This window comes from Sminthopsis crassicaudata, chromosome 6, assembly GCF_048593235.1.
Source record: "Sminthopsis crassicaudata isolate SCR6 chromosome 6, ASM4859323v1, whole genome shotgun sequence".
Taxonomy (NCBI): Eukaryota; Metazoa; Chordata; class Mammalia; order Dasyuromorphia; family Dasyuridae; genus Sminthopsis; species Sminthopsis crassicaudata.
The window spans coordinates 59,868,602-59,940,690 of NC_133622.1; the positions used below are offsets into that span (position 1 = coordinate 59,868,602).

The following is a 72,089-nucleotide window of genomic DNA, read 5'->3' on the forward strand; positions in this document are numbered from 1 at the left end:
TCTATAAATGATAGCAATTAATAAATTGTGACCAGAAAGATATCACTTATGTTTATTGATTTTTTCTTAAAAACCCAAAACAAAACCACTGAGTGTTCATTCTAATAATTTCCTAAATAATATCAGAGATACAGAGTTCATTTTTAACATATATACAAGTGGAACTGGTAAAATAAATAAATAAATAAAATCCTAGTATCCAGTTGAAAGCTCCTAATTTTTACTGGTCTAAAGCAAAACAGCAATATAAAATAGGCCATACATTGAATATTCTACATTTGTCACAATAATCCCAGAGTAAAACCTTGTTAAAATTAAAAATGTGGCCAGTCTAGGTAATATGGATGATTGGAAATGATGTCTCCCTAAATGCCATACGAAATGAACAGTTGTGTCTAATGTCCACATTTGCACTCTCTGTTCAGATGCATTTCATTTCCTCTCTGGGATGCAAAACAACACACATTTTAAGATAATTAGAAGCATTTCTAAATCCACTGATATCCAAGGACCTGATTCTGTCTTTTTTTTTAATTAAAAAAAATCTGCTCATTATCTAATGATATTCCAATGCAACAGAAATAGCAATTTATACATTTGAAGAAGCTTTATTTCTTTTCTTCCTCATATGTGTGCACAGATAACTCTAACAGTCAATTATATATGCATGTAAAGTATTGATTGGTGTGATAGCTAATTCTATTTTTCATTCAGATATAAAGTTTGTTACATTTTTAAGCCCTCTCCCCCATCAACTCTTCCCCATTACTTGGAAGAAAGCTATCAAAATGATGAAGGGTCATAGGTCTACACTATATTAGTCAGTTGAGGGAACTTCAGAAGCACAGGCTGAAGATTAGAAAGCTCTGGATAACTGCCTTCAAGTATCTGAAAAGTAAAATTAACTCATGTGGAAAAGAGATTCAAATTGTTCTATTTGTTTGGAGGGCATAATTCAGAGCCAGATGTAGAAATTTCAAAGAGGAAATTTTAGATTTGAAGCTGGGGAAAAATTTCCTAGCAATTAGTATTATCCCAAAGTGGAACAAACTGCCTTGAGAGGTAGCACACTGATTGCCCTCTCCCTGGAGGTCTTCAAATGAAGCATGGAAAAGCATTTGTGAGGTGTGTTGTAGAGTTTACTTCAGTTCAATATAGTTTAGACTAGATTGTCACTGAGGCCCTTCTCAATTATGAAATTCTCTGATTCCATGGTTCTGCTAAACTAAATTCAATGAACATGCTATACATTGTTAAAGCTAACCACTATTTAGTTGCTTTGACTTTTCGTCTCTGATAAATACTTCGTCAAATCTTGTAACATTTGGACATCCTCAAAAAAAGCTTCCTTCACTTGAGAAGTGACTTATCCTTCTACACTGAAAAAAAAAAATAAATATCATATCAAAATGGGAACCTGTATAGTGCTTTTAATGATGATAAACTTCTCTCATTGTTAGAAGCCCTTTCTTATATACTCCCATACACGCCCATACTTGTTGGTATTCTCCTAGTAATTCTATTGGGAACAGAAATTTTGGTTGATCCAAAAAGCAATGGATTGATTCATGATGAGTGATATTTCTGGCTGTGAACCATGGACACACATTTTCAGAAAATCAGAATTTCAGGTAAAGTGCATGGTGTCTGACCACAGGGAGTAACACACTGTCCATGTGGCATAAGAGACCTCAGTAAGGACATGTGTTACCAGAAAAGGTAATCCAATCCTGTAGCCAGAGTGAAAGATAACAGATGAATCCCCTAAGTGTTACATTCATTCTTTAAATTTTTGGAGAAAGGCTAAAATCTGGTTATTTCCTCCATGGACAATTTTTGAAAAGACCCAAGACAAGAATGACTCATGATAAGAAAGGAGGGGTGGGTTCATATTTACACTGCTGTAAAATAATTAGATTGATAGATCAGTGTCCAAGTGAAGTAACAATTATCTTTGAAGAGTTTCTTTATTATGAAAATATTTCCATATGTCTATTGGAATAATGCACTACTAGAATCCAAAGTAAAAAAAAAAAAAAAAAAAAAAGAATTGCATACTACTTTTTCCATCTAAAATTATTTAATAAAAATAAAGTGAATACCCAAAGAATGATAAATATAGCAAAAATATTTAGAAATAAAATTCATCTTCACAGAGATTATGTAGTAAAATAATAACAATCCTCTCTTCAAAATAATCATTAATCAGTTCTATTAATGTCTCTTCCCCTCTCTCTCTCTCTCTCTCTCTCCTCTCCTTCTCCTCTCCTCTCCTCTCTCTCCCTCTCCTCTCATCTCCTCTCCTTCTCTCCTCTCCTACTCCTCTTCCTCTCCTCTTCCCTCTCCCCTCTCTCCTCTCCCCTCCCTCTCCTCTCCTCTCCTCTCCTCTTCTCTCTTCTCTTCTTCTTCCTCTCCTCTTCTCTCTCTCTCTCTTCTCTTCTCTCTCTCTCTCTCTCTCTCTCTCTCTCTCTCTCTCTCTCTCTCTCTCTCTCTCTCTCTATATATATATATATATATATATATATATATATATATATATATATTATCTGTATCCATGCATAAAGAGAATAGACAGTTTCTAACAGGTCAGACAAAATATTTTGTTTTTTTTTTCCTTTCTTTCTGCTCTTGATTGACTGAGAGACCTGATCAATATTCCACTGGGGGCTTCATGAACTACAACAACCTTGAATGGGAGGTCTAGTTTTACATAACTTCAAGCTTGCTTCAACTTCTTGACATCTCAGCATATCTCTGAGAAGTAGGACAGCCATATTGTTGACAAAATCTAGACAACCATTCATTTTCCCATGCTGGATATTTTGCTATTATTCAACTTGCTTGTTTACTTTGTTCTTGCTTTTCTATCATGTGGATTGGTTCCTTCCCCCCCACAAAAAAAAAAAAAAAATCACTGTGACTAACAGAGCTATCACAGGGTTAGTGGAGTCTTTCACTGTGGAATAAAAAATAAGAATGTAATTTTTTTTTTTGGAATGGTTACTTTTAAATATAAAGAAAACTTAAAATTTGTTATATGTGCATAGGTACTTCTCCAGCAGAGTAGAGTAGTTCAAAAGAATAATTAATAAATCTCAGAGGCCAAAAAATAGCACTCTTCTCTCCTTCACACTTACATACCAGATGAGCTTCTGTAAGAATTGCTCCTGTCTTATTCTTTTATAAGTGACATCTTGCCCAACAATATCAATTGGGGGGCCAGTTGTCCAAATCCTCAAATACCTAAATCTTTTATTTCATAGCTGTACTGCCTCATGACCTATTACTTTACCCTTCCTATGCATCACACAAACCTGATAATATTCTTGATTTTTTTCTCAGCCTAAATGTACCAAATCCACATCCCAAAATTCTTAAATTCCCTTGTCTGACAACAATCCATTGATATTCTACCTCTCTGCCTTCAAGTACCAAACATTATTTTTCTTCTACTTCATGACTTCCAAACTCTAAACTACTTAGTTCTCTCCTAGACCATCACATCCAATAACAAAATATCTGTTTGCCTACAAACAGTATGCTAAGCATACCTGCTGTCATCATTATACATCTATGTCAATATTCAGCAACACATGTGTAGAAGTGGGAATGATCAAAGGCTTGGCAGGACACAAATAGCAAGACAAATGGGACAGGGATTCAATAATATAGGACAGTATATAGTGGAGTTTGTTTGTATCAATGAATCAAGATGAGAAAAGGAGGAAAGAGAAACTGGTTCAGGAGTGATGGTCAAGAAGAGAATGGAGGGCTTAAAGAATTAGAGATTATGAAATCAGATAACAAGTGGGGATAGTAAGAACATTTTTATATGCATATGCTTCTCTCACAGGGATTCTCAATTTAAATTATAATTTGTTATTTCAAAGCAAAATACTTTGTTAGGAGGGAAAGGAGAGAGAAAATATAAGAAAGGAAAACAAAGTTAGCAATAGCAAATGTGAAAAGAATGTTGAAAGAAGTTTCTCTGATGAAACACTCATTTCTCAAATGTATAGGGAACTGAGTTAAATTTATATATAAAAAAAGCTATTTCCCATTTGATAAATGATCAAAAGTTATGAACTATGCTCAAAGAGACAGAAGTTCATGTATATCTTTTGACCTAAAATTAATACTATTAGGCATAAATTCCAACATATATGTTTAAAAAGGAAAATGACCCATATGTACAAAATATTTATACTCAGGGCAAAGAAAGGGGAATAGCTAAATAAATTCTGATATGTGATTATGATGGAATACTTTGTGCTATAAGACATAATGAGCAGGATGCTCTCAGAAAATCAGGAAAGCCTTCCATGAGCTTATACAGAGTGAAATAAACTTTATACAAAGTAGTAGCAATGTTGTAGAATGATCAAGTGCGAATGACTTTGCTATTCTCAGCAATAGAATGATCCAAAAAAAAACTTATGATGAAAAATGCTATCCATACTCAGAGAAAGAAATGATTGTATTTTATTACAGATTGAAGAATCCTTTTATTTTCTTTTACTTTGTTTTTCTAGAGGTTCCCCCACCCAGGGGGAGATTTGTTTTCCTGGTTATTTAAAAACAAATTGTTTTCTTGTGAGTTTTCTTTCCTTTTCTTTCTACATCTTACTTCATATAAACTCCATTTCTCATCTTTATAGACTTTGATTTTGTTATTTATGATATCATTCCATCTAGACATATTTTGAACTTTTTTATTATATACTATTATATTATATACTGTTCATAGCCAATTGATTGTTTTATTTTCTTCTTGAACTGTTGTAATTTTTCATAATTGTAAAAAGTAATATAATCCTATATAAAAGCAAAGAATTGTTTTTTTGAGAGAATTTATCCATGGAATTATTATCTTGAATTTATTTTTGTATTTCGTATTTAGCTATCTGTGTATGTACACACTGATTCTCTTCAGTAGAATGGATGCTTTATGAAGGAAAGGATTAATTCATTTATGTCTTTATATACCTAGCTCCTAACACAGTGTGTATACATATTAGACACTTAATGCTTTCTGAATTTGAATAGCATTGAATTAAATTAAATATTTTTTGTAAATTTTGAACAACTACAAGAATATTACTACGTATTTCTTAGGAAAAGAAAAGAAGCATATCTACAGAACAGGCATAGAACATGAAATAAAGAGATGATTTTGATTTAAATGACAAAAGTGGATTAGCAAAGGACACAGTAATATTAAGTATGTTTAAAGTAACCCATATTTCTGGAAATACAGGTGCAATATTTTCTATTTGATGAGGCTATTCAATTCCAGACATAAATGGAATTAAGATATATGCATTATAAGTATACTAAAAATTGCCACATTAAACTGTACAAATATAGGTTAATATTTTATTACAAACATTCCTGAATTTGTCCTGTTGTCTGAATTTCTCACAAGACTGCAGGGATGACTGGATGCTGAAATGGACATGAACAATTAAACATTCAGTCAGAACTACAATGAAAGATTTCACTCTGGCAGCCTTTGCTAAACCTTTTTTGGTAGTCACTCTGATAAAGGAAAGAGAGATACAAGTGTGAGAAATCAGAAATAGAGATGCAAATCTTAGGCTTGTTTGGTATAATGTTATATAAGAATTTGCTGATCCTAACTGGTATCAATTAGCTTTTCCATGATGGTCAAAAAATGTTGCTGTTTCTTCCTTTTACCAGTAAGCCGAATCCCTTGGCTGGTTTGTTTCTTTCTTTTATTACTCAAATAATTTGAACTCAAATAATTTCCTTAATGTTAGGGTATTTTAAAAGTTCTTTCTGGTTCATAAGCTGTTAAATGTGTCATATGGCAGGATGCAGCTCATTAATATCCCCAGTTTATTCTGTTAGAAGGAAAAAATACCATAGATTAGGTATAAGATGCTGTCAGATTGTGTTTAATCACTTTCATCAAATAATACAGTAGGATAAATGTTGCTTTCTATTTTTAAATGAAACAGGCATACTTTTGAATATTTCTGTGACATTTAAAAAAACAATCTTTTGTACTCATTTTTGTTTGTTCAAAGGCTGCTCAGTAGTTTAAGAAAATGTATTTATCAACGTTTAAAAATATACCAACAAAATATGTTTATGTATTTCTTTGTGGGCTTAATCATCTGCATACAAATAGATTTTTTTCAAAAATAGGAATGTACAATCTCTTGAATAGAAAAGCCATATCTGTCCTCTGTGTATTGAAGGGGAAAAATAGTGGGGGGTGGACTTCCCTATTAAACAGAGAATTTATTTTTAAGTCAAAAATCATAGATCTAAAACTGGAAGAGACATTAGTTATCAGCTAACCCAATGAGCTTATTGCTGAAAGGATCTATGGAGGCTAGATAAATTCAATGACTTGACCAATACCACGTAAACAGGCAATGGAAGAATTGTAATTTAAATCTAGGCCTCTACTAAGAAAGTTACCAATTTTTCTAGGGCAGCACCTGTGGTTAAAAGATATATGTTCCATCTTTGGCATTAAGAACCTTTATTTATTTCATTTAAATATTGGCATTTTAATGCATGGAGGAAAAAAAAAAAAAAGAATGATGCCATTAGATGTTTCCAGGGGCTCAGGTCCATCTCCACATTATCCATACTCCATGAGGTCCAAAAGATCCAAAGACTAAAGAAAATGTCATTTGCTACTTCCTCAAAAAGCAAGCAAATGCTTCCAAATCAATCAAAACGAATCATTTTCTCTGTTCTCTTAGTCCTCCCTTCTGATTGACAATAGGGAAGATTCTGTTGTTTTTCTTAGAAACCTGGCATGAACCTCATATGGCATGATTTGCCAAATTATTGATAAACTACATCCTTTATTTTGTAACCTTCAGTTGTGGTCTTATGTTTGTGCTGTCAATTCCATTTTTCTAAAGCTAATTGCACTAATTTCTTGTGATTCAATTTATTCCTTTGAAGAATAGGACTTCTTCCATCCCCTGTAAATATCCCCTCAAAAGTAAATAGGAAACTTAAACAAGTTCAATGTGATTCTTGTGTTAAAACTATACAGAGCCCAGTGCTTTTACAGGTCAACATTTTTGATTACCCAGCCTCCAAACTAAACACTCAATTTATTCAATCAAACTTCCTTTTTAACCACTTTCAATGTCAAAATATTTTAAAAGGCTATTTTGTCCTTCTAGAGCTGGAGGAGGAAGGGAAGCATTTCTGAGGTAACAAAAATTTCTGTTTCCTTTTTTTTTCTTTTTCTCAATGGTTGTCGTTGCTTTTAAACTCCCTTGACCTTTTGAGAGCAATAAAAAGGCCCCCAAATAAAGCCGCCTTTCATGGAAAGTTTGCTGTTCTAGCATTCTCCTCTTCCATTAAACCTGCCTGTTTAGAAAAGACTTGTAACCAGTCTCCACTTTCACAGCAGGTTTACGATTGGTCCAAATAGATGTTACTAAGGGTAACCACAATTTCTATGGGAAATACAGCCCTTTTCAACATACTTTAGTACACAGTGGAAAACATTGGGGGAAACAAATCACTAAGACAGCAAGAGAATTAAAAAAAAAAGATACAAATAAACCTTGTCATATATGTTGTTCTTATTTGATCAATTGTACTTCAGATACAATTGAAAAAGCCACAGAACTCCATTTTAGCACACTTAATGTCATATGCAATCTAATTCTAACAACTATTTTCTATTTTAGTGTAGTCTGGTTTTAGTCAAAGATCTTGACTCTTGACAGCAGGTAGTTAACTGTGTAGATGAAAAACAAAAACAAAAACAACAACCAAAACCCCCCCCCAAAACCAGCATGTCAATAAGTATTTTTCTAACATCTCTGAAAAACCACATGCAAAGAATTTTCAAGACCATAACACCAAAATTATTTGCTATAATGATAAGAGGAACTATAATGGTAAATGCTCGCCATGTCTTTACTCATACTGATTCCACTATCCAACATTTCTTGTTTCTAAATATAAGACAAGTTATATACCACATTCTTTCATATGCTAGCTTCAATGAAATATATAATTTGGAAAAATCCATTAATTTCTAAGGATTTCAGTCTCCTCCTCCTTAAATGTGATGGCTTCTTAAGCATCTTCTATTTCTAAAACTACCAATTGATGATCCAAAATTAATTTACCTTTCAAATAATCTTCTGTGAACCTGGTATTGTTGTTCTCATTCATTTTTGTAATATTTATGGGTGTCTTCTGGATTATACTTTTTTGTGAATTACAAATTGTACACTGCCTTATCTGTTATGTTATATTCAATTCAATATTTATGAAATAATTACCAAACACACACACACACACACACACACACACACACACACACACATATATATATATATATATATATATATTTTTTTTTTTTTTAATCAAAAAGTTCCTACCTTCAAGAACTTTATAAACTATTATGGGAAAGAGTACATTAGCAGACCAATAAATACAAAATAGACATAAAATTAATAAAAAGAGATTTTATGGGGTTACTATAGAACTAATACTGCACTGCAAAGCAAAGGTTAGATATAGAATGTGAGATTTTAAACTGAAACTTGAATTGATATAAAGATGTCAAAGAATAGAGGTAAGGTAGGAGAATATTTTAGGTGGATAATCTGGGCAAAATCAGGGAGGTGGGAGTTGGAATGTCACATATAGGAAGTAAAAATTAAACCAATATATGTGAAACATACAGTAAATGGGGCATAAGGATGCAAATGTTAAATAAGTTTAAAATGATACACAAACTTATTAAGAAGGACTTTATATGCCAAACAAAATAGTTTCTTTTTTATCCCAGCTGAAATAGGGAATCATTAGAGATTTTTATGCATTTAGTGAGATGATAAAAATATATAAAGTGCTTGCTTTGATCCAGTCACCCATGTACCTTGCTCTGTCATGGAGCTCACATTCTAATGAAAGGAAATTTTAAAGGGAAGGGTCTTGGGGTGGGATGGACAGCTAACAATTATTGTGATGGGCAAAATTGGGGAATGGAGCCTGTAGAAGGTGAAATTTTAATTCATCTTTAAACAAGTCAGGTTTAGCATAGAATAGGGAGATAGTGTCATATCTGAGTATAAGCAAGTACACCTGTACAGGTAGTCATTACAGTAAATGAAAGAGAGAAAAGCAGAAGATTACTAAAAAAGTCAAAAGGTGTCAGTTTCTAAAAGACTTATAGGAGTTTAGAAGAGAAAATTACAGCTGAATATGTAGAATTGGTACTTTTCTAGAGAAAATTACTGAAACCATGAAAGCTAATAAGTTCAACAAGAAAGAAAATATTTAAGAAGTGAGCAAAGGGACAGAACCTTGGAAAACACCCAGTTATAACTCCTCCTCTCCTTCTCTTCTTCTCCTCCTCACTCCCTCTTCCTCATCTTCTCTCCTTTCTCCTCTCTTCCTTTCCTCTTCCTCCTTTCCTTCTCCTCCTCCTTCTCTTTTTCTCCTCATGCTCCACTCTGCCTTCTCCTCTCCTCCTTCTCTTCTTTTCCTCTTCCTTCTTCTCCTGCTTCTTCTCTCTTCCTTCTCCTCCTCTTTTCCTTTTCCTTTGCTCCTCTTCTTCATCTTCTCCTTCCCCTCCTCTTCTTCTCTCCTTCCTTCTCTCCTCCTTTCATCTTTCTCCTATCCTCCTCCTCTTCCTCCTTCTTTCTTCCTCCTTCCCTTCCTACCCCTTCTCCTTCTGTTCCTCCTCCTCCTTTTTCTTTTTTCACTCTTTCTTTCTTCCTTCTCTCTTCTCACTCTTTTCTTTCTCTTAGATACACACACTCATAGACAGAAGAAACTTATTAATTGAAGCTCTTTAGATATATGTCCTATATGTTCCAATGGTTCAAGCAGTACAACACTTAGGATTTGATATTTTGGAGCATCTGGATTTATTTAATTATGCTTAATTGATCAATAAGGCATTCTTAAGCTTTATTAGAATGGGGAGGAGCAAATATGATTAAAGTCCAGTGTTAAGGCAGAATGATGAATGGGGAAGAAATCCCATGCTTAAATCTCTGCCTGGAAATAGTTGTTCCAATTCAGAGTGAGCAGTATCACACATGCACATGTACACACGTGCACACACACACATAAATAAGGGGGGAAATACAATTTTTATTGATATAGCATTTCTGTGGTATATTATTAGTATACTAATAAGTTACCTGGAGAACATTGTAACACACTTCTAAAGAGTTTACTTTAAAAATGTCAATATGAGATTATGGAATTGTGAAACACATTCAGTCTTAGTGAGGTTCTTTCTCCAATAATACATTGTTTTTCCTAAGTGGTTCCTATGGCAACTTAACATTGATTTGAGGGATTTTTGCTGAATGGGGGAAATGAATAACATTATACTTAATTTTAATATTGAAATAGTGATTATTAACAGTAGGGTATTTGGAGGGGGGGTCCATTATCTATTTTGATTTTCAATTAACTTCTGTTTTTATACATTTTAGAATTCTACTTCCATTTGTTTCAGACATCAAACTCTGGAATTTTAATTTGACTGTTAATCACTGCTTTATTTCTAGGTCATTTCTTAGTGTCTTTGTCTATTTCTGTTTCTGTTTCTATCTCTATATCTTTCTGGCTCTGTATCCCTGTCTCTCTCTGTCTCTGTCTCTGTTTTTGATTCTGTATCTCTGTCTCTCTTTGTCTTGCTCTCTCTTGCTTTCTGTTTCTCTCTGAATCTGCCTGTCTTTTTCTCTCTTTCATTCTCTCTACTTCAGCTTGTTCTCACTGGATTTCCCTAGGTGACAAAATTTAAATTCATTGACATCAAATTTCATATTTTATATTGATTACTATAATCAATTTTGATTTTCTCTTTACTTACAAATGCCCTTCTTAGGGCTAACAATGTTTCCTCTTTTACCATTTAATTTTATTGTCAGGAAGAATCGGCTGCAGCAATTCAATTATTTGTAAATATGAACACAAGTTGAGCTTCTCAGATTATCTTGAGTCCCTATGTTTTAACATGCATCAGAGAGTTATTATTTTACTTAACTTTTTAAAAAAAATTACCAAAGATAATAACATTTGAGAATATGGCTGATGCCAACTAAACTTATCTTAAAGTGCAAATGATTGTTTCAAAGTGCCATTTATCCTCTAATCATAGACCAATCTCATAAATGTCAATCATTAAACTTAATTCTTCTGGAAATGCAGGGGATAAATGCTATCTTGGGACCCCTAGATCAGTGATTTAAGCAGGTACTAGAAATCAGGAGTACTTAAGATCTATCTCTGTCTCTTTCTAGGAGCCATCAGGTCTCAAGTCATAACCTCTCAGCTTCTCTTTTCTTATGCATAAAATGGGCAAAAGAATTCTTGTACTACTTATTTCATTGGCTTGTTGAAAGGAAAACATTGGGAAATTTAAACATTATATAAATGTTGCTTATTATTATATATGTGTAATTCACTAACACAAATTCTAAGAGGCAAAATAAGGCATAGTAGAATAGAAGAAGAAAAATTTCTTTATTATTTATTGCCTTTATGCCAATGAGATTTAATTTACATTCACTTTAGATAGCCACCTTGTTAAGTCATACATAGGTTGTATTTTGCTTTAATAAAACAATATTCAAAAGAAATCCTTCACTTATTGTTATTGTTCTTCAGTCATGGCTGACTTTTTGTGACCCCCATAGACTATATTATCAATGGAGTTTTTTGGCAAAGATATAGAAGGGGGTTGCTATTTCTTCAACCGGTAGATTAATAAAAATGGAGGTTTACTAAACTGACTTATCAGATAAAGTCTTTAGCTTGGCATGAAAGAGCTTTACTAATCTAGCATTTTTGCTCCTTACTTCTCCTAACTCTATTTTAATGATAATAATTCTTACATGGACTATGTATGCAATAGCATCCAACTAGGCCTCTTTACAGAAGACTCTTGTCTATTAAGTCCATGCTTTACACATCTGTGAGGATAATAACTCTACAATAATTCTAATTACACTACTCTACTTCTCAAGAATCTTCAGAAGCTCCTTGTTGTCTTTAGGATAAACTAAAAAATCACCAACTTGATATTTATAAATCTTTGCACATTTATTTTACATATCTCCTCTTTATAAACTTCTCACGAAATCATTGCATCTAGCTAATTCATGAATGTGACATTCATTTTTTTCCCTGTACCTCTTCATTGACTGTGTATAATAAAAAGGATATAATTCCAGCTTTGACTATCTCTGACAATCTCTGATTCTGTTAAAAGCTTAGTTCAGGGTCCACTTTTTTTTTTCCTGGTTGCTCTAAAGAGAAGTTTGCTTCTTTTCCCCAAATGACTATCTATACTTTGAGTCTATTTACATGCTATTATCCTCCACAGAAAGCATTTGTTGTGAGGATCAAATAGGATAATATTTGTAGAGAGCTTAACATACTGCCCAGCACTTAATAAATTTATATTCCATTTCCATCCTAATAGTCTTTCTATCCTCATTGCCAATCACACATAGTAGATGCTTAAATAAAGTGCCTTTGAAGTGAAAATTAGTTCAATATTCCCCATGCTATACACCAAAGAGAAAAAAAAAAATGGAACTACTCAGTATAGTTTGAAATCAGTTTTAAAAAACTGGTCATTTGTGTTGTAGAAACACAATCCTGTGAGGTATATACTATTATTATTCCCATTATTCAAACCTTCCATTATTGACCAAAATTTACTTTCAATGTTTTGTTTTATTAAGAATAAATATTAGTATTTGATCAAAAATTGTGTGTGTGTCTTTGAGTGTGTGTGTGAATGAGAGAGAGAGAGAGAAAGAGAAAGAGAAAGAGAGAGAGAGACCCCAAGAATGAGACAGAGTCAGAGAGAGACAGATAGAAAGAATATATTTAGAATTTGTTCAGAAATTGAAATTGACATTTTTAATTAGGATGACTAGCAAATCATCTCAAATATGTTATACTATGAGCACCAGAGGCATGAGTTGTATGTCTCATGTGATTGTTCTATAAGAGAATGTCTGCACTTTAATGTCCTTCCTCTTATAATATGTGTACATTTGGGTATTGCAATTTCAAGAAAAGTAATGTGATGTAGTGAAATAAAAGCTGAATCTAATATCATAAGACCTGGATCCAAATACTATATTTGCCCCTTATTATCTTAGTGATTTTTATTTTTACTGAGACAATTGGAATTAAGTGACTAGCCCAGGGTCACACAGCTAGGAAGTGTTAAGTGTCTGAGGTCACATTTGAATTCATGTCTTCCTGACTTCAGGGCTGGTGCTCTATCCACTGCACAACATAGCTGCCCATATCTTAGTAAATTTAAGGAACTCATTTAATTTCTCTGAGCCTCTGAATTCTTAACTTCTAAAGTAGAGGTTTAGTCAAAGTGATCTTTAAAATTTTTTTCAATTCTGAATCTATGACCTTATGAAATTATGTCCACTAAAAAAAGTTATGTTCCGAGTGAATTTGTAATGTAGTTAAAAATCCTTTACTTCAACACCAGATTCATATGGGAATTCCTTTTCATTTATATTAAAACTTTTTCAGCCTAGAATGTCCTGATTTTTTTCTACCTATTTATTGATTTTTATCATAGTTTTTCTAGTTCACTCTATAACTTTTTTTTTCAAGTTTCATCTAATTGTCTCATTTCCTCTCATTAGTAATTCATAGAAATGTTTCTCTGCTTGTGAAAAGTCACTATGGGGGTGAGAGAGAGGAAGGTGGGCAGTCAAAAGAAATGTGGAGTAAATAGCTGGACTTTTCTCAACAGATGATGCACATCCCCAGAGTAGGAAAGGGAGGAAAATTTGACAGCAATTTTTTCTATAAAACATCTTTCTTTTTTTTTTTTTCATTTTTCATGAATGTATGTACAGTACCTCAAAATGAAGGCTTATTAGACTTCATCAAACCCAGTTCCCAGCCAAAAGCAGCATTTACATATATTCTTCTCTCTAGCCTATTACACAGCTGGGTATAGCAGATGCATTGGTAGGAAATACATTAGGGTATTTATTTCTAGAAGTAACTAGAAAAAATCAAAGCAAAATGTACATCTATTCATATATAAAACAATAAACTTGACTAGTTAAGTAAAAAATTCATTTGATACATGTAACTTTAACATCTTTGAGAAGTTGTTGTCATTATTTTTTTTTTTATGAAAACTTTTCTCTTTTCAAAAAGGTTTGAAGTTACATGCAATTCTTTGATCTTTAAATGAAATACCCACTTGGATTTTCCATGTGTGATAGGGACAATCAACTACATTCAGTATAATGAATGGTCCTTTGTATGTTTGTTTTGCTTGCTTTAAAGAGAAGAGATTATAAAATAGAAAATAATTTCTTATCTTTTCTCAGCTGTTGACTGATAGACCTTTGGAATCAATTTTCTACATACATGTCAACAAATATCATTCCCCTTCTACATGTCCAATAGAAGATAAGCTACTTGAGGGCAGGGACTGTTGTGTTTTCAATTCATTTCAAGTTAAAGTAAATTTAATGAACAATAACTATATATGCCTGAACTGATCTAGGAGCTAAGGATTGAAAGTCTTACAAGAATTTGTTTTCTTTTGTTCTGTTTTCTTCTCTTCTCCTTTTCTCTGCTCTCTTCATCTTTTTTTCCTATCTTTCTTTCTTTTCATTTCCAGAACTGGAAGAAAAATACAATTACTCTGAGGTAGATCAGTTAATTTAAAGTAAATAGAGACTAACAAAACTAGCTAATAATTGGGGTTCTTCAAAAGTGGAATGTATTATCTTAGAATACAGTTATCTTTTCATTGATGAAAGTTTTCTCTCAACTAATTAATATTTGTTAAGTGTCTTCCTTATAGGCTAGATGACTGTTCTCTTTTCAAAGGTATTATAGACATTCCTTTTGCAGTTAAATGTTGTACTAAATGGCATCTGTGCTCTTATAATTCTGTGAATTTCTGAAATTTGGCTGAGGAGGGGAAAGCCTCTTATTTTAGACCTCGTTCACACCCCAAATCTTCTGGCTTTTTCTTCCATCTCATTGGTTTCTATCTTTTCTTTTTTGCTTTGTTCTCTGGGTCTGTCATATTCTGAGATGCATGTTTCTCTAGATGCAGAGATTGGGGATCTGCTTCCTATAAGCAGTATGTAGTAGAACAATGGGATAAATGCAACTTAGAATTTAAATGTTATGAAGAATACTCAGGACTAAAACTGTTTCCTGGATCCATCTCATAATAACCAGATGGCATATTCAACAATTGTGTTGTTTGCTCCAAGGCAGTCATGCCATTAAAAATTCTCCCCTTTACTATAAACCATTTACTTCCAAAGAATGTGATATTTCTCATCTTTTTAATGATGTTTTGGAAGCAAAATAGCTTCTTATGTGTATGCAAATATTCTAAAAGATATAAATATTAATTTGAATACTAAACAAATGGATTTTTGCCAGATTATAATGCTGATACTGTTTTAACACTAATTTAAATGTTGATAGTCATCAATGGCGATAGAATTCGTGAAAAAGAAAAATAAAATCTCTTTATTTTCTGTAGTCTATGTTTACTTTTTCCTATGGGCTACAGAGACTTTGAATTTTAAATATAAAGTTGTTCCAGATACTTCTCGAAAGTGATTTCTCATTTATTCCGAATTACCATTTTTGACAATGGTTAATCTACAGTGATGAAAAACCCAGTCATGACCTGATACTGACACTGAATTACTTAAGAACCAAAAAGGTGATTCACAATCTAAATGTCTGGAATACATTTTATAACAGGGGTGGTATGGATTAGTTTGGATTGCAATAGCTCAAGATTTTTGCACGAGGTATGATATTTTACATTCAAATTGGAATGATCTGTTACTTTAGTTTGAGAATCTTACTCCATATATATACTAATATATACACTAATATATATATATATATGTTATATATATAATATATATACTAATATATACATCTTAGTCATAGTAGTAGTAGTATCAGTAATAGCAGTAATAGTAGTAATAGTGTCAATCGTAGTAGCAGCAGTCTTAGTTATAGCAGTAGTAGCAGTAATAGTAACAGTAGTAGAACCAATAGCAGTAGTAGTAGTTATAGTCTTAGTCATAGTAATAGTAGCATTAGTAGTAGGAATAATGGTAGCAGTACCACAAGCAGTAGTTGTAATTGGGAATCATAGTCATGGTGGTAGTGATGTTGGGGGTATATAACTCCCCAAGAGTTTCTAAAGACACTGTACTAAGCATTGGAGAGACAAAAAAAAAAAAAAAAAAAAATGGAATGCAGTCCTTGACCAGAGGAAATTCCTATTCTAGTTCAAAGAAATTATATGCATGAAAGATAAAGAGGAAATCATTGGGGAAGGCATCAGTTTTAAAAGAGATAGAAAAGGTTTTCCTGTAAAAGATGGGATGTAGGGTTTAAAGAAAGCCTGAAAAACAAGTATGTGGAGCTAAGGAGAGAGAGCATTCTACATGGAGAACAGTCACAGAAAATTCTTAAGATGAGAGATAGTATATCTTGATAATGTAACAATCAGAGGGGCCGGTATTACTAGACTGAAAAGTACATGGTAAGTAATAAGGTGTAAGAATATTGGAAAGATAGGAGGAGACTATGAAGGTATTTGAATGTCAAAAGGAGTATTTGTATTTAATCTTGGAGACAATAGAAAGCCTCCTGCAGTTTATTGAGTAATGGAATGACATGATCAGACCCGCTCAGTACAAAAATCACCTTAATGGCTAGAATAGAAGTTGAGTAGAAGTGACAAGAAGTTTAAGGCAAGCAGACCCACCTGCAGGTCATTGTTATAACCCAAGAATGAGATAATGAGGAGCTGCATTAGAGTGGTGACTGTATAAGAGGAGAGAAGAGGGAGTATTCCATCTCATCTTCACTCCAAGAACAGCCTCTTAGATGCTATACAAAACTCTACCTGGATTCAAAGGAAAAGTTTCACTTGCCACCAGAACTGACAGGAAAGATTTGTGGAAAAATAAATAAAAATTATATTTTCTTTTTTGTGTGACCACATTTTTCTGCTAAATTTGAATTCCTATATATTATTACACAAAACTATTTTTCATATTTCCATATATATTATGAAGGCAATCCATGTTGACAAAAAAAAAGAAGTTTGAAAAATGTTCTGTTGTTGTTGTCCTTAGCAATTTATTCTGAGCCTGGATTGGCTGAGTCCAAAAAAATAAACAAATAAATTAAAACAAACAAACATGTTTGGCTTTCATTGATGAAAGAATAGTGGAAAAGAATTCCCTATTCCATGGAATTAGCAAGTTTAAATTATTTTTTATGGTATGAGAATATGGATTTTTTTGGGGGGGAATGGAAGTGCAGGCCAGACCTCTTATTTCAGTGCTTTAGGGAAACACTCTCCCCTTATGAATGTAATTATGCTATTCTTTTGCAACAAATAATCTAAGAGAATTGCCTAGTTCAGTGAGAAGTCCTATGATTTGCCTAACATCATGCACTTATAAAAGAGTGAAAGATAAAAACTTGAACCCAGATTTTCCTGACTTTAATTCCAGAACACTATTAACTATGGCACATTGCTTCTCAAAACATTCAGATATTTGTAAGTCAAGTTTTTGTTTTTAATTCAAAAGTGTTTTTGATCATTTTATATAGTTCAACTATATTTCAGAAGTGAATAATATCTATCTTAAAAAGCAGTGGGATATTGATCATATAAGATGTTGAAACAATTCAATGATGAATGATCATACATGGACATACTGAATATACATGAATAATGGTGAAGGATATTTGTAGTTCACAGGATGTGAATAATAGAACTTGCTTGAATCACTTGCTGTTACAATGTTACTTCACTTTGCATCAGTTCATATCAGTCATTGTAAGTTTTTTGTCAAAAGAGGCATTTCCCTCAAATTTTATAAATACACTGAAATACAAAAAGACTAAGTCCATGTCACACAGCTGGTAAATATTAGAGGTGGGATTTGAAACATAATTTTTCCCTAATTTTAAATCCAACTCTCTCTCCATTGATTGACATTATCTCCTTGAACTAAGTACTGAAACTACTGATATAATCATCATAGAATAATTAAATAAAAAACAATAATGACTAATGATTTTTATGAAAGATTTAACTTTATAAAATAACATTCATGTTTTACTGCTAATTGATTCATAACCTCACCAAATCAAATAGCAACATATCCTGCTTATATAATTTTAATTTTAAATTTCATAGGGTTTTTATGTATTGCAGTTTAAAAAAAATACATGATCAGACATTACATTAAATTTCTTCTAAAAATCATAATGCACCTAATGAAAACAGTTTCTAGATATTTTTTAAAATGTATTATCATTTGCCTCTGTCTTGTTCCATTTCACTTGAGTGTAAATGCCTCTGGGTTTATCCATAAAACAGAAAATCCGGTACTTTGAACTTCTTAGGAGGGAAAGTGCTATACACATTCATGATTTTATTATTCCTTGGGGAGAATTGTCTTTGATTTCAGAATTAGTGAGCATTGAACTAATGGTCAGGAGAAGAATCATAGCCCTACCTTTGCAACTTATATCTCTAGGCCTTCACTTATTTATAAAATGGGAAATAGATAAAATTATTTCTTAGGCCTCTCCTAGTTCCTAAATTTTGTTTTTCAATGATACTAAGGTCTGACCTATGTAAATAATCAATAGTTTTGTTTTGTTTTGTTTTGTTTTGTTTTCAGTAGGATTGGGACAAACATATTTTGAATACTTTAAAATCAAATATATAAGCAAACCAACCAAATAAAGGGGAAACAAAGCTATTTTCAAACATTTTTATAATATTATTATATATAATTTTTAAAAGCTTTAACCTAAATAACTAACTAAGGGAAATAGCTACTTAAATTTTTGTTATTTCTTCCCTTTGGATGTCTCCTTGAGAATGTGAACATTGTTCTTATTATTTTCCTTTTTCTTTGTACAGAAGCAGCATTTGAAAAATATTGGTTGACTAGCACTCTCAGATTTAGACAAATCAAACCACAAAACAAACAAGAAAGAAATTAAAAAAGTAAATAGAACATTAGAAAAACTAGGTATGATAGACCTTTGGAGAAAACTGAATGGCAATAGGAAGGAATATACTTTCTTCTCAGCAGTTCATGGATCCTATACAAAAATTGACCATATATTAGGACATAAAGATCTCAAAATTAAATGTAGGAAGGCAGAAATAATAAATGCCTTCTTCTCAGATCACAATGCAATAAAAGCTACATTCAGTAAAAAGTTAGGGGTAAATAGACCAAAAAGTAATTGGAAACTGAATAATCTCATCTTAAAGAATGACTGGGTGAAAGAGCAAATTATAGAAACAATTAACAATTTCACCCAAGATAATGATAATGATGAGACATCATATCAAAATCTTTGGGATGCAGCTAAAGCAGTAATAAGGGGAAATTTTATATCTTTAGAGGCTTATTTGAAGAAAATTGAAAAAGAGAAGATTAACGAATTGGGCTTACAACTTAAAAGTCTAGAAAAAGACCAAATTATAAACCCCCAACCAAAAATTAAACTCGAAATACAAAAATTAAAAGGAGAAATCAATAAAATTGAAAGTAAAAAAACTATTGAATTAATAAATAAAACCAAGAGTTGGTTTTATGAAAAAGCCAATAAAATAGATAAACCTTTGGTAAATTTGATCAAAAAAAAGAAAGAGGAAAATCAAATTGATAGTCTTACAAATGAAAAGGGGGATCCTTCCACCAATGAAGAGGAAATTAGAGAAATAATAAGGAGTTACTTTGCCCAACTTTATGCCAATAAATTTGATAACTTAAGTGAAATGGATGACTTTCTCCAAAAATATAGGCTCCCTAGATTAACAGAGGAGGAGATAAATTGCTTAAATAGTCCCATTTCAGAAAAAGAAATAGAACAAGCTATTAATCAACTCCCCAGGAAAAAATCCCCAGGGCCAGATGGATTCACATGTGAATTCTACCAAACATTTAAAGAACAATTAGCCCCAATGTTATATAAATTATTTGAAAAAATAGGGGATGAAGGAGTCCTACCAAACTCCTTTTATGACACAGACATGGTACTGATACCTAAACCTGGTAGATCGAAAACTGAGAAAGAAAATTATAGACCAATCTCCTTAATGAATATTGATGCTAAAATCTTAAATAAGATATTAGCAAAAAGACTTCAGAAAATCATCTCCAAGATAATACACTATGATCAAGTAGGATTTATTCCAGGAATGCAGGGCTGGTTTAATATTAGGAAAACTATTAATATAATTGACCATATTAATAATCAAATTAATAAGAACCATATGATCATCTCAATAGATGCAGAAAAAGCATTTGACAAAATCCAACATCCATTCCTACTAAAAACTCTTGAGAGTATAGGAATAAATGGATTATTCCTTAGAATAATCAGGAGTATATATTTAAGACCGTCAGTAAGCATAATATGCAATAGAAATAAACTGCAACCTTTCCCAGTAAGATCAGGAGTGAAACAAGGTTGCCCACTATCACCATTACTATTCAATATAGTACTAGAAACGCTAGCCTCGGCAATAAGAGCCGAGAAAGAGATTCAAGGAATTAGAGTAGGAAATGAGGAAATCAAACTATCACTTTTTGCAGATGACATGATGGTATACTTAGAGAACCCCAAAGACTCTGCTAAAAAACTACTAGAAATAATTCAAAATTTCAGCAAAGTGGCAGGATACAAAATAAATCCACATAAATCCTCGGCATTTTTATATATCACTAACAAAATGCAACAGCAAGAGATACAAAGAGAAATTCCATTCCAAACAAATGTTGAGAGTATAAAATATTTGGGAATCCATCTACCAAAGAAAAGTCAGGAATTATATGAGAAAAATTACAAAACACTTGCCACAAAAATAAAATCAGATTTAAATAATTGGAAAGACATTCAGTGCTCTTGGATAGACCGAGCGAATATAATAAAGATGACAATACTCCCCAAACTAATCTATTTATTTAGTGCTATACCAATCAGACTCCCAAGAAACTATTTTAATGACCTAGAAAAAATAACAACAAAATTCATATGGAAGAATAAAAGGTCAAGAATTGCAAGGGAACTAATGAAAAAAAACTCAGAGGAAGGTGGTCTAAGTGTACCTGATCTAAAGCTATATTATATAGCAGCAGTCACCAAAACCATTTGGTATTGGCTACGAAATAGACCGGTAGATCAGTGGAACAGATTAGATACAAAGGACAAAAAAGGGTACATCTATAGCAATCTAATCTTTGACAAACCCAAAGATTCCAACATTAGGGATAAAAATTCATTATTCGGAAAAAACTGTTGGGAAAACTGGAAATTAGTATGGCAGAAATTAGATATGGATCCACACTTAACACCATATACCAAGATAAGATCAAAATGGGTCCATGATTTAGGCATAAAGAGGGAGATAATAAATAGATTAGAGGAACAGAGGATAATCTACCTCTCAGATTTGTGGAGGAGGAAGGAATTTATGACCAGAGGAGAACTAGAGATCATTATTGATCACAAAATAGAAGATTTTGATTACATCAAACTAAAAAGTTTCTGTACAAATAATACTAATGCAAACAAGATTAGAAGGGAAGTAACAAATTGGGAAAATATTTTTAAAAACAAAGGTTCTGACAAAGGTCTCATTTCCAAAATATATAGAGAACTGACCCAAATTTATAAGAAACCGAACCATTCTCCAATTGATAAATGGTCAAAGGATATGAACAGACAATTCTCAGAGGAAGAAATTGAAACTATATCCACTCACATGAAAGAGTGTTCCAAATCACTACTGATCAGAGAAATGCAAATTAAGACCACTCTGAGATACCACTACACACCTGTCAGATTGGCTAAGATGACAGGAACAAATAATGACAAATGTTGGAGGGGATGTGGGGAAACTGGGACACTAATACATTGCTGGTGGAGTTGTGAAAGAATCCAGCCATTCTGGAGAGCAATCTGGAATTATGCCCAAAAAGTTATCAAACTGTGCATACCCTTTGACCCAGCAGCGCTACTACTGGGATTATATCCCAAAGAAATACTAAAGAGCGGAAAGAGACATATATGTGCCAAAATGTTTGTGGCAGCTCTTTTTGTTGTAGCTAGAAACTGGAGGATGAATGGATGTCCATCAGTTGGAGAATGGTTGGGTAAATTGTGGTATATGAAGGTTATGGAATATTATTGCTCGGTAAGAAATGACCAGCAGGAGGAATATAGAGAGGCCTGGAGAGACTTAAATCAACTGATGCTGAGTGAAATGAGCAGAACCAGAAGATCACTGTACACTTCAACAACAATGCTGTATGAGGATGTATTCTGATGGAAGTGGAAATCTTCAACATAAAGAAGATCCAACTCACTTCCAGTTGATCAATGATGGACAGAGGTAGCTGCACCCAGAGAAGAAACACTGGGAGGGGAATGAAAATTGTTAGCACTAATATCTGTCTGCCCAGGTTGCATGTACCTTCGGATTCTAATGTTTATTGTGCAACAAGAAAGTGATATTCGCACACATGTATTGTACCTAGACTATATTGTAACACATGTAAAATGTATGGTATTGCCTGTCGTCGGGGGGAGGGAATAGAGGGAGGGGGGGTAAATTGGAAAAATGAATACAAGGGATAATATTATAAAATATATATATATATATATAATAAAAAAAAATGACTTGAAAAAAAAAAAAAAAAAAAAAAAAAAAAAAAAAGAAAAATATTGGTTGAATATCAATTGAGATGTATAATGGTATACACTAACCATAATATCATGAGAAAAATGAAAATGACAAATTGGTAAATAATTCTAATGGGAACTAGGGAATGTTTTATGTTTTTATAATAAATTCCAAAAAAAATTAGTTCTATTGATTCATGGGGTATTTTATTCTCTTTATCTATGGCAAATAAAAAAGACAACTTTCAATTAGTTTCAGATTCAACTATGCATATAAGTATATTTCTCATTGAAATACTTATATTCATTTGAACAAGAACAATATTATTTGAATGTTTATAAACAAGCAAATAAACAAAACTAGAGTAACTCTGCATACATACATATATATATATATATATATATATATATATATATATAGCTGAGTAGTTCTAGAATAGTAGAGGCAATTAATTTCTATTTGAAAAAGATCACATTTTAAATATATAACTATGGCATACTCAAATTTAGAGGGTGCAAAAACATAAAAGGTAATTAAAAAATAAAACAGAAGAAAAAGTTTATCATCTAATTAATATAAATAGTAAACCTAAATAGCATTGATTGCTTATAGTATCCATCTCTGAGCTACAATAGTAACTACTCTTCCCACCTACATCAACTAGATTTTTCTTAATTACTTCTTAGATTATTTTGACATTGTGAGTTACAAAGTTGACTTCAGAGTACTTCTCTAAGGCTGCTTGCTCAGGATCCTAACATGACTAAGTGAAAGTACTAATTGTAACTATTTAAAAGATGCATTATTAAATAAAGCTTTTTTCAGTTAAGCACTTTGGCCACTGGCAATTTTTTTTCACATACAAGCCAAAAAGAAACCTTTCATGATTATGAACAGTTAATTTAATAACTATATGTTAAAGTTTGTTCTGAATCTTTTATTTCACCAATTTTATAAACTTAATCAAAATGAAACCTACTGAAAACACTTCACCTGAGATAAAAAAAAAAAAATTGTTGAAAAGTAAACACTTTTCAAGAAAATAGGAGCTAACTCCATGAATATTTTCTGAATCCACTAAATTATTAGTACTTGAATTTACTTTCCTTTCACACAGAAATGTGTGTGTGTGTGTGTGTATGTGTGTATTTATGTATGAGTGTGTATGTATCCAACTCTATGTGATTCCACTTGCAGTTTTTCTTGGCAAAGATACTTGAGTTGTTTGCCATTACCTTCTCCAGTTCAATTTACACATGAGGTACTGAGGAAAATAGGGTTAAGTGATTTGTCCAGGATCATATAATCACACAGGTAGTAAGTGTTTAAGACTAAATTTGAAATCAAGAAGATGTCTTTATGATTTTTAACAAGTCTCTCTCTCTCTCTCTCTCTCTCTCTCTCTCTCTCTCTCTCTCTCTCTCTCTCTCTTCTGTCTCTGTCTCTCTCACAACTCCTTCTTCTCTTTTATATATGTGTGTTCAGACACACGCATACATCTGTCTTTCTATTTATATCTCTCTATATCTCTCCTCTATCAATCTCTATCTATCTATATATGACAACATGGTATTGTGCTTTACGCACTGGTTCTGGAGTCAGAGGATTTAACTCCAAATAACAACTCTGATTTTTAGTACTGTTTATTACTCTATGAACTTGGGCAAATCACTAAAGTTCCTTCTTGATATCAGTTTTCATTTTTGTAAAATAAGGGAATTGGACTTGACGAACTTCTGAGTTGCATTCCAACTCAAGACTTATAATCATGTGACATTATATTCCCCAGTAGACTAAAAGCAAATTAAGGGGCTGAGATTCTTTTTGGTTTATGTATTAGCATCCTCAATTTCTGGCATAATTACATGAGATGACTTGTCACAGGATCATTTTGAGGTAACATATGTAAAGTTTAAATCCTTAAAGTGCTCATTAATACTATTATTGCTATGATAATTATTTTGTTATGTCTATAACAGCTTAGAGATTGCTTTGGCTATAGATAGAAATAAGTAATAGTTATTATTGAGGGTGAAGCAACAAACCAGTGGGCACAGATTGGCATAACATCTGACATTCATCTAAAAAAATATCTAACTAAATATGTCCAATAGAAAGAATTTTCCCTTGAGTGTCTTATTTTGTAATCTACAATACTGTGATTCTACAGAAATTCGTGTAACTCTTTCTATTCATTTCATAATATTATTCATATTAAAATATCATTCACTGCTTCTGGCACTTGTTTCAATAATCTATCTTTCTGGTTAAGGATCATAGCTTGTTTACAAAATCATCTTACCTGTGTATTTTTTAGCAGTGACTTTATGCTCTTCTACTCCCCACATAAGAAGTGCAGCACGATATACTGGCAAAAATGCTGGCTTTGCAGTCAGAGAACTTGGGATCAGATCCCAACTCTTTGAATCCCTATCTGAGTGGTCTTCCTTAAGCCATTGTCATTTAATTTTTCTAGGAATCAATTTACCTCTTCTGTGGAATGATAGAGTTAGACCAAATGCTTTTTAAGTTTCTTCTCTATAATCTCCAAATCTACAATTTCCAAAAATTAAATGGTACCAAAGAATATTCTCAGCCACAGCCCATTATGGGCTGACCTGCAGCATAGTACTAAAGACTTAATTCAAAAGGATATTAGGAAGGAAATGTCAGTAAAGTAGGATATCATTCCTTGTCTGCATAGGTTTCATATTTCATTAAAATATAATAAATATTACTGAAAGAAATGGAAATTGTGACAACGCTCCTTTAAAAATATCTTTGTTATTGGTGACATTTCACAGTTAATTTCCATATTAGCACCATGTTAACCGTGAAAAATATCCATCAGCTCTGATTGAATATTCCAGTAGTGAGAAATGTCCAGGAGGCAACAATTTTCTAAAAACATCCAAGTACCAGCAGTCACATTTCTGTATCTCAATATTCACCAAGAGAAGATATTTCTTGTCATATTTGAAAAGTCTGGCTTTAAATTGAAATAAGAGTTCACATATGTAGAGATAATATTACTGACCTGTGGTCAGTAGACAGATCACTTTCATTTTAATATTTTTGCACCATATTATGTCTGGGTTCTCAAAAACTAGCCTGAGGGTATTGAGGAGTTGCATTGAAAAAGCAGCTGAAACTGGCATTGAAAGGTATTCATATATAGTCTTAGTTCTTACTAAAACACTAATCCATTGCCATATAGAAATAGTAGCAAGTGTTATCACAAAATACCAAAAACCAGAGAAAGGGACATTCAGAAAAATACAGTCTCCTTGGGATGCTTTTCTGAAGGTTATATATTAGCAGAGAGACTGAGACATACTAAAGGTGAGTGTTCAGCAAAATCCATATTTACAAAGGTGAGTTTTCTGGGAAACCTGAAAAATAAAGCAATGTCCTTCCTACATCCCAAAGGTTGACTCGAATCTTTCTCTTATTCTGAAGATACAAAAGCCAACCCACTGAAAAATAGATTTTAGTACCTTATACAACAATCCTTCTTTTCCCTTAAATATCTTTGTTAATGCTGCCCAAAATATAATAAAATAGTGTCACAATGTTATTCAACTGCAACTTGTTCAGCCCCATATGCTGTTGAAGTACTAAACCAGCCAGTCATTAGCAGATTATTTGATAACTACAGTGCTAATATTAGTTTGATTTTGCTTGTCCAAATACAAACTTCCAAATGATCCTTCCTAAAAAAAAATCATACATTTTTCAGGGGGTAAATATAAAATTATCAGAATAAAAATGGACACTAGAGATCACAGACTATAATACCTCAATTTAACTGATGTGGAAATTATAGTCAAGAAAAGTCTCTGACCATCAAAAATACAAAGTTAATTTAGTTCCCTATAAAATTAGAATGCTGAACTCATTGATAATTAGATTCTTTAAAATTAATAGTCAACCATAGACAAGAAGACATAGATTTCATAAATGATGGTGAGAAAATATGCATCATTATCAGCTAGTTAATAACTTAGATTTTATTTGTGAGTATGAGTACGTAATATAAGCCAATATGTAGGAACAACAATGTTTATGGATATTTTTGTAGCGAATAATGGGAGAGTAATGTTAAAAACCCAGATGGGGTCATATTTTAGAAGATTGTGAATTTCAACTTAACGAATCTGTGATTATGTTTTAGGCAGTGAGCCACTATTTACAATTAAATTTTTTAGAAGGGGATAATACAAGAAAGGCAGTATTTTAATATTAATCTGAGTGTAGTATATGCTAGAGCCAAGAATATCAGTTAAAATATGATTACAATGGTTCATATATGAAGTAATTCCTGAAGACATTGTAATTTTAAAACTGAGACCCAGTTCAAGTTAACTGCATTGTGAGGTTGGCTTTATGTTTGATTCAGAAGGAATACCCCCTTCCAAATGGTGGCAGTTGCAGTTGTAAAGAAGAATATATATTATCTCTTACTCTAAATAGACATAGCTGAGTAGGAGGTTAGATAATAACATGTCACTTGACTGAAACATTGGATCACTTTTTTTTCTTTTTATTTCTTTTTTCTTTTCTTATGGGACAGGAGAATAGAGATTCTCTCTGTCTTTGGCTCTCTTTGTTTCTGTCTCTCTTTCTCTTTGTATTTCTTTTTCTCTGTCTGTCTATGTCTGTCTCTGTCTCTGCCTTTGTTGCTTTGTCTCTTTCTATGTGTTTCTTTTTCCTCTGTCTCTGTCTCTCTATTTCTGTCTCTTTCTGTCTTTCTGCATCTGTTTCTGTTTCTGTCTCTATCTCTGTTTCTCTGTCTCTGTCTGTGTCTCTGTCTCTGTGTTTCTTTTGATTCTGTCTGTCTCTGTCTCTCTGTCTCTCTGTCTCTCTGTCTCTCTGTCTCTCTGTCTCTCTCTCTCTCTCTCTCTCTCTCTCTCTCTCTCTCTCTCTCTCTCTCTCTCTCTTTCTGTCTCTTTCCTTCTTTCTCTCCTCACCTCCTCTGTCCTGATGGGGAAATAATCTATGGAGTTTAGCATGAGTATTTATTGGCAATTAATTTCCATTCTATGTTGTGAACCTGGATATCTTAGAATCAGCTGGAGTCAGGATAAGCAAAAGTCTTTATTCTTGGTCTTTTGGGGTCACTGTCAGGGGATTAGATCTAGCAATCTCCACACCTCCTTCCTCTCTCTGCACCGCCAAAAGAATGATCCTGCCTGTCCTATTCCACCTTCTCATCTCTCTCTTTTCCTTCTCTGTCCATACCCACAGATCAAGCCAGCACAGAATAGTTGGGGAGGGTCATTCTCCAAGCATATGTTAATAGAGAATTGTCCAATGGCTAATTAGCCTTAAGTGCTAGATTAAGTGCATCTGCTCCTAGCCCTTTATATTTCCTGCTTTCTTTTGTTTTAGAACATAGGTGGTCAGGCCATCCCTGACTTCTCAGAGAGGTGAGATCCCCAAAAAGGTGGCAATCACACCCTCCCTGACATCTCAGAAAGGGAGATGAAAAGCACCCAAGGGAAGTGGGGATTGCTAGTGGGTTTCTAGGCTGAAGGATCTTATTAGAGACAAATATGCACAAGTCCATCCGTATGGGAGGTATTCCACAAGCTCATAGCAATAACGCACAGGCTATTAGTGATGACTCTCCCCACAGCCAGAGCAGGCTCTATGAGGTGTAACAAACATGAATTGTACATGCAAGTAGTGATACAACAAACAATATAAATAGACATGGTCTTGTAAAAGATTTCCAGGAGTCCTAGAAGGAGAATATGTAAACATCAGTCACACAAACACCTTCTTCAGCAGCCAAGAGATAGTCCAAAACCAATCTATTGTCCATTGCTTTACGTGTCAGGGAATCCAATGATCCCCACAAGTTTTTGAAGTCCTGCAACAGTCTTTTTATATGTTAGGGGATCCAATGATTCCTACAGGTTTTGAAGTCCTGCAACAGTCTTATGTCTCAGAGAATCCAATGATTCATGAGGGTTTTCAAGTCCTATAACAAGGATTCTTGAGGGTTTTTAAGTCCAACAATTTTTGATATCCACAAGTCACATGCCATAACTGCCAGGCTCTTTCAGTGGTGGGCACAGTCAGCAATGGAACCACCCAATGTTTCTTGGGTCTTCTTTGTTTAAAGGGTCTTCTCCATCTCTCTCTCTGATGGACAAGGCAAATACGGCTCATTGGTACCCATCTGATTCCTTCTCTATCTGTAGAGATATAAGCAAACCCTTTCCCCCAAGCAGTTAACTTATCTGGTCCCTTCCATTCACCACTTTCTGGGTCTTTCCACATGATGACCTGGCGATTATCTAAAGACAGTGGAGCTGCTTGCACTGGACACTTCCCTTCTGGTGGGTTATAAAACCTGTCTGCCAGAGCCAGTGAGTGCATCTTTGTCAAAAATTTAAAAATTAATGGTATAGAGAACTAAATTTAGAAGTTCTCTAGGTTTACCCGTGGCTCCCCCTTTCTTTTGTTTTTGGAGGAGTGTCTTAATATCTCTGTTTCTTCTCTCTACTATTGCCTGACCTTGAGGATTAAAAGGTATGCCAGTGGTATGTAAAATCTTATACTGTGCACAAAAGTGTGCAAAATGTTTATAAGTATATGCAGGTCCTTTTATAGCCAGGCTATGATACAGACTTCCCAAGATCTCAACATGGGAAGACAGGGTCCCTTTTGGCAAGGAACTTCCAGAGAGACTCATCAATGCTTTCAGTGTGGTAAAGTAGGGCATCTGAAAGCTCAATATTGTTTCTACTGATCACCAGAATATATATACTTACCATATAGAGTGTCAAATATATGAGACTTAGAAAAGCTTTATATAGGATGTGTTATAATTGAAGGAAGAATTTACATTGATTGGAATCACAAATCCACTTGAATATTTTTATTATATCAATGTTTGTATTAAATATATATATATATATATATATATATATATATATATATATCTTAGAGTTCTCAATTAAATAAATTTATCTAGAAAGTGAACAAAATTTGGTATTTATTGAGGTGTGTGGGAAGAAGGAGGGGGAAATGGAGTTCAGGCTACTCTGGCCTCTATTGGCCAAGGCCTAAACAAATCCCAAGAATCCTATCCCTTATCAGATGGGTGGTACTTCAAGCTTGTTAACAGGATATTGTAGAAGCACCCAGGATAGAAGAGGGAGGATTGATTTAAAGGACATCGTGAAAGAAGAATCGACAGAACTTGTTGACTGATCCAGAAGTAGAAGGAAAAATTTGTCTATTTACAGATGTGGAAAATAATTAACTTTTCATGTGGTAGAATTGGCAGGTAAAGCAAGAGTGAAGTTATGATCAATATTAGGAAAAAGTTTAGTTTTCCTTCCAAATACTAGCAATTAAAGTTTTCTTATACTAAAATGTCTTGTAGATTTTTTATTTTTTTGGTGTTTTTAGGAGCATGCTTTTTCTGTGTAATTAGGAACAGCCATCAAGTTTTTTTGGGTTTTGGGAGTTTTTTTTGAGAAAATATAAAAGAAAATATAAATAATGACAAAATAAATTATGCCTGACCACAAACCTCAGTTTAATTTCAATCTTAGTTTTTGCTTGTCTCTGTGACCTTGGGAAAAATCTTTGAGGTTTTCTTACTTTACCAAGTGATTCTTAAATAAATAAGTAACTTATTGTTTTTAAACGACTTTAGAGACCTCAAATGAAGGCTCTATACAAATGCAAAAAGCTATTATTATTGGTCCTATCATTAACTGACCATTTCTCCAGTGATTATTTAATCAAGTAATGGAAAATAACAACGCATAGTTCCATTCAAAACCTTTTTTAAATAGATCTTGATTTTGCCCTTGGAGATTTTCTCTCCAAAGATGTAGATTGCAACCTTTCTATGATGGTTTAAAGTGTATGACTTTCATCCATGTACATCTTTAATGAAATCATAGAGACTTTGTCAGTTCAACATTCTTTCTTGTTTTCTCTTGATATTATGTGCATTCCAGTAGTACACAAAGAGTGTTCATTGATTGGTTTATATTCTATCAATATCATCAATATTACTAATTCATCAACTTTTTCACATTTCCTTTATCTTAAAGACATCCTTAATGATACTCCTTCAAAATTCCCTTTTTATAAGGTTTTGCAAACTACTCACATCTATTAAATATTTTTTCACTGTCCTTTGGGTAACTGACATTTTTATATATCTCGGTTTCTTTAAAATTGCATTCATTTATTAGTCTTTTTCAACAGCAAAACATTCTTTAATGAATTATGTGTAGTATCTTTTCTTACACTTAAAAATAAAATTGCTTTTCTCTGAGCATTGAGAAAAAAAAAGATTGAATTGGTGGTGACTATATATATAAACATTATTAGATTATTAGAACAGTTAAGTAATCAAAAGAAATTTGAAGAAAAAAGTGTAATTATGCATATATATGCATAAGATAATATATATTTTTCTTAGTATTGTAGCAATTTTACTTATTTTCAATATGCATTGCTTTATGAATCATATTGGAAGATAAAAATCAGAGCAATAGAGAAAAAATATGGGAGGGAGAAAAAAAAAGAAAAAAAAAACAGAACAAAGAAATGAACATAGCATGTGTTGATTTATATGCAATCTCCTTAGTTCTTTTTCTGGTTGCAGATGGAATTTTCTATCCAAAGTCTCTGAGATTGTTTTGTATCACTGAACTACTGAGAAGAATCAAGCCTTTTTTGTTGATCACCTGACATTCTTGCTGTTATTGAGCACAATGTATTTTTTGTTCTGCTTGTTTCACTCAACATTAGTTTATGTAAATCTTTCCAGGTCTCTCTATAATCAGCTTGTTGATCATTTTTTAAAGAACAATAATATTCCATGACCCTCATATGCCATTCCTCAATTGTAGGGCATCCATTCCTTTTCCAATTCTTTGCTAATACAAAAAGAGCTGCTACAAACATTTTTGCACATGTGAGTTCTTTTCCATCCTTGATGATTACCTTAGCATACAGGCCCCAAAATGGCACTGCAGGGTCAAAGGGTATAAACAGTTTTATAGCCCTTTAAGCATAGTTCTAGATTGCTCTCCAGAATGGGTGGATCATTTCACAACTCCACCAACAATGCATTAGTGTCCCAGTTTTCCCACATCTCCAATATTTATCATTATTTTTTTCCTGTCATCTTAGCTAATCTGAGAGGTGTGATGTGAAACCTCAGAGTTGTTTTAATTTACATTTCTCTAATCAATAGTAACTTAGAGCATTTTTATATAACTATAAATAGTTTTAATTTTTTCATCTGAAAATTGTTTTTTCATATCCTTTGACCATTTATAAATTGGGCAATGAATTGTATGTCAAATTTATTTTCAAATTTATAAGACACAGTTCTTTATATATTTTAGAAATGAGACCTTTATCAGAAACACTGACTATAAAGACTTTTTTCCCCCTAGCTTTGTACTTTCCTTTCAATCTTGTTTCTGTTGGGTTTATTTGTGCAAAGCCATTTTGATTTAATGTAATCAAGGTGCCTTTCATAATGTTCTCTATTTCTTCTTTGGTCATAAATTTCACCCTTTTCCAAAGATATGATAGGTAAATTATCTCTTGTTCTTCTAATGCATTTATGATATCCTCCTTTTGCCCCAAATCATGTATCCATTTTGATCTTCTTTTGCTATAGGGATGAAGTCTATGCCTTTTGATCTTCACCTTCCAATGGCAAATAGCAGAGATTTTGATTTTTTTTTAACTAAACTTTTTATTTACAAAACATATGCATGAGTAATTTTTCAACATTCACATTTGCAAAGACGTCTGTTCTAAATTATCCCTCCTTTCCCCCACCCCCTCCCCTAGAGGATTAACAATACATGTTAAATATGTTAAAATATATGTTGAATCCAATATATGTGTACCTATTTATACAGTTATCTTGCTGCACAAGAAAAATTGGATCAAAAAGGAAAAATAATTGGGAGAGAAAACAAAATGTAAGCAAACAACAACAGAAAGAGTGAGAATGCTGTATTATGGTCCACACTCAGCTCCCACAGTCTTCCCTTTGAGGTGTAGATGGCTCTCTTCATCATTGAACAATTGGAATCGGTTTGAATCATCTCATTGTTGAAGAGAGCTATATTTGATTGAGGCCAGTTCCAATGATTTTATGATGAAGAGACTCATCTATATCCCCAGAAAGGACTGTGGGAATTGAGTGTGGACCACAAAACAGTATTTTCACTCTTTTTGTTGTTGTTGCATTTTGTTTTCTTTCTTTTTTCTTTTCTTTTTTGATCTGATTTCTCTTGTGCAGCATGATAATTGAATAAATATATTAGATTTAACATATATTTTTAAACATTTTAAACCTATATTGTATTACTTTCCATCTAGGGAGGAAGGGGTAGGGGAAAAGAAGGGAAAAAATTTGGACCACAAGGGTTTACAAGGATTAATGTTGAAAAATTAGCTGTGCATATGTTTTGAAAATAAAAAGCTGCAATAAAAAGAATAAAATATGGCACTTGATTTTGAAATGTAAATAGTACAATATCAAATAAGTAGAATTTCATAAAAGAAAAAAAAATCACACTTCCTATTTTTCCCAGTCCTGTTTGGAATTCTGTCTTGAACAACTATAAATTGCATGACCTTTTATTTGTTCTAAATGGATAATGTAAAGCTTCTTATTTAATTATAAGATCCCATCCTTGTATCCAAAACCTATTACCATTTTCAATAAGGAAATGTTTTTCTTTTTCCTACTCTCAGCTTTCCTTCCTTCTTTTCTTTTCTTTTTTATTAGCACACACACACATACACACACAAATGCACACACACACACACACACACACACACACACACACACACAAAATCCACAGATAAGAAATTGACTTGCTATTTTTCCCTAAGGAAGAGTAGGCCTTTCCAATATGCTTGTAGCTGTTAGAATGTGAATTTCTTGAGACCAAGGTCTTTTTTACTTTTTTATTTGTATCCACAGTCCTTTGAATATAGCAAATAGTTGATATATATTTTTTCATTCATTAACTTAATCAAAACAAATTAATACATAACATTAAGTAATTCATTAAGTTTTGTAAAGCACTATATATACATATATGTATATTTTTAAATGTGTATATTTGTAACTCACAACAATTCTGTGAGTTAGGTTCTATTTTTATCTCTATTTTATAGATAAGAAAATGGAGGCTAAAAAAGATAAATGACTGCTATTTGCCCCTTTCACATGCATTATTTCTTTAGTAAAATCTGACTACATTTAAACAAAATTTAAATCTATTGCTTTTTTTTTTCTCCTCTAGGACATCTTAATCATGGATACCATCTATGTTTTTACCCTCTTTCTTGGAGGAGGGACTAAGTAGGGGCCTCTGGCCCCAACCTTCTGCTTCCCCTTCTTGCAGCAATTAAAGTCTCCCTTAGAAAAGAATAGAGGAAGAAAATGGTAGTGATGTTTATTTTTGCTTCTTTGAGAATCACACTGAAATAACCCTTACGAAATATGCATTGATTTTTCCTGCTATGTTACTAAGTTGGGTCTTCTTCCATGTTGCCCCCATATTTTTTACCATGTTATATCTTTCATGCATTAAAAATTACAAGTAAAATTATTGTTTTAAAATATCAATGTGAATTTCTTACCATCTTTGGAAGATGGAAGGGGAGAGGAGAAGAATTTAGAATTCAAAATGTTGTATAAATGAATGCCAAAAAAAATTTGATGAGTAACTTGGGTGAAAATATAAAATATTATTACAATAAATTGTCAAAAATAAAAAATACAAAGCTGTCAAAATATTATTGAGAAATAAAGATGAACTGAAATAAGAAAGAAATAGCACAAAATTTCATTTTCTTTTCTCATCTCATGGCATACTGCTGATACAAAAACTTGTAAATCCCTTTGACTGAGTTTTTAAAAATCAAGAATATTTTACAGTGGGTAGTGAATAAGCACCACAACAAGAGAAAATAAATTCAAATTCCAGTTTAGACCTGTGTGATTTGACTGACATTGGGCAAGTTACTTCATTTCCCTTTGTGTAAATCTCTACTTGTATAAAATGGTTTGTTCTAGATAATCTTAGATCCTGCTGGCATAAAATAAAAGATTATTTTATCTATGTTGAGAATTAATATAGATACTACATTTCAACTCTATGATCATATATATTTATACTTTAAAAATCATATGGGAAACTCTCAGATTGGCTAAGATGACAGGAAAAGATAATGATATTAATAATTGTTGGTGGAGTTGTGAACTGATTCAACCATTCTGCAGAGCAATTTAGAACTATGCCTAAAAGGGCTATCAAACTATGCAAACTGAGATCCAGCATATTTCTACTGGGCTTGTATCCCAAAGATTTCATAAAGGAGCAAAAGCAACCCACATATGCTAAATGTTTGTGGAGCCCTTTTGGTAGTGGCAAAGAACTAGAAATTGAGTGGATGTCCCTCAATTGGATAATGTATGAATATGTTATGGAATATAATTGTTTTATAAGATCAGCAGAATGATTTCAGAAAGACTTGGAGAGACTTACATGATCTGATGCTAAGTGAAATGAGCAGAAACAGGAGATCATTATACCCATTAAAAAGAATATACAATGATCAATTCTGATGGACATGGCTATCTTCAACCATGAAATGATTGAGTCCAGTTCCAATGATCTTGTGATGAAAAGAGCCATCTGCACCTAGAGAGAGGATTGTGAGAACTGAGTATGGATCACAAAACAATATTTTTGTTGTTCGCTTGTATTTTGTTTTCTTTCTTATTTTTTCCATTTCTGATCTGTTTTTATTTTGTATCATGATATTTATGGAAATATGCATAGAAAAATTGCATGTTTAACATATATTGGATTACTTGTCATCTAGAGGAGAAGGTGGGGGGAAGGAAGGAAAAAAATTAAAACACAAGATTTTGTAAGGGTGATTGTTGAAAATTATCCATATTAGCCTCGGATCCCGGGGCTCTGACTGGCGAACCTGAGGAGGCTGTCCGGGAGCGGGCCCTGGACTTGGCCGCGGTGGATTTCCTGGCCGAGAAGGAGATGGTCACCATCATCCCTAATTTCAGCCTGGACAAGATCTACCTCATCGGGAAAAATTGGAGGAGATGTGGGATCAAGAGAGAAAGGAGGAAACCTTTACTCCCATCCCTAGTCCTTATTACATGGAACTCACCAAGTTATTGTTAAATCACGCTTCAGATAACATCCCCAAGGCAGATGAGATCCAGACCCTGATTAAAGACATGTAGGACACTCGTATAGCGAAACTCTGGGTATCTGCAGACAGTTTTGTCAAAATGCAGGAAGCACATGCCACGCTGGATAACTTAACCTTGATGGAGATCAACACTACAGGAGCAATTCTCACAGAAGCCCTAAATCATATGTATAAACTTCGCACAAATCTCCATCGTGCAGAGAGTGCTCAGTCTCAGGACTTTTAGAGGAAAATGGTATACCCTTAAAGGAGTTTTGTAAGATTGAGGGTAGGCAGTGGGAAGAGGCTAGTTTGGTACCTTGCCTATTTCTCAGGAATGAACTTCCTTTAGTTGAGTTCTTGGAATATCAGAACCACATGTAGATGATAGGACAGAGACATCCTTTCCTTTTCCTTGAGAGAAGCAATAGGTGAAAGACTGAATATTAATCATCAGACCTCCCTCACTTTCAGAGGTCTTTGGGCCCTTGTCCATCAGGAATATCCCTGTTACAGAACAATTTCTTCTCCCTGGCAGATTCCATTCACTCCCTCTATCCCACCCTATCCTTCTGAGATGAATGTCAGTACAGGGTTTAGATGTTGTTTCAAGGCTACAGCAGGATATTTTCCTTTTCATGTATATTTTTTTTATCAGTGGCACAATAATGAAGTGATTTGGAATTTATTACTATGTGCTTTATTTACTTAACATCTTTACAATTTTATTGTCAAGTTTCTCACTCTGGGATAGTCTTAATGGATTGTTACTGATGCTAATGTGTTATAGTTTGCTTAGGCTGACTGACTGAATCAACCCCAGAAGTTGTTGAACTTTTTTTTTTTTTGCCTAGTAGTACAAATAATAGTCAAATGGCTAGTGTGTCAAAATGGTTGAAAGAGCTAGATCAATCATTTCATTATTAGGTCATTTTAAAGGCTAAATTGAATTACACACAAAACAACATGGTTATTTACCAATAAATATGTAAAATCTTCAAAAAAAAAAAAAGAAAGAAAATTATCCATATTGTGTGTGTGTGTGTGTGTGTGTGTGTGTGTGTGTGTGTGTGTGTGTGTGTTATTTTGCTTTGCCCAGGGTCACATAGTTGTGAAGTATTGTCTGAGGTCAGATTTGAACTCAGGTCCTCCTAAATTCAGAACTGGTCACTATCTACTGTACCATCTAGCTGCCCCTCCATGTATATATTTTGAAAATTTTAAAAATCAGGTGGGAAAAAGGAAATGTTTATGTAAATTATTCAAAGTTCTGAAGCGAAAAATACTTTTGGAATTATTATATCAACTTGAATGTGAAAATTACTTTGTTTTTCATTGTATCAGTAGAGTAGAAAGCAAATTATGTAGAAATTATCTCAATGCTCATCTTTATTAGCTAAGATACAATTCTTTTTTGGAGATTTTTGGATCAATGTTTTCATTGGCAGAAAGAACTTGAAATGAGGACATTCCCTTTCTCAATTTTTTTATCATCTATTCCACAATTAATAATTTTACAAAATTGCCCAGAGCATTGATAAGTTATAATTACACACAAACAATTTCAGAAAAGCGACTTGAATACAGTTTTTGTTGATTTCAAAGGCTGTCTATCCACTATGCAATGAGGCCGAAATTACTTAAACTCTAAATTTCCCACAATCCAAGGCATCTTTCAATTTTCTTTTTGGGAAAAGTAAAGAAAATAGTGGGTACACATAATACAAATATTGAATTGTTCATCCTTTCTGGCCAAACTCATGTTAAAATATGTACTGCTTATATTTCTCTGAACCATCTTTTTTCTAATAGAGGTTAGAATCTCATGAGTTGTTTAAAGAAAAACTTTTTCCCCTAAGGCAGTATATTTTCACACATATTTCTTATAGTATTAATTTGGCAGAACATTCTCTTTGCCTTATTCTGGTAATTGTGACCCTTTGGGCAAATAGAACACACACATTCCCACAACCACATCCTCCTTGCCTAGTTTCTAGTTGCCTAGAGAAAAACCCCTTTTCTATGCTTTCAAGTTACTTTCCCCCACGTTAAGCCCAATTCTACCCTTAAAAATTCTGTTTTTTATGCCGCTACAGATTCTTTCTCTTAAATTGAAACTTTTTATTTTCAAAACATATGCAAGGGTAATTTTTCACCACTGACCCTTGTAAAACCTTGTATTCCAATCACTCCCCTTTCCCCCACTCCCTCTCCTAAAAGGCAAGTAATTCAATATATGTCAAAGATGGTAAAAATATGTGTAAATCCAATAAAAACATATGTATTTATAGAATTATCTTGCTGCACAAGAAGAAACAGATCAAAAAAAATGAGAAAAAATAAAATTCAACAAAACAACAACAAAAGAAATGGAAATGCTATGTTGTGATCCATACTTAGTTTCCACAATCCTCTCTCTGGATGTAGATGGTTTTCATCATCGCAGGATTGTTGAAACTAGCCTGAATTTTCATATTGTTGAGAAGTCACATCCAGCAGAATTGATCATCACATAAACTTGCCATTGCTGTGTACAATGAAATCCTGGCTCTGTTCATTTCACTCAGCATCAGTTCATATTCTATTCTGACCTCTCAAAAATCATCCTGCTGATTGTTCTATATTGTTTTATAAGAAAAATACTATTTCATAACATTCATATACCATAACTTATTCAGCCATTCGCCAATTGATGGGCATTCATTCAGTTTCCAGTTTCTTGCCACTACAAAAATAGCTATCAGAAACATTTTTGCACTTATGGTTCCCTTTTCCTCCTTCAAAATAACTTTGGTATATAAGCCCAATAGAAACACTGAGGTATCAAAGGATATGCACCGTTTGATAACCTTTTGAGCTCTCCAGAATGGATGGATCCATTCATAATTCCAACAGCAATGTATTAGTGTCCCAATTTTCCTACATCTCCTCCAACATTTGCCATTATGTTTTCCTATCAACTTAGCCAAGCTGAGAGGCTAAGAAAATGGTACCTCTGAGTTATCTTAATTTGCATCTCTGATGAACAGCAATCTAGAGTATCTTTTCATATGTCTAGAAAAGGTTTTAATTTCTTCATCTGAAAATCATCTGTTCATATTCTTTGACCATTTATCAATTGGATAATGTCTTGAATTCTTATAAATTTGAGTCAAGTCTCTATATATTTTAGAAAAGAAGCCTTTATCAGAACCCTTACATTTAAAATGTTTTTTCCTAATTTAAAACTTCCCTTATAATTTTGCCTGCATTAATATTGTGTGTACAAAAACCATTTAAAAAAATATATAATCAAAATTATCTATATGGTGTTCAATGATGAGTGCCAGTTCTTTTTTTTTTGTTTGTTTACAAATTCCTTCCTTCTCCACAGATCTGAGAAGTAAACTATCCTATGTTCTTCTAATTTGTTTATAATATCACTCTTTTTGTCTAAAATATGAATCCATTTTGATTTTATCTTTGTATATAGTGTTAGGTGTGGGTCAATGCCTAGTTTCTGCCATACTAGTCTCTACTTTTCCGAGTACTTTTTGTCATATACTGAGTTCTTATCACAAAATCTGGGGTCTTTGGCTTTGTTAAACACTAAATTGCTTTATTCTTTGTCTATTTTGTACCATGCACCTAATCTATTCCACTGATTGACTATTCTATTTCTTAGCCAGTACAAAATGATTTTGATGACCATTGATAATATAGTTTAATGTAATTTTAATGTAGTTTAATATAGTTTTTAATATAGTCTTTTGTTCTTCCAGAAGAATTCTGTTACTATTTTTTCTAGATCTGTAAAATAATTTCTTGGGAGCTTGATTGGTATGGCACTAAATAAATAGATTAATTTAGGGAATATTGTCATTTTTATTATATTTGCTCAGTTAATCTATGAGTACTTGATAGTTTTTCCAATTGATTGAAGCTGACTTTATTTGTGTGGAAAGTGTTTTGTAGTTGTATTCATATAATTCCTGAATTTCCCTTGGCAGATAGATTTCCAAATATTTTATACTATCCACAGCTATTTTAAATGAAATTTCACTTAATATCTCTTTGGACTTTGTTAGTAATATATAAAAATGTTGATGATTTCTGTGGATTTATTTTGTATCCTGAAACTTTGCTAAAGTTGTGTATTGTCTCTAGTAGTTTTTTTTTGTTGTTGATTTTCTAGGGTTCTCTAAGAGTACCATCATATCATCTGCAAAGAGTGATCATTTGGTTTCCTCATTATCTAGTTGAATTTCTTTAATCTTTCTTTATTTATTGCCAAAGCTAACATTTCTAATACAATATTGAATAGTAATGGTGATAGTGCTTCTGACCCCTACCTCCCTCAAACAGCTTTTCCCCTCTACAGCCCCCCTTTCTGACACCTTTCCCCTACTTCTGTTTTCCCTTCTATTAGCCTTTCCTTTCTTTTCCCTTTCCCCCTCTCACTTCCCTATGAGGTGAGACATGTTTCTTTGTGAAATCAAATATGTTTGATATTCTCACTTTGAGACAAATGTGATGAAAGATTCACACAATGTTTAACCCCCTCCCTTCCCTCCCTCAATTATCATTCATCTAAATTTGCCTCTTTGTAAGATGTAATTTTCCTCATTTTCCTCTTTTTTTTTTTCAGTATAGTCCCCTGTCTACATCTAGTTTCTTTTTCATATTATCATAATAAAATCACACTTGCACTCTTTAAGTATACCCATAACAGAAATAGAGTTCCCAAGAGTTCTTTCCTTTTTACCTTTTTATACTTATCTTGAGTTCTGTATTTAAGAGATTAAATTTTTTGTTCAGCTCTTATCTTTTTATCAGATGTGTATCATTGAATGTCCATTTTCTTCCCTGAAAGATAATGCTCAATTTAGATGGATAGTTGTTTTTTGGCTTCAATTCAAATTCCTTTTGCCTTTCAGAATATCAGCTTCCAGCACCTTTGATCCTTTAATGTGGAAACTGCTCAGTCCCTGATAATCCTGATTGTGGCATCTCGATATTTAAATTGTTTCTTTCTACCTGTTTGTAATATGTTTTCCTTGATCCAATAGTTCTGAAATGAAGTCATGATATGCTTTAGATTTTTCATTTTGGGGTCACTTTCAGGAAGTGATCAATTAATTCTTTCAGTGACTATTTTAACCTTCTGGTTCTAGGACATCAGGGAAGTTTTTCTTGATGATTTCCTAAAAGGTGATGCCTAGGATCTTTTTTTTTTTTTTTTTTTTTTTTTTTTTTTTTTTTTAATCATGGCTTTCTGGAAATCCAATAATCCTTGGATTGTCTCTCCTAGATTTGTTTTATAGGTCTGTTATTTTCCAATGAGGTATTTCTCATTTTCTTCTATTTTTAATTTTTTTGACTGATTCTTGAAATCTTTTTGACTTATTCATTTCCAACTATTCAATTCTTATTGTTAGTCTATTATTTTCTTCAGTTACACTTTTTTACCTTCTTTTGTATTTGACCAATTGAATTTTTAAATGAGTTGTTTTGTTCATTGCATTTTTTTTCCATTTCACAAATTCTGTTTTTCAATGAATTGGTTTCATCTTTATATCTATTATGTAAGGAGTACTATGCTTTTTCCATTTCATCAAATATATTTTTAGGGAATTTTATGCTTTCCCCATTTCATCATATCTAGTTTTTAGGAGTTTTCCTCAGATAATTTCTTTTTTTCCTTTCACATACACTCTTGCAAAGATCTTTTTTTTTTCCCCATCTTTCTTCTAACTCTCTTTTAAGATCTTTTTTTGATATTTTCCAAGAAAGCTTTGTGCAATTGAGACCAATTCATATCTCCGTTTAGGTCTTTATCTGGAGTTGATTTGTTTTTAGAACTTCAGGGTTTGAGGTCTGATCTCCTCTCTATAAAAGCTGTCTATTTTCAGAGTTCTTTTTGCTTTTTTGCTCATTTTTTAAAGATTGAGGTTTGCTCTTAAGGCAAAGGGGTGACAGCCACTTTAGTTTGCCCTGGGGAAGATCTGCTGATTAACTTCTGGTGCTGAATAAGCCTGTTTTTTTGGGACTCAGTGGCTTACACTTTCCTTTTCTATTTGCCTTTGGGTTTTTTATAGCAAATCTGCTAACTCACCTTCTTGCAACCAGGAACTGAGTAGCCAAGAGCCTCAAAGAAGATTCCCTTGTTTGCAGTGCTCCATCACTCTGGCTCTTCATCCCAATTCCTTGCCCCTGGCTCCTTATACTGTGATATGGGCTTGGCAGACTATTCTCCTGCCCAATTAAAAATGATCTGTTCTGATGTTCTTCCAAAGCATTTTCTTCTGGAAATATGTTTTACTCCAAATAATTGTGGGTTTTGTCACTAAAATACCAGTTCATAGACTTAATCTGCTGTTGTTTTGAGAGAAGGCCAGATGCTCTGCACTTGGCTCAATTCACTATCTTTATAGATTTCTCATCAAGTTCCATATACACACACACACACACACACACACACACACACACACACACACACACACATATATATATATATATATATATATATATATATATATATATATATATATATATATATATATATATATATATATATGTAAACCATCACAAGTATAGATGAAAATGACTTCAAAATAGAGACTAGTATAACTTGAAGATCTTGTCCCATTTTGATGGAATACTGATCTGAGAATCAGGAAGACCTTTTCAGATGTTGTTAGTAATAGTTGATGAATTACTGAACTTTCTGAGCCTCAAATTAGGAATGATAATACCTGTAACATTTCAATTAAAAGTGTTGATATGAAAATCATATGCATAATGTACCCACAAATTCTTTATTAACCCTGAAGTGCTATATAAACTGCTATTTATAGTTATAGTATATGTAGTATTATTGTAGAATAAACAATAGCAATTCTGGATTTAGAAAGCAGGTCCAAATCTAACCTCTGATATTTTCTGTCTGATGCAATTCACATAACTTCCTTGGTTTTTAGTTTTTTGGGTTTTTTTTTAGTATAAAATATAAGGGTTGTAATAAATGAACTCTGATGTCAGATACCACTATAAAACTCACATATCATGATATTATGAAGTCATTTAATATCTGTGTACCTCAATCAATTCTTTAGACTTAACATCATTATATTAGCTTTGTGACATGAGGCAAGACACATAACCTTTCTTTTTGCTGGAGGCAACTGTCTAGACCAGAGTGTTATTATCTACAATAGTAGAGGGAGTTTTAACACATGGGATATTGTGTGCTTATGAAATTCACATCTCTTCTCTATCTAGATACTATATGTAAATCAATATAAAGTCTATGTAAGGCTATATTTGCAAACACTAAATTAAAAGCATAGGACAATGATCAAAATATTTTAAAATATTAAATTTTTTACTCTAATTACAGGTAGACCAAATTTTTATTTGCACTAACAGTAAATAAAAACAAATTCCTTATAAATCATGATTGTTGTAATTTAAATTAATTTGAATGAAGGGAAGAAAGATTTGAGAGATTTGTTTCTGTTTTATTTCTCCATAATTTTTATGTGTCTTCTGTTCCTTTGTTGCTATGTTTAACACCCAGTGAAAATAAATCATTCTTTGTTTAACATCACCAAGTTGAAATAGTTTCTGAAAACAAAGGTGTGATGTAGACAAGTTTATATTTATTTACTTAAGACATCATTGAAGTAAATAAGAAATAAACAAAAAAGTTCAACCCTCAAATGAATTTGCAGGAAGGTTCAAGATGATGTATGCACAAGAAGGGCTTTATACAATTGTGAGGAAATGCTACATTGCAATAGAGGGATATTATCTTTTCTGAGTTGCTTATTGGTTTCAATCTTCTTAGTTTTTGTAGTTGAATATTGCATTTTTTTAAAAGAATAGATCTGAAGAAATAATATTTAGTGAATCTCAGAAAACTTAAGTTGAAAGAGATCCCAGGGACCATCCATTACCATGTAAAATTGAAAGAAAATATCCTGTCTAGCATACCTGCTCTTTACTTGAAGCCTTTCTATGAGAGAATATATGTTACCTGCTGAGGTAGCATAGTCCCTTGTTAGATAACTATATAATTATAAATCTACTATATAAAGGTTAAATATAACCTTTTTTAAAATTTCCATCCATAGCTCCTATTTTGTCCTTTGCAGTCAAGAAAAACAAAGCTAATCCTTCCATTTTAGAGTTCTTTGGACCCCTGAAAACAAGTATTACTGTCTTCCCTTTTCCGTACCAAATATCTCCCTCAAGATCCTTCATCTGATCCTTATAGGATATTCTCTCCTCTTCCCTTACAATGCTAACAAGGATGTAATTTATCGTTTCTATGTCTTTTAAAATACAGTGTTGTAGCTCTGTCTTGAACTTTCATAGTCCTTATTCATGACTTCATGCCATAATTAATGCAGTGTTATTGTTTTCTTATATCATAGTACTTGAGGAAGTTTTGCATTATGGAGTAACACAATTCTATAACTATAATGAGATGCAGATGTCTTCTACTTTAATGGAAGGCATTCTTACATTGAAAAAAACTATTCAATATTTTACTGCCAATTGATACTGATGTTGTTTAGACTCATATTGAGATCACAAATCAACTAAAATTGCCAAATAATATTTCTTATAGCTATTTACTGTCTTTCTCACTCCATACTAACAAATAATTATTTGTTTTTGTTTGTTTTTGTTTGTTTTTGCTTTGCTTTGCTTTGTTTTTGTTTGTTATTTTACTCAGAAGTACTGATTTGTACAATAGCATAATGCATAAGTTAATTTTAGGTTATTTCTTCATGGAAATTACATTGGATCTCTTATTTACCTCAACACTCTCAAGAAAATGGTGAGGCTAAATGGATGATATAAATTGAGAAGGATATTCTCCAGTCTTATCAGCCAAAGAGGTTTATTAGTTCTGCTGAATATGTTAGGAAGTGGCATTCAAGTCTTTTTTGTGCAGGCATTGGAGAGATTTGAGTATTTAAAAAAGAGGACTAATTCTTACTTTCCAATATATTTCACTTTACAGTACTAAAGACATTTTAAAAATATATCTTCCAAAGACTAATATTAAGCTTTGAATAACTCATTCAAGAATTGTGATGATAGTGAACATTTTTAAAAAATGTAATTGATACAGCTCACTAGGAAGCATAAGTTCATTTTATTTCTGCTTAACAAATTTAAGAGAAAAATTAAATATTTTATATTTTAAAGTGTAAAAATGAATAAAGTGCCCAAACAACTCTATACCATTGACAAAAAAAATATTAAATTCTGCATATTTTTTTCATATTTGCTCTCATGAAATATCCAGTTTCCATATGACACATACATGTGGTAAAATAATTGTATTTTTCCTCATTACTTGTATGGAATTTGTTATCCACCTCTATAATGCATGATATTAAAAGGATAGAAATAATTTAGGAAAAAATTCATTGTCAGAATAAATTAATTGCCATAGTCTCTTCTATATTGCATGTATTAAATGTTTATACTCTCTCAATTTGGTTTTCCTGGAGATAAGCCCTAATTGTTTTATTCTAAATGTCTCAGATGTGTATATGTTGTTGGAATGGGAGGGTTGTTTTTTTATTTTAAAACTATTGCTTTTATACAAAGAAAAAATTAATAACTTCAGTTTATCCTGCTTATTTTTCCTCTCATTTCCTATACCTCTTTCTTTGAGCCAAAGCAAAATAAAAATGCATTTGCAGATTACTTTTCCTTTTTAGCATGTTTACATTAGTAATCCTATGACTTGAAATAAGGAGGAAATTATTCTTTTGTAGGTCTTTTATAAGCAATACTTTCCTAGTTGGTTTTGCTTCCGAAAAAAATGGAGATTATTCTTTTTTCTATTCTCTCAATACAAGCATACAATCCTGTAAACTATGATATCTACCTTTCATCTAAATCACAGAGCAGTTTCATCATAGACAAATTGCAAACTTGGCAAAACATTGTCCCTATCCCTTTGCATTGATTTAAAAAGGAATTGAATTTTAGAATTGCTAGCACAGATAATCTAATCCCATGATGTGAAATCTTGTATTTCACTTATATTTCAATATACAATTGCTTGCTTCTTATTGCTCATTCCTATCATCAAATGATTGAAATTATAATCTATTTTGGTGAGTTCTCTATTTCTACTCTGGCCTACATTTAATTTTGTCATAAACAAGGTCATTTTCATTGGAGAATTTTGGCCCAGAAGTGCTGATTTGTAGAAAGTATAATGCAATTCATAATGCATCTTTACAAAGAATTGTACTGAAGCCAGCCTGTTCTCAGTTCGTTCTTTGCTACAATTTAACATAGTCACTAATGTTGAAGTAGTGGATGCTTTCTGTTGTATTTGAGCATCTTCCAAATTGATGCCTCTGGTGACAGGTTATCTTGGGATTAATCTTCTCTTTCCAGTTAGATAACTCCTAGTGACGTTTAAAAGCAGCTGCCTCCTTTGATGATAATGTTCTTTCCTACAATCTGAATCTACTCTGAGAACATTTATAATCCACTCTTTTTTTTTTTTCTTAATTTTAGAATGTTGAATCTGTGGACTGCAAATAAACAGAAGAGAATGGGAGCAGCTGCAGTGGCAGAAACACATCCTACATACCAGCAATATGTGTTTTCATGGCTTTGAGTAATGGTGTTCACTGGCTGCCATGATTTGTTTCTGCACAACTTCTATAATGATGTATTAAAATGAGATCAGGAAAATTCAACTTTCATGTCTTTTCTCACTGGCCACTGTTCTCTTAATAATACTTAGGAGACTAGTCTTTGGCCCCTCCTTATAACATTAAATCTATAGTATTTGGAAAGATATGAAGTGCTCTAGAAAGAAATATGCTCACCATATTCTGAGCCCAAAGTTGGAGTGAATCTGGGTGTCTTTTACCCTTAATAACTTTGAGGAATTGATGTCAGAGGAGGAGAGAGACCATACTTTAGCAGCATTTAAATTATTCCAAATACAAGGAGGCTTTATCATTCTGGATTTATCATCTCCTCCTTTCTGTTTTTTAAAAGACATTTGATACCTTCTTCTGAGTGTTTTAAGATATTGATGCCTTTCTTTTTTCTTACCCTTGTCCTTGGTGAATGAAAACTGTTTTATTGACCTCTAAACAGAGATACATTCAGGCTATTATCAAGCATTTAGCAAAGTATCTCCTATGTGTTTTGCAGAGGGATGGATGATAATCTATCCCCTAATGGAAGTGTCTCTCATTTCTACTTTGTCATAGTCTCTTTAAGGGTTATGTGGTTACTCTCTATCCAAGCTCAGCATGCTTGCGGGAAAGAGAATTTCTATTCCATCCTGCCTTCCTACTCCTTTATCAGAATAAATTTTCCATTCAGATGAAAATTTAAAATTTATGGTTGTTTAAATGTAGGTACATAGCAGGAAATGTTAGATTAAATTTCATATTTATTCAGTCAATCTGACCATTGTAGATAATCAAAGCAGAAAAATCCAAAATGTCACTCCTAATTCTAAATTGCCTGATGTATCTATGTATGTATGCATGTGAATATATACTTATATGTATATATGTATAATTACATATCTATATTTTGTAACACGTATGTATACATATAAGTACATGCACTTTAGAGCCAATATGCCAAATTGAATCTTTGAGTTTTATAGGTACAAACATTTCTTTTAAATTCCTTGTCTCAAAATATTTTCATATAGTAAACAAGTTTTAAGTTACAAATGTGTTTAATGAAATGATAATTGGTATGTAATGTTCTGTTGTCTCCAGAAACTGCCTATCACTCTCTGGGAGGAGATCTGCTGTCTCAACTCAATCTCCCGGCCAGACTCTACTTCCTGTAGAGAGCTGTCCCAACTCTGACCTAGAGTAGACTCCGTCCTCTGGGCCCAATGTTGTCTTCTTTTATCCTCAAAGAGATTGTAGTGAGAACTCAAGGGGGCTTGTGAGAAAATACTTCCACCAATGAACTTGCTCCTTTTAAAGGGGCATGTGAGAACTCAGGGGCTTAAAGGCTTCTTTAACTCAGGCTTCTTAAAGGTGCAAACTTCGGGGCAGCTAGGTGGCACAGTGGATAGAGCACCAGCCCTGAATTCAGGAGGACCTGAGTTCAAATCTAGTCTCAGACACTTAACACTTCCTAGCTGTGTGACCCTGGGCAAGTCACTTAACCCTAGCCTCAGGGGAAAAAAAACAAATAAAATAAAATAAAATAAAGTTAAAAAAAAAAAAAACAAAAAGGTGTAAACTTCTTTGAAACATGTAAATTCTAACTCAGAAGATCAAAGGTGTAAACTTCCTTTAAAGGACGGAACCAAAGGTTTGAATTCTGAGCCAGAGAACTGTCCAGACAACCTGAGTTCTCACCTTGTAATCCTAACATTGGTATACCAACATACCTGGTAAAATTAAGAAGGATATAAACCCAATGTTTTTCTGAAATGTTTAAGGTGGTTAATTCATCTTGAATCTTTTCACTTATCTAGTCCTTTCAAGGTTCACATTTTTTTTCTTTCCCCCAGATGAGAAAAATAAATTGTCTTCCTTTCACTAAAATAAACCTCCAAACTCAACATTATTCCCACCTGCAATCCCTATTACTTTGAGCTATAAATCACTTTTTTATAGCTTCCATTTTCCTCCATATATTGAGCCCTCCCCTTAATTTACAAAAAAGGCAAGGTATCTCCTACTTGAATACCAAACCAAACTTTCCCTTGAACTTTAGACCTTCTTACATCTTGCTAATTCCCACAGGTTTAATTCTAAGATATAAGAGGAATAGTTTATATGGGTTATCTCTATTTTACAGATCTTTAACACTCTACTTTAACAGTTCTTGCTGTAGTAACAAGAATTTGAGTACAGGTATCAAGAACATGCTTATCAGCTTAACAGATGGCCAAAAACTGGGAAGGATAGCTAACATGATGCATGACAGAGTCTGAGTCCAAAAATCTCTTGGCAAGCTAGAACAATGAGTCAAGGCTAATAAGATAAAATTTAATTTGGATGTCTTACCCTTGACTAAAAAAGATACCTGCACAAGTATGAAATGGGGAAATATCATTAGATATCAGTTTATTGAAAAAGCTATGACGTATTTTACTAGAGTACATGATCAATACCAGGCAACAGTGACAGTCAAAAAAAAAAAAAAAAAAAAAAAACATCATTTGATCTTAGCTTACAATAATAGGGACACAATATTCACAAAAGCAGAGAAGACTCACTGTACTCTGTCCTAGGCAGATGAAAAGCCTGGAGGGGAAGTAAGCTAAGTGTTGCAAGGGATAGAGTGCCCGGCTGAGAGTAAGACTCTTAGTTCAAATATAACAAAAAGCACTTATGAACTGTGTTTTTCTAAAAAAGTTGCTTAATCTTTATTTTCCTCAGTTTTCTTAATTAGAAAATGGCATTAATAATAGCAGTTATCTCATAAAGTTATGAGAATAAAATGAGAATATTTGTGAAACAACAGTATTTGGCATATGGTGCTTAATAAATGCTTGTTTCCTTCTTTTTTTCCTTGGGAGGAACATCACAGTTAATTCATTTATTTGAAAGGTAATATAATTAAGGGCGATTAATTATGTTTTGATTGACCTGAGAAGAACTAGAAACAATTGGTTTAAGTGGCAAAGAAGTAGATTTTAAGTTCACATAAGTAAACATTTCCTAACAACGGAGATCTAGGAGAGTCACGGGGGAAGAGAGGGGAAATCATTGAATTCAAGTCCTAATAAGGACCTAAAAGAAAAGAATTCTAGAGTGCGTCACAAGAGCAGTATATAATCTCTAACTCTTGAATATGGGTTTATCTAAAAGATGAGGGAAATACATGAGCAATTATAGCACTTAAGCCCATCTTGAGGAGCAAAAGCCATATGAACATTTTGCTGAGATATAACAGAAAATAAAACTGAATCTGGGAGAGAAAAAAAAAAAAAAAACCTTTGCTGAGAAAAAAAAATAAATATAATTTCAGTTTCCCTCAAGTTTATGGATTCACAAACAGATGCCATATAATAAATGATGCTAGAAGGTGAACAGTATGCTGCTTCTTGAGACAAGAAGTTTGGGTTCAAAGGTTCAAAACACATCTTTGGTGTGGTCACCTATGGTGACTTTGGACAAGGCATGTAGCCATACTTGGTCTGAGTTTCCTCAAAAATAAAATAATTAGACTATATGGACTGCAGGATTCTTTCCCAGATTTAGATTTATGACTTATAAATTGAAAAATCATTGTGGAGAATTCCTCTTGAAATATTGAGATAAACATTTCAATTAGCAACAATTGATGACCAACTGACAACACAAATATGCAGTTTTTAAGGGGAACTTTTTCAATGTATCATAGAATTTCAGAGACATATGATTGTCTGCCCAATTCACATGCCACCAGTCATGAATCTAGCTTAGTCCTTATTGTCATAGTGAATGAAACATGTTCTTAAATACTTAGCTTATGCCAGACACTGTGCTAAATTCTGAGGATGCATATATTATTAATAATAATAAGGACAGGTCCTATCTTCAAGAAGACCACAATGCACAATACAAAAAACAACTGAAAGGAAAGGAGTTTCCAATATTGGGGCATAGTAGACAAGAAAAAGAAATACAAAAATGAGTGTTGCTAGAAAAATGAAGGAATATCTTTCCTCCTTAATGAAATTGAAGAGTCCATGACTTTCCCTACCAGCCAGAGGAGAAGTCTGATGAAGTGTTAATACAAAGGATGATGGTTTTTAAAAATATCATGAAGTTTCTAAATAATAGATTTACAGGAGGGAAGCACATGATGGCAATATAGAAATCTGAAATAAGTAAAGCCATATAGGAAATAAATAGATGTTTGAGGAGCACATACAATCATTATCTGGGGAGACAATTCCTGGGGAAAGAAGTCAACTAATTCCACCAGCTAACTCACAGGGCATATGTGATAGTCCAATTAAAGCATCAGGGTGCCATAAGAGGAAACAAGAAAAAGTCTATGACAGGCAAAACAAATCATAACTACCAACTTGACAACCATCTTTCCATCAGTACCTAATAGAAATTGCCCAGGACTTTGAACCCAGTAGCTTTCTAGTACAGTATTCACACCCATAATTCTGGAAAGCCATCATTGTAGAAATGAACTTATTGACTATTCTGGAATGTACTGCAAATACAGCTATTGATAATCCAGAAAAGAAAGTTCTTGTCATCAAGTCCTCATCATTGCAAAATTGTTCCATATTAGAAACTGATATGATTTGACCAATAGAAATTATATAAAGCAAATGGCATTACCATCTGCTTTGCTGCTGCTCTTAAGAACCATAAGATCTTTCCATCTGACTTACAATTACAATTCTCCATATGTGTTGCCTTCACCATTAGAGCATGAGCCTCAAGAGAGCCTTTCCTGTCTTACTTTTCTATTAGCATACCCAGCACTTACCACAGTGTTTTGCATATTGTAATCAGTTAATCAATGGTTTATTCAGTTATTTATTCAAATACTTTAGGATTCCTTCTAGTTCTAACTCTTGAGCCTATGAGATATGGGCCCCATCGGACTTCTACTCAGCACAGTGTCAATTTTAGTAAGAGATGAATTAACTGGCTAGATGGGAAGATATTTCTTTTTCACAGATCATTAATTTCCTTCTTTATAAAACAAAAGACTTCTTTAAAGGGGCTAAAATCTCTTCAAGCTCTAATATAATCCCAGGAACAGACTCTACTTTAGTCCCTTGCTCAAAAAGCATCTGTTTATTATAAGGAGTTACAATTGCACAGCTATTCCCCAGTATTCAATCTTGTTGAATTTCAAGTTTGAAGAAACAATTGAGGTCAGCAGATAGTAATTGATAGTAATTGTTTTTAAATGAGAACATTACAATGACCCCATTTTTGAGGGTAATGGGTAACTAGTTTCCCCTGCATTGAGTTCTTAATATAGCAAGATCTCTTTCTCCTTCTCTTAGGTATTGTTTTACTTTCCCATTCAACTGAATGTGATTTTTCTATTGATTGCCTTAGGTGTGGTTCCTAGTAAACCAGATACAATAAAAAAAAAAAAAATCCTGATTATAATTCTAGTAACTATTATCACCATTTCAAAGATGAGAAAACTGAGACTCAGTTTAAGGTCAATTGTTTTGCTTCATGTTACAATGATGGTAAGTATTGATTTAGTCCCAGCTCTTCCTGATTCTAAGTCCAGTATTCTCTTTACTTTGTATCTTGACCTGCAAGAGTTATCAGCATTCTGTCAGAGATAATTTAGATCGTGAAAAGAATATATCACTTTTGACTTTTGTATTTCAAAGATACAAATTCATGTCAAACAACATCATATGAGAAAGAATCACTAAGATCTTTATCCTGGGAGCACTGGTAAATTTTCTGAGATATGTATCTCTTTATACTAACCATTTTGGATTTTTCTGCTATTTTTCTTTCTAGTACTCACTATTTCTTCTTGCCACTTTCTGCCTCAATAATAGGAATCTCTTAGTTTCCTAGATTTTCTAATCTTTCTCTTCCCCACCTCAATCTGCTTTTCTTGATTTCCTTTTTCTGTTTTTAAAGAAAAACATCCATTTTTAAGGCAAATCAACTAATTTTTCTGAATTTAATGAAACTTTCCAGGACTTATATACTAAATGATATCATATGTAATGCTTTTTATTTTGGTAGAACAAGTCAACACAACAACAATTCCCCTTGCAGATTAAAGCATAGATCCATTACTTATATAATTAAATTAAAGTCAGTTGCTAAACCACACAGAGGGAAATAGTTTCAACATTGGGATTTTTCTACATTAATTAAATTACCCTCTCCAGCCAAAGTATGTTAAATTATAAAATTAGTAATATTTTCATGCATTTATTAAGATAATCAAATTTAATATGATCTATGAGAAAGATTATTTTAAAGATTTTTTTTTCCAAAACAAATGGTGTCCAATGTAAAATTTAGGATTTTTTTCTAAAGTTCCTCTATTAAATCATCATGAATCATAGGATGAGGTAAAAAATCCTACCTGACTAATTGTCAGTCTTCTGGTAAACTCATATCAAGACATTCTGTGCTGCTTATCTCTTAATGATTGGTTAGCTTTTCTATTTCAGTCAAAAGCTACCTGTACTTTTTCATTAGACCAATTTCTCTATATCTAAATTTTTTTCTTTTTTTTCAAATGCAGAAAAACCTCTTTAAGTAACAACACAGTCCTGATGAGTGCCTGTTTGCAAATCTTCCCTCATTCCAATCAATTATATTTTTGCTAGCCAATTTCTGTCATCTCAATTGATGATTTCAACAGTCATTCAAATTTTAGGTATATTCTCTCCAAGTCAGTGTTATTTTCCTTTCCACCAAGTTTGGCATCTAGCAAATGCTGAACTTTTTAAGAAACTAAAAATGTTCTTAAATTCTGAACCTTATCTTTTCATTCTCAGGGTGGATTGTTGAGTTAGAGCTGATGGTTGTCAAGAAGAGTCTCTGTTCTAGGTCAGAGGTAGAGTGGCTCTCTGGAGGAGAGAGAGTTTTGTCTGGACCAGACTTGAGGCGGCTCTCTGCAGGAAGGGAAATCACTACTCTGGACCAGAGTTGACGGCAACTGTCTGGAGACAACGGCTCTCTACAGGAAGAAGAATCTGTCCAAGAGGTTTGAGTTGACATAGCAGATCTCCTCCCAGAGAGCAATCAACAGTTTCTGGAGACAACAGCACATTACATATGAAGGGGAAACCTGATCTCTTTTATTCTTCTCCTGCTATGTAAAAAGAAATTTATACTCTGTGCCTATTAGTCTTGGGCTTCTCTGTCACTTAATTCATTTTAATTGTTTGCTCAAAACATCATGCAAGATGTTCAATAGAGGAATCAATTACAGTCAACCCCATTTAGAACGGCATCATTCTGGCCAACTTTCTTTACATATGAGTATCCAATCATCTTCTTAGGAATGAGATGGTGGAAAAGAACACAGTCCAATAAGTTATAAAATCCTAAGATGCTAAAATTACAAAAAAAAATGTCATGAAGTTTAAATGTTATTACTGAGAATAACCAATGAAATTATTAACATATATTCTTACCTACTAAGTTGCTCATATATAATAACTAAAAACTCAACAAATTTTGAATGGGAAAATCAATATCAAGAGACACTAGAAGGAGAGCATAACTCTTAGCATGGCCCTAAGCCTGAGTTCTTGAAACCTAGAGGGTCCTATGATTTTTTTTAAGTTTCATTACAAGATAAACATATATTTGGACTGCTTTACAGAAGCCCATTAGTGAGAGATATTGTAAAATATAAATATTCCTTTTTGCCTTCATATCAAGAACATGTCAGATTGTATTCAGAATTATAACTTATTGGAGGAACATCTAATGTTAGAAGATTCTGCTTTGTCAAAAACAGAATGACAAAGGGCCGTGAAGTCACCATTACGATAAAATTAACCACACTCCGATGATTATAACTGACTTTAATTCAAATGATAAATAACAAGAGATCATATTAGAAAACTAGAAATAGTATCTCCAGAGAAGGGTTATACCAAGATCTATAGGAGTTCCTGACCACAAGAAACATGGACAGTCAACCTTAGAGACATCCCTTCCTATAAGGGATAGCAACATACCAGGGAAATCAAAGCAAACCTCTAGCCCAATGAAGACAAGCCTAAGGGAACATCACAAGAAAATCTCAGAGTAATCTCTTGTTCATTGTTAGAAATTTTATCAGGAATGAATGGATACCTTGAATTTACTAAGTACATATTACTCTGTGCAAAGCACTATACTAAGTTTCGGGGATACATATACAAAACTAGAGATATTTCTTTTAATAAGGAGAGATAATACACATAAAGAAGTGGTGCCTATGGATGACATTTTAGTTTGGAAAATTACATGGCTTATTGAGTGAAGCTGTGGATTACTATATTTACCCAAACTTCTTAGTAATATTTATAGTATTGATTTTAATTCTAGAATTATAAGGTGGGGGTAGAGGAAACATAGGGAATATGCAGCAATGCAACTAGTGATGAGAAATTTGAAAGTAATATGAAACATGGCTTGAGCATCCTAGATAGAGTAAATCTCATGAGATACTGATTAGAGGGTATGGATTAGGATTTGAGTTCTGGAGGTAAAATGGCTGTGTCCTCCAGGATCTTACCTGTGTATCGTGGAAAGTATAGGCAATATATACAATTTCCAGTCTCACCAATAAGATTCAGGGATAATCAGTCCAATATTTTGAATGTCATGTTCAGTAGCTTATTATCCATGTAGTGGCGAAAACTACATATGCTAGTCTGATATATCACAGGGAAGAAATTCCTATCCATTTATATATTCTCTGCCCAATGGGCCATAAAAATGAATTAGCTGGCTGGTCTGCCAAATGAGCAAAATCACAGAGGATGATTGTTTTTAAACCATTGTAGAATAAGAACATATGGGATAATATGCATAACAACATATATTGTATCCTCTTAAAATACTACTGACACACGTCATCCTGCCAAAAGAAAAAAATAGAAAAGCTTTTTACTGGAATGATGAGATACATGATGTACTGACAATACAAATTGAGTTTATAGATAGTGGTATCCTAGAACTAGATTGAACAGACTTGAGAAAGACTATTGTTCAGCTTTCAGTATGAACTGAAACTTTACATTTATACCTCAGAAATTGGCAAATGCTACTAATCAGGGTTTGACTTATTATTACTGAATGTAATGTAAAAAAAAAATATTAACCATGAATTGGGCCCAAAACTCTTGCCTACACACACACATGCCTCTGTGTGTGTGTGTGTATGTGTATATTTTCCAGCATACCACTAGTTATTAATCCTAAGACTGAATCACTAAGAATAAAAAGAAAAAAAAAAAAAAAAAAAGGACATAGTTCTGGTATGGAAATTAAAATTGGGAATTGAAAATGAAAATTGATTAAGAGCAGAAAGACAGGCAAAACTATACAATTGTAATCACTATTACTAAATGATCCTCTTCAGATATGGGATCTTCAGAAAGGAACTAGGAAACAAATGAGCTGTGGCATAAAATATTCCATTGTAAATGTTTTACCTCAAAGACCTCGTAGATATGTATAGAAAATGCCAAATTACATATAAGCCCTTGGATAGGAGCATAAACAAGTTCAAGAAAAACTCTGCCTAAGAAAGTAATGGCAATTGAACCACATAGGATGGCTTCCTAATTCTAAAAATAAACAATATCATATCAGTTGTATAGACATATATTCAGACTTAGGATTTGCCTTATGGAAGTATGCAGCCACAACTACATCTATGTACAAATAGTTCATAATGTTCCTAATTAAGGAAATGCTTGGCTGGTCATCAACTATGAAATCAAAGAACCCCTTTTGTGTAATAGGAAATTCAAAAGAGGGAGGTAGAAAGCACAATAAAATATAGGCTTTACATATTTCTTTATCACTTGCTGACTGTTAATCATCTCCTTCACCTTCCAACTTGTATCTTACAGTTCAGAAGGTAGCTATAAAACTTTCTGTCATCCACAGATCAACTATCATATCACTACCTACAAGGTAGTTTGGGGGATTGCATGTTTTCCTTTAGATATGTCCAAACAATCAACACGATCTTAACCTGTGACTAGCCAGTTTTGAAGGTGCCAGTCCAGAAGTCTTTAGCAAAAAAGGAATCAAGGATGTGTGGTAGTGAGAGATTTGATCCTAGGCAAGTAATTTAATTTCTCTTTACTTCCATTTCCCTATCTCTATAAGAAGGGAATTGGACTAAATGATCTCTAAAGTGACTTCCAGGTCAAATGTTAAGATCATGCAATTGAAAAATATGTGATTTGGAGGACATTTTGAAAGTTATTGAGTTTATAAAATATATGTAGGTTTTGCAAATTGCAACTGTCCTAAAAAGGATTGGGACAGGGACTATCAATGACCAGTACATGACTAAACTTTATTAAAAGTAGTTGGATGGGGGGGGTGGGGCAGCTAGGTGGTGCAGTGGATAGGGCACTAGCCCTGAATTCAGGAGGACCCAAGTTCAAATCTGATCTCAGACTCTTAACACTTCCTAGTTGTTTGACCCTGGGCAAGTCACTTAACCCCAGCCTCAGGGAAAAAAAAAAAAAAAAAAAAAAAAAAGTAGTTGGAGCGGAAACTGTCTTGTGCACATTATTCTCACAATTATTGTAGACACTACTTACATAATATTGTGTAATAGTCAAAAATGTTTCTTCATTTTTATTTTCAATATGGGATTCATTTTAGAAAACTATACCAAGTTTGACTATACTTTAATGCTATAGGATTTTTCTATTATAAGCAAACAAGCTGATGGATTGAATATTGCAATTCCTTTAATTCCAAAATCTTCCTAGTGATATCTCCTATAATAATGATAAGGGAAATAATGATCTATGTCATCTACATCAGTTATAATTATGGAACAAACTAAATCTGAAAACAGTAAAGTTTACTTGTGATACTATAATTATTAAATTCAAATAGTTCATTTAGTAATCAATAGAGGCCCTTACCTCTAAATCTACTACAAGGGAAGGGATATTACTGAAGGGCTGTTCTTAATAACCCTTTGCACCTTTCCATTATATTACATGTGAGTAAACCCTAATACTATCTCAGGAATGAAAGATTGGTTCCTCATTGTAAATATTTGATATTTAAAACCTCTTTATTCTCTTGATGGAATTGTAGGGTTCCTAAAGAGTGACTACATATCTCATATTACTTGTTCCATTAGCCATTAGATAAGTCACATGCATACACACATATTTCAAATAAATCAAAATAGATAATAAAGATTATTTTATTACAGTATTGCAATTGAGATCCCTCTAAATGACTTATTATACTGTTGATTTGCTCCAGAGAGTTACTTAAAATCTAGAATTATGTTTACCTTAAAACCAACTGTTTTCTTAGTACTGGGAAATAAAAACACAATTTAAGATTATTTGCCTACAAAAGGACATTAGGAAAACAATTAACACTTGATGAGCATTTCAGGTACAGTTTGAACTGGAATATCATTTTATAAAGATCTGAAATCTTTGTGTTAAAATTTTAGGCATTTTTTATTATCCTATTTCAGCTTTATATTATTGAACTTACTACTTTGATTCTGTTATGGATAATCTTTATAACTTGGATAGTTCAGATGAAAAGGGAGTCATATCCCACCTAAACTGGCACGTCATTTATCCAATATGCCACATGAAACTCATAATATCATTTGGTATTAGCCATTTTAGATTAATTTCTATTCCATAATATAGATATCTATTTTGCCTTCATCACTTATGTGTGGTAAGAAAGAATTCATACATTAAAAAAAAAAAAAATGTTGCTTAACTGAACCAAAAAAGAATGGAGCATAATTAAACAACTTGAAATGATCAGTCTTGAATAGAGAAAATGTTTGGGTTTGAGAATTGTTCACAACACCTATCCCTTTATCTGAGGAAGTGACCATTAAAATAATCATGACAATTATATACGCATATTAATTGTATAAATGTTGATTTATTATATGAACTTGAAAACTGGTACAGGTAGCATGGCCAAGCATAAATGGACATAAAAAGATACATTTCCTGCTTAAATGTTTTGTAATTAGAAGTGAATGGAGACATCATGAATATAAACTCATTATAAATGCAGAGGTCATGATCAGGAAGTATTTCACAGGCTTCAGACCTATAATGATTAATCTTCTAAAAGCCATGTATGTTGCTGAGATAATGTTATAATTTGACAACCAACTGGCAAATCAGTGTGCCACCTAGTGAGATTTACTATAATGAGATTTGCTGTAATAATGTGCTTGTTAGGCACAGGGGGCAAAATGTTAGGAATATACTTGAACTGAGTGACTCCATCTTGAATTTGAAATAGACCTATTTACTCATATACTTTAAAGAATGGAAGCAATATAAACATTTGTTGGTGTAATTTGGGGTCAAGTATGTTTTTCAGGATAGCATGATCTGTGTGCTGCTAACTTTTCTGGATGTTAGTGAGCTAGATTTTTGTGAAATCTTTATAAAATATATGATAAGTACCTGTGGTGCTAATGAAAACGTATTGCTTGCACATTATACAGAGGTAAATGGCTAAAGTGATCTAATGTTTGATAAGCCCAAAGACCCAAGCTTTTGGGACAAGAACTCACTATTTGACAAAAACTGCAGGGCAAACAGAACAAGCAATTTTCTGATAAGAAATTAAAGCTTGCCATAGGCATATGAAATTATTCTAAATCACTATTAATTAGAGAAATGCAAATTAAAACAACACTGAAGCACTACCTTATATAGATTAGATTGGCCTAATATGATAGAGAATGATAGAGGGGATGTGAGAAAATTGGGACACTAATAAATTGCTGGTAGAGTTGTGAACTGATCTAATCATTTTGAAGAGCACTTGCAAATTATGGGTAAAGGGCTATAAAACTGTGCCTACCCTTTAATCCAGCTATATCTCTACTGGATCTGCATGCCAAAGAGATTTTTAAAAAGGGAAATGGAACTATTTGTACAAAAAGATTTATAGCATCTCTTTGTGTGTGTGTGTGTGTGTGTGTGTGTGTGTGTGTGTGTGTGTGTGTGGTGTCAAAGAAATGAAGGGATGCCCATTAGTTGGGGAGTGGCTGAACAAGTATTATATAATTGTAATGGAATATTATGCTATAAGAAATGATGACCAGAATATTTTCAGAAAAATCTGGACTTACATGAACTGATAGCAAGTGAAGTAAGTGGAACCATAAACATGCTGAACCCGGTAAGAACAATATTATATGATGATCAACTATGATAGACTTAGCTCTTCTCAGCAATACAGTGATCAAAGAAAATTCCAAAGGACTCATTATAAAAAATGCCATACACCTCTCTTTTCAGTGAAAGACTTGATAGAGTGTGAATACAGATTAAAGCATATTTTTTGTCTATGTTTTTTTCTGTAACCTGACTAATAATGGAAATATATATTGTACAATCACACATTTGTAACCTGTGTGAAGTTGTTTACCATTTCAAGTAGAATAGAGGAGAGAGAGGGAGACAATTCCAAACTCATTTTTTTTTAAAGTGAATGTTAAAAATATATTTTTATGTATAATTGGGGAAAAAAAGAAAAAGAAAAGAAAATACCTTATATAGTGATTAGAAATTGATTATATAATCTCTAAATCAATTAATTGCATTTACTATAAAATCAAAGCATGCTAGTCATGGGCCATCACAAGCCCTAAGAAAATAGAGAACAGGTCTCATTAAGACAAGTCTTTTCCCCTAGGAGCTATTGCCATCTCCATTTGTGATACTGATGACTAACATTTAAAACATTAAGATTTCCTAAGTGATTTACATATAATGACTTTTGAACATTACATCAACCGAGGCAAATTGATATTAAACATATCTTTATTTCCATTTTACAAGTGAAATGAGATTAAAATTACAAAGTGCTTACCACAGTGCCTGGTAAATAATAAGTGCTATATATACACGTTAGCTAATATTATTATTATTATTATTATTATTATTATTATTATTATTATTATTACAGAGGAAAGTGAGGTTAACAGAAGTTATTTACTTAGAATCATACAGGTTGTAAGCATCAGGACTGACCTGGTGCTACATACTGACCATATTCTCTACTTCAGCAGAGATTGACTGACTAATGGTATATCTATGTTAACTTGGAATAAATCTAGCCCCTCTAGCAATAAAATTCACAATGTATCCTATTTCTTTGAGTTGGTTATAGTCAGTAGGCAAACATTTGTGAAATGTTTACATGTATCAGATACTGTACTAAGTGCAGGAATACAAATTAAGGTGAAACATTGTCCTGACCCTTATGAACCTTATATTCTCCTTTTCCAATTTTTCCACTTTTTCTTAGTCATTATTTCTACCACTTACTCTACCATCCAATTACATTGGCTTGCTTAAAATTTTTCAAAGCACTCTATTTCTCACTTCTGTGCTTCTCCCTCCCCCTCCCTTTATTTCCCCTCCTATGACTCCCTTTCACTTTCTACCTCTCCACCAAATATTTCACTTCTTTACTTCCCTCTTATTTATCCCATTTTCCTATAAGACTTAGTTCAAATGTTATATATTGTGGTTACTTTTATTTATCATGCCTTCTACATACTTTGAGGGTAGGGTTTATATATTAGCTTTTCATTAATGCATTTAGCTTTTGACTTTTTTTTTTTTTTTTTTTTTTTGTATCCTTAGGCTTAGCACAATGCCTTAGCATAAGTAAACAACAAAATTCTCAGCCATGGTTCCTGCTCCTGAAACACTCTGGGCTAACTCCCACCCTGGTGACATTAACCTGTCCTGCTGACTTTTTAAATTGTCTTATGCTAGAAAAACAACCCACTCTTTTTGTTGGCACTGTCACCACAAAATCTGATTTGAGGAGGTATTTTAAACTGTTTGGAAGGGAAATTTGAGATGCCTTTAATATGTTATCTTGTCTCCCCTACAAAACAAACAAACAAACTTAAAAACTTTCTTTTTTTTTTTCTTTTTTCCTGAGGCTGGGATTAAGTGACTTGCCCAGGGTCACACAGCTAGGAAGTGTTAAGTGTCTGAAACCAGATTTGAACTCTGGTCCTCCTGAATTCAGGGCTGGTGTTCTATCCACTGTACCACCTAGCTGCCCCCAACAACAAAATTCTTATTGATTGATTGGCTGATATTCAAATGAGCAATATGTCATGCAAATAGTTACATATACATATATATATGCATACATAAAATACATAATATATGCATGGAAGCTAATTTCAGAGAGAGGATACTATAGTGAGGAGATAGAGAGAAAGCATAACAGGCATGGAAAAAAGTCAGTGATAAGGCATGGAGTCAGGAGGCAATAGTCCAATAAAGCTCAATCATAAATTATTTTAAAAGGTATAAAATGTAGCATGATTTGAAAGAAATTTGTGTGATATTTATTTCCAGACCAGGAGCTACTAGAGTGTATGGAATGGAGAAGTGATGTGTTTAGGAACATGCTTTTTAAAGTATCACTTTACTAGTTATGTGAACAATGGTTTTGATAGGAGATCAAGAAGGCAAGAAGACCAATTAGGAAGGTATGACAATAGCTCAAGCAAGAGGTGATGAGGGCACTACTTGTTTGTTATGCCAAAGTCTCCTTGAGCTGTTCTACCTCAGTTTCCCTGCACTAGTTTCCCTTATTGTCCTGATTGAGTTTCCCTGAATTGTTCTATCTCAAGTTTCCTTAACTGTTCTGCCTCAGTCCCTTAAGTTGTAAACCCTCCCTGGTTCATTAAGACTAAGGACCATTTATTTACTCTAAAGCTATAAAATGTCAATGGGAGATGTGGGGCAGATCAGACTTTCTGGCTCCTAGCTCCTTCTGCCCTCAAGAATTTATGACATTGCCCCTCTAAAATATTCCAAAAGATAAGACTATCTTGGATACTTCACTGACATCTTTACTTCTGTTTATTCGAACTTCCCGACTCTGGCTTTTAGAATTTATAGCCTCCCCCCATCCTGACAGAGCCAACTGCTTCTAACTTTTCCTACTCTTCTTCTTTTCTTTGTCCAAAAAAGCTATAAAAGTGTTTATCATTCCCCCATTCGTTACTGGATACTCTGAGATGAGAGTCCTATCCAGTCAATTAAACTCTCCAATTAATAAATTATTAAAAACTCTCTAATCTCTATCTTGCCTCAGTTTCACCGGCATTACATACTAAAGTAGTGACTTAGTGGAGATGTACATGAGGTATATTCTGATGATAAAATTAATGAAATTTAGCAATTGATTGGTTATAATGAGTAAGGCTGAGTAAGGAATTAAAGAGATCTCAACCAGTTTCTGAACCTGATTGAACAGAAAGATAGTGATATCCTTAACAGACATAGAATTATAGAAAGTTATTATCAGCACAGAGATTCAGGCGCAGATCTTCTGGTGTCAAACCTAACACATAGCTTAATCTACACTAATACATCACCTCCAGACCCTTCCTAATAAACTCTGATATCCTGAGACAATTAAATTTTACATGGACAAAATGTAGTTTTATAATCTAGACTACCATTTTTAAATTCCAAAATTAGAAATATCAAAGCAATTTTTTCTAATCTACTTAGGGATCTATAAACTAATATTTTCTTCATATAATAATTCTGCTTTCTCCCAGACACTGGGTTAGTTTGTAGTCAAATTGGATCTTTTGGTCTGATGTTTCCTGTGATCATTCCTGTGAAATGTTTGGCTCTAAATTACCTAATACTGCTCACAATTTGCCTTGAAAACAGCTGTGAAAACTCTCAACCTTGGCTTATGTGTATGTGTGTGCATGTGTGCGTGTGCATGTGTATATGTGTATATCTGTAATATGACTAATTTAAGAGTTAAGGTTATTTAGATGTGTGTATTTCATTCATTTGGAGAAAATCTACCATTGCCTTTGCTTGGTATTTTTTTTTCCAATAGATATTAACTCTCACAAGCTCTTTTCAAAGCTGTTGATTTTCTTTCTCTAGTTCATTTCTCTCACTTTTCCCTCTCAGGGGGCTTTTGTTTTCTTTCTGTAAAATGGGCTACAAACAGTACCCATCTTTAGCACTAAGTATTAGAATTACAGAATTTCACAATTTGAAAGACCTGCCATGATTTTCAAATTTGACTCAAAGTTGAAAAAGAATAACCTACCCTAATATGCCTGACAAATTTTCCTTAAAACACTTATTGAAGACCCTCAATGAAGGTAAATCCACTAGTACATTTGGAGAGAGTACTGATGACAAGATTGATGTTCCCTACATCAAACTTGTATCTCTCTTTGCAGCTCCCAACTTTTGATACTCATTCTGCCTTCTGGAACCATAGAAATCATATCTAATCCTTATTCCACATGACAACCTTTCTCAAAATATTGTTGTACCCAACTTCCATAACTCCCCTGAGTCTTCTATAGGATAAACATTTCTAGTTTCTTCATATATTTATATAACATAGGCATGCCTTAAAATCCTATAGAAATATTGATTATTACTATCAATATTGTACAATTAAGAGGTACAAAGACAAGGAGCAAGCAATTGAACTAACTTGGGATGATGCTTCTTTCCTACCTATAATGTTCACTACATCCTACCACATATCTACTCTCCTTCTTTTCCTTCCCCTCACCTGCACACACCTTTGCTGTTTAAGGATCATTTAACTTAAATTATAGTGCAGAAAGTTAATGGGCATTCTCTGCTCCTACAAAATCATTCAGGTTATTTTGCTGCCTGGAAACCCAGCTGGCTTTCTTTCTACCAAAGGAAACCTCTTCACTTCTTCTGAACAATGAAAATATACTATTTCTTTTTGAAACATAGGCTCTATTGCTACTTAGAACTTGTGGAATTACAAGGATTTCCAACCCTTGTTCTTCCTTTCTTTGGAATAATCTTGAATAATCACAAATATGTATTTCTTTTTTAGCTGCATATATTTTGTGCTGCATAGAATCATAACATCTTAGAGCTGAAATGCCTTATGAAGATTATCTTGTTTACCCCCTTCAATTTACCCAGGAAAAAACTGAGGAGTAGAAAAGGAAAGTCATGCTTTCCACCTTTCCTTCCTTCCCCTCCCAAAGAACCGGGATAGATGTAGAGAGCATATCTAATCAGGGAATACATATCACAGTGCACACTCTTGGCACAGACCCCTAGTTGATCTCTCTGGATGAGCTGCATTGGTAGTTTAGATAAGAGTCAATTGTTTCTATTATTATTCCTTTTGCTATTACCCTTCTGTACAATTGCTGCCATCTAGTATGCTATTTATTTGTTTGTTTGTTTTTGCTTCCTTCTTAGAGAAGAGAAACTACCACTTCTTTGTATTATAACCTTCAATCAGATCATTGGATCTTGGATCTAAAGTTACAAAAGGACTTCACAGTTGATAAAGTCTAACCCTCATCTTAATAATGAGGAAAAAAATAAGCTAATTAAAGAAGCCCTTTGCTATCTGAAAGTCTTCTATTTTTTAACAGATTCCTTATCTTTGTATTTTGAATTCTCTCAGTTTAATGCCTTTCTAAATGATGTTAAAAGAATTACCTCTAATTTTTATTATTGACACAGAAAAATAATTCCCTTGAGTACTACTTAATAAAACTGTAAAAGAGCAAGGTAAGGCAAGATAAAAACAATGTGTTTTTTTGTTTGTTTGTTTGTTTGTTTTTTGTTTTGTTTTGTTTGTTTTTTTCTGATTTAGCTCCTCAATTCCCACTATAAAGCCTACTGTATTCAATGTAAATTACAGGAGTTAGATTGTGTAAATGAATTGGTTACTTTTGCCTTACTTCTTATGAAGAACCAAAAATGATACACTCCCTAAGTGATTACTGGTATATAGGCTATACATAAATGATAAATGATTATTTTTTTCTGCTTGCAACCTGTCAAGCCTCTATATACTTTATTCTTTCCATAGTGAAACTATCATTGCCTTAGACTCTGAATTCTATGCAGAGTTGAAACTGACTGACTTAGTTTTAACAATACCAAACACAAGTTGTATGATATTGTATATCATTACTCAAAAAAAAAAAAAAAAAAAAAGATTGGCAGAATCAATATAATATGACAGTATGCATTGTTTCTATCCCCTAATATATCCTTGACATTCAATATGTGTTTATTTTTAATGATTTAATAACATGATTTTCAAAATATTTAAGGTTTTTTTTTTTTGTAATCTTATGTATTTTATTTTATGCATTTAAATATTTAGTCCCCTTTTCAGAATATTTTTAACAGCTCCAAATTTAAAATGTAGGCAGTTAGGTGGCAGAGTGTATAGAGTGTTGACTCAGGAGTCAGAAAAAAACTGAATTCAAATGTGACCAGAGACATTTACCTCCTTAAATCACCTTGGTTTATCTCAGTTTCTTCAAATGTAAAATTAGACTAATAATAGCACCTATCTTTGCTGGTAAGCAAAGATCAAATAAGATATTTGTAAAACACTTAGAACAGTATTTGGCATATAGTAGGCTCTGTATAAATACTTATTTCCCTTTCCCTTTTTCTTCCCCTTCACTAAATTGACAAAAATTTCCATAGAATACACACATGCACACACACCCACACATACATACACACAAAGATTAAAAACCCATTCTGCTGTTGTGAAAGGTAATGTCATTTTAAATACTTTATGTGTTTTCAAAATACATATTTGTACTCTGATACAAGTGAATAATGTTTGGATTAAAATGAATTCAGTTGTGGGACAGCACAATAAATAACTGCTGACACTGATTTTTGAAGGGACATAATTTATCAGATAAAAACTAGAGGTCATAATGCATTTGTAGCAGCTATTTCAGAGGCAAATTTTCTTACAAAATAATTTTAGTAGAAGGTTTCTGAAGCAATTAATTCATTAGGGATGTCATTTATCAGTTTAAAGAAGACATTCTTCATCCTTTCAAATAAGAAACAAATTATCCCCTCCCTATTAAGCTGCTTCAAAGACTTGACAATTTAAAGGTTTAGAAGAATAAGTGGAATGCAAGCAAGTCAAAAACTGAGTCTGGAAGCCAATATTTACTACTTATAGGATGAAGAATCTGGAAATCATGTATTCTGACATTGTTGCTTTATAAATGAAGAAACAAACGTATGGGGAAAGATGAACAGGTTCAAGTCATAAAGGCAGTAGAGCCAAGGTTTCAATTTAGCTCTTTTCTTTGCTCCTTCAAGTTTCATTATCATGTGACACTCCCTTTTCTTACTACCCAAAAGGCTATATTTTAAGTAGAGTTGGGCATAGAAAAAATCAAGTGAATTGAAACAAAGTAAGTACCTATCAAATAAAGGATTGTTGAATCACTTTATATGATTATAATTAAATTTGATTGTCTAACAAGAAATTATAAATGTGAGGATCCACAATGACCAATGTACTGTAAAATATTGTACTGCCAAAGGACACTAGAACTCAGATAAATGTAATGAGGGAAAGGAAAGGGGGAACCCCATTTCTCAGGAGCATAGATAATAAGATAATCCCATGAGGCGCAGTGTCCTCTGTAAATGAATTTACAGGCCCGAAAACCTAGATTGATAAATAAAAGGTTTATTGTAGAAATTTGGAAGTAAAGTTCAGTTAGAAAGACGCTAGGGCCAGAGGTGGCCACTGGGCGGGCAGAAACCCTTACATGGCTGGAAGGATACCATGTGTTGGCGGGAGGGTTCCTGTAAAGAGAGAGCTCCAGCTCGTTTCTTTTATACCTAGAAGATGATGGGCGGTACTCCCCAAGTTCTTGGCAGGCTTTTCAGTTAGCTCAGATCAGGTGAGGGCTGGGGAAAGCTGAGCTGATAGTGGGGCTGGGCCTGGATATTCAAAGGGTGCCTTTGACCAGGATTTTTGTGAATCAAGGTCAGCCATGGGTTGGGCAATTAGAAAGGAATCTTAAAGGGATCTCAACCCCCATCAAATGCAATGACCAACTTTGGATATAATAATATAATATATATTGAAGTTGTCTATAAAGATTTAAGTCCAGAAAAAAAAGAAAAAAAGTGTCAATACAATTGAAATTGATCACAAATAGAATTAGTTTGCTTCTTACCAAACATAGATTTCCTTTTATTGGAGATTTTTGAGAGGAGATTAAGTAAAAACTTGTTAACAAAGTTACAAGAGGCATACTGGGTAGGTAAAAGTTGGATGATCCCTGAAATCCCTTGGAAATTGTGAAGCTATTATTCAGAAGGCCGAAAAAGGAATGTAGCAGTATAGCTGAATGTACGATTTATATTATATAAAAATTCACATAATTAGGGCTAAAAATGTTTCCCAGAATTTTATTCAGCATACAGTTAATTTCATGGATTTATACACATGCATGTTTGTTCACGTGTTTATACATATATATATACGTACATGCATATTGTGAACATCTGCATACATACGTGTATTGATGCTTTGTGTAATGGTGAAGAACCATATTTATGGATCCACTTATATGCACAAGAACATTTGTGCATATATAAACACACATGCATTTGTATTTATATGTATAGGTAGGAGTTGAATTACCCAACTAATTACTCTACCTCACTTAAAGTGACAAGATCACTTTTATCTGATACTCTCTGATACTTTCATCATGTAATAAAATATCAGTCAAATCATAAATATGAATTGTTTTTTGGAAAGAAATTTTTTAGATTGGTTGAGGAATTTGTTAGGCTCATATGGAATCAGGAAACTAGTTTGGTATTTAAGACTTGAGGATCTGACAGCTTAAATGGGGAAAGAAGCCTTCCAGCCAAGCTACTGAGAAAGAATTACTTGTGGGGAAGTGAAGAGTCTGGCTTCTGAGGAGGTCTTATTCTCACTAACTCTACTTTGACCAGAGGTGGACCTTGTGAATTTTTAAGGTTCAGAAAAGCTTCAGATTTTTATTGACTTCTGAATAGTTACTCTGGAAAAACCGACAGAACTGTCAATATGGGGAGATTGTCAAAACCTATTTCCCCTAGATTCTGTACGTTCTTGAGATAGAATGTTTTGTACTAACTATCCTTATCATGCCACTTTGGTAAGTCACCCTTTTTAAAGACTAAGGAAGATCAATTCTGACAGACATGGCTCTCTTCAACAATGAGATGATTCAAACCAGTTCCAACTGGTAATGAAGAGTATCAGCTACACCCAGAGAGAGAACTATGGGAAATGAGTGTGGACCACAACACAATATAGCATTTCCACTCTTTCTGTTGTTGTTTGCTTTTTGTTTTCCCTCTATTTTATTTATTTTTTTACTTTCTTTCTAGATCTGATTTTTCTTGTGCAGCAAGATAACTGTATAAATATGTGTATATATATATATTGTATTTAACATATACTTTAACATATTTAACATGTATTAGACTACTTGCCATCTAGGGGAGGGGTGGGAGGAAGGAAGGGAAAAGTTGAAACAGAAGGTTTTGCAAGGGTCAGTGTTGAAAAATTATTTATGCATATGTTCTGTAAATAAAAAGCTATAATTGAAAAAAAAAGATTAAGCAAGCCTGATTAATTGTTATCAGTTGATAATCTGAAAGTCAAGGTGGGAGGAACATAAAAATTGTGAATAATGATGTATACTACTTGAAAGACTAGCTCTGAATAATCCTAAAGTTATGCAGAAAAGATTGTTTAGGTTACCAGAATGCTATTTGTAGTGGAAATGGGCTAGTAATTCTTAGAACATGTATTACATATAAAAATAAATAAATTAATTTAAAGTAAAAGATAAAGCAATATTTTGCAACTTTCAAATTTCCATAAAAGATTAATTTCCTTAAATGGAAATTTCCTTCAATTCAGATTCAATAAAATGTCTATATTATAAATGATAACATGATCATTTTTAAAATAACAGAATAAATTTAACTTGACATTCAAAGAAATATACAATTCATATTCCTTTATTCCATAAGTAGGAAGTTCATTAGTAATATTCTTAGTAACCTCTCTCCTTTTTAAGTTAGACTTAATTATTTATTTTCTAACAGTTCAAGAAAATTTTTAAAAACTTAAATGGAAGAAAGGATATTAAATGCAATTGTTTATATTATTTGGGGAATAAGGTACACAATGGACAAATTTATCATATATTATATATCATATGCTAAAGAGTTTGCTGGAATTAGGAATAGCTTGTCATATTTCAGAGATGTATAAAGGCCACTAAGCTGTATAAAATTCTGAGTTATCATGCTATATAGAAATGCCATATGATTAAAGTACTAAAAAGATGTTCAAAAAAAAAAAAAAAAAGACCGACAACTGTTTCAAGTAGAATAATATAATCTTTGTTTATTTCTAACATAGTCTTAAGAAATCAAATATATCAAGGCACATATAAATCATTTTAATTGGTAGATTTAATCTCACTTAAAAAAAATAAAACCTTGTTTGACAATGTACCTTATAAGTACAAGTATACTTTCCCTTCTTTTTTGCAACTGTTCTCAGTAAATTATGTTATCTTACAGTTATTGTTTCAACAAATTTCCAGACACTTATTGAATTTTTCACCCCAAATAAATTCAGGAATGCATGCCCTTTCTTACTGACTAAGCTCCAAGTCCATCCTCTTATTTTAGTCTTCTTTTTATCTAAAGTGAGAAGGAAATGAAAGCTATTCTCTTAAATGGCACTTTCTTTTTCTATCCTGAAGGAGTTTCTACCTCCTTTATTCCTTATTCCCTTTTCAGTGTATACCCAAGATAAATTTCTTCACATTTCCTACCTTCTTTTAACTTTTTCTCCTTTGGAAAGATAGTAGCAAGAACCCTGCTGTGTCTGCTCTGTTTGGAATCTACTACTCTCTAATTCAAAAAAAAAAAAAAAAAAAAATTATTATTTTCATGGTGCCACAGAAATTGATTGAACCTGACTCATTTCAAACAGTAGTTATAGTAAGCATATTTTATCTGGTTCTGGTTCTGAATATTCTGTCAATGTAATGAAATTGTATTGTAATGCTGAGCATTGGAATTTATTAATCTTCCAACTATGCCACAAGTCACTTTACCTAGAAGCAACTAGGTAAATCAGTAGATAGAACTCTGAGTATGGAGTCAGGCAGTTCAAACGTTGCCTGAAACATTTATTGCATTTTTGATCCTGAGTAAAATACTTAATCTCTCTCTACCTCAGTTTCCTCAACTGTAAAGCGAAGATAATAATAACACCTACCTTGCAGGGTTTTTGTGAAGCTAAAATGAGGTAATTTTTGTAAAGTGCTTCTTGGTGTCTGATGCATAGTAAGCACTTAATAAATGCTTCTTTTCTTTATCTCTCCATACCTCTCTTTTCTCATTGGTAAAATGAGGATGATGAACTAGAATGACAACCTCTTAGTACTTTTCAGCTCTATTTCTGTGATTCTTGTTCTGCATTCTTTGAAGTAAGCCTGTGGAAAGCCAAGCTCTGAATTAGAGCAATAGCCTCAGTAGAGTAGATCCTTGGTTAGGAATTGTATTTCTATAATAAGTTTTGAAATAGGAAGAATTGAGCATCCTTTCAAGAAGTGCAATATTTAGAGATATAAGACATTCTTTCTCTTGTTTCTGGGAATGTTCTTTGATTGTTCCTCCGTGTACTTTCTCATCATCTTTTCTCATGATTTCTCTCAGTGACTTCAAGTTCCATTTTAAATCCCAAGAAATACAAATACAAGAAGTCTTTCTCAATCTTTCTTAATCCCAGTGATTTTTTTCTTTTATTTCTCAGTTTTCTGCATATAATATTTTTGTACATAATTGTTTGCATTATGTAGAATGTGAGCTCCTTGAGAACAGGAACTTTATTTTTAATTTTTAATTTTTTTTTGGTATCTATAGAACTTAGCACAGTCTCTAGTATATGGGAGTTATTTTATTAAATGTTTATTGACTGCTTCACCAACTTCCTCTCTGTGTTGGCTAAGAGTGTTCCAAAATTCAAAAGCAGAGTTGCCATGGAAAAAGATTTTTACCTTTATTGAGGGCTATAGTTGATGCTACTTGTTGGGAGAAATGTTAATTTTAGGAAGAACATAATTGAGAAAAGTTAAGTCAAGTTAAGTTAAGAGCTGGAATGAATTTCAAGTGGCCTAAACTTCAATACTAGAAGTTACAGTGGATTAAGAATGAAATTTTTGTAAATAGCAAAACAAACATACAATGCTTCTTAAAAATCAAATCTTTCCTAAAGTCTTCTCAGGAAGTAGTAGGTGCCCTTTTGCCTGAGTTTATCAAGAAAAAAACTAGATGGTCATTTTTTTGGTATGTTGGAGAGGGAATTTGACTGAATTAGATGGCAAATGCAATTTCTTCCACATTTGATATAATTGTGAATCTGTAATTCTATAAACTACATCATCTCAAATCTTTTTCCCAAGATTTCATTTATATTTTCTTGCCTTTTGTCATTTGGTTACTCTTCTATGGACCATAACT

General features: G+C 32.9%; 1 pseudogene; it reads left to right on the forward strand.

The window, feature by feature from the left end:
• The first annotated feature begins 16,136 nt into the window (after positions 1-16,136).
• On the forward strand, positions 16,137-36,248 carry LOC141547265 (DNA replication complex GINS protein PSF2 pseudogene; annotated as a pseudogene).
• Positions 36,249-72,089: the final 35,841 nt, after the last annotated feature.